General features: G+C 36.6%; 2 protein-coding genes and 1 long non-coding RNA gene across 15 annotated transcripts in view; 2 read left to right on the top strand and 1 right to left on the bottom strand.

Annotated features, from left to right (window-relative positions):
• Positions 1 to 18,222, top strand: part of FAM126B (family with sequence similarity 126 member B) — a 90,354-nt gene extending 72,132 nt beyond the window's left edge. For 9 of the 10 annotated variants that reach the window (XM_042995041.1, XM_007090006.3, XM_042995042.1 and 6 more), the window contains 4 exons: positions 2,275 to 2,362; positions 6,084 to 6,243; positions 6,996 to 7,163; positions 11,381 to 18,222. In XM_042995041.1, coding sequence (XP_042850975.1) covers positions 2,275 to 2,362; positions 6,084 to 6,243; positions 6,996 to 7,163; positions 11,381 to 11,982 — 1,018 coding nt within the window. In that variant the 3' untranslated portion in view covers positions 11,983 to 18,222. The remainder of the gene's footprint in view (positions 1 to 2,274; positions 2,363 to 6,083; positions 6,244 to 6,995; positions 7,164 to 11,380) is intronic. The other variant, XM_007090007.3, reaches the window with a different exon arrangement.
• Positions 18,223 to 25,939: 7,717 nt separating this feature from the next.
• Positions 25,940 to 68,241, top strand: ORC2 (origin recognition complex subunit 2). 4 transcript variants are annotated; one of them, XM_015540980.2, is made up of 18 exons: positions 25,940 to 26,148; positions 29,517 to 29,565; positions 30,730 to 30,833; positions 31,301 to 31,444; positions 39,741 to 39,830; positions 43,431 to 43,523; positions 43,955 to 43,986; positions 46,813 to 46,873; positions 49,011 to 49,204; positions 50,226 to 50,324; positions 53,290 to 53,399; positions 55,666 to 55,798; positions 56,576 to 56,672; positions 59,575 to 59,721; positions 60,340 to 60,511; positions 64,029 to 64,090; positions 65,219 to 65,337; positions 67,338 to 68,241. In XM_015540980.2, exons 3-18 carry the CDS (start codon positions 30,737 to 30,739, stop codon positions 67,422 to 67,424), a joined length of 1,737 nt encoding a protein of 578 aa, XP_015396466.1. In that variant the 5' UTR covers positions 25,940 to 26,148; positions 29,517 to 29,565; positions 30,730 to 30,736; the 3' UTR covers positions 67,425 to 68,241. The 4 variants fall into 4 exon arrangements, with proteins under 4 accessions (XP_015396466.1, XP_015396465.2, XP_042850972.1 ...); XM_015540979.2 differs by lacking the exon at positions 25,940 to 26,148 and adding an exon at positions 26,155 to 26,347; XM_042995038.1 differs by lacking the exon at positions 25,940 to 26,148 and adding an exon at positions 26,746 to 26,883.
• LOC122240997 lies at positions 54,128 to 57,974 on the bottom strand. Its single transcript, XR_006220884.1, has 4 exons — positions 57,579 to 57,974; positions 56,776 to 56,939; positions 56,554 to 56,646; positions 54,128 to 54,895 (listed from the first exon to the last, which is right to left on the bottom strand). It is a non-coding gene; the product is annotated as an uncharacterized LOC122240997 (long non-coding RNA).
• Positions 68,242 to 72,089: the final 3,848 nt, after the last annotated feature.

Genomic DNA, 72,089 nt, shown 5'->3' with positions numbered 1-72,089 from the left:
AATGTTTATAGCAGCACTCTCAACAATAGCCAAATGATGGAAAGAGCCTAAATGTCCATCAACTGATGAATGGGTAAAGAAATTGTGGTTTATATACACAATGGAATACTACGTGGCAATGAGAAAGAATGAAATATGGCCTTTTGTAGCAACGTGGATGGAACTGGAGAGTGTGATGCTAAGTGAAATAAGCCATACAGAGAAAGACAGATACCATATGGTTTCACTTTTATGTGGATCCTGAGAAACTTAACAGAAACCCATGGGGGAGGGGAAGGAAAAAAAAAAAAAAAAAAAGAGGTTAGAGTGGGAGAGAGCCAAAGCATAAGAGACTGTTAAAAACTGAGGGTTGATGGGGGGTGGGAGGGAGGGGAGGGTGGGGGATGGGTATTGAGGGCACCTTTTGGGATGAGCACTGGGTATTATATGAAAACCAATTTGACAATAAATTTCATATATTGGGAAAAAAATAAATAAAAATAAAAAAGATAAACAGAAAAAAAAAAGAAATCAGGAAGTGTGATGCCTCCAGCTGTGTTCTTTTTTTTTTTCAAGATTGTTTTGGCTATTCGGGGTCTTTTGTGTTTCCATACAAATTTTAGGATTATTTCTATTTCTGTGAAAAATATCATTGAAGTTTTGATGGGGATTACCCTGAATCTGTAGATTGCTTTGGATTGTATGGACATTTTAACAATATTCTTCTAATCCATGAGCATACAATATCTTTCCATTTGTGTGTTTCTATTTCATCTGTGTCTTATATAAAAATTTAAGTGTACAGTATATAGGTCTTTAATTTTCTTGTTAAATTTATTCCTAGGTACTATTTTAATGCAATTATAAATGGAATTTTTTCTCAATTTCACGTTCTGATAGTCCATTATTAGTGAATATAAGTGCAACAGATTTTAAATACTGATTTTTGTATCCTACAACTTTATTGAATTTACTTATTCTAATAATGTTTTTAGTGACATTGTTAGAGTTTTCTATAAATACCATGTTATCTGCAAATAGAGACAGTTTTACTCTTTTCTGATTTTGGATCCTTTAATTTCTTTTTCTTGCCCAATTGCTATGGCTAGAATTTCTAGTACTATGTTGAATAAAAGTGGCAAGAGTAGGATCCTTGTCTTGTTCCTGATCTTAGAGAAAAAGCTTTGAGTTTTTCACCATTGAGTATGATGTTAGCTGTAGGCTTGTCATATATGCCTTTTGTTATTGTCAAGGTGTGTCCCCTGTACACTCACGTTGTTGAGTTCTTATCATGAATGGATGTTGAATTTTGTCAAATGGGTTTTTTTTGCACCTATTGAAATGATCATATGATTTTTATCCTTCATTTTGTTAATATGGTATATCATATTGATTGAATTGCAGATTTTGAGCCATATTTGCACCAAGGGATGAATCCCACTTGATCATGATATATGATCCTTTTAATATATTGTTGAATTTGGTTTGCTAATATTTTGTTGAGAATTTTTTTGTTCATCTATGTTCATCAGGGATATTGGCCTGTAATTTTCTTTTCTGGTAGTGTTCTTGTCTGGTTTTGGTATCAGAGTAATGCTGGCCTTCTAAAATGAATATGGAAGTATTCTCTCCTGTTGTTCAGAAGAGTTTGAGAAGAATTGGTATTAATGTTTCTTTAAATGTTTGGTAGAATTCACCTGTGAAGCCACCTGGTCCTGGACTTCTGTTTGTTAGCAGGGTTTTGATTAGTGCTTCGATTTCCTTACCAGTAATTGGTCTGTTCAAATTTTCTGTTTCTTCATGATTCAGTCCTTGTAGTCTGTGTGTTTTTAGGAATTTATCCTTCTTCTAGGTTGTCCAGTTTGTTGGTGTATAATTGTTCATAGTAGTCCTTTTATTACTTTTTAAATAGCCAAAATATAACTAGTCATTAAATTAGAGTCTGGAAGTAGGTCAGGCTTTCTTTCTGGAAAACTATGTCTATCTACATAGTTCATAACCTAAGTTTTCATAAATGCATTTCAGTAGATTACCCTAAATATCAACACATGATAAAAGCCAATTATGTGAAAAGACATCTGTAAACTATTTTAAACATTAGTAGATAAACATTGGATTTCAAAAATCTTCATTTTGTACTTGTAACCAAAAGTAAGACAGTTTGGAAATGAGATGATACAAATGTTAATGTGAAAACTTGTTTTAGAACCACAATAGTAGGACTTGGAACAATAAAAATGTTGTTGAAGATTAGAGATATTTGCTAAAGATAGTAAACAATCTGCTTCTCCACAGGTATAATGGGCAGTGGGACCTTGGCCAAGAAGTCCTTGATGACATCATTTATAGAGCTCAGCTAGAACTTTTTTCTCAACCACTATTGGTAAGTTATTATATTTACTTTTTATTAAACATACCTATGCCTGAAAGGGGCACTAGTGAATAAAGATATTCACTATATAAGATATGAGGCAATCTAAATCATAGAGGGGAAAAGGTTTATTCTGTAACATTTGGTTAACTTTTGGAGAGAAAACAATTTATTTGGATCCTCTTCTACCACATATCAAAATAAAGTTCAGATAAATTAAGAATCAAATGTTTTGAAATCCTTTAAGAAAAGAAAGAAGAAAAGGTTAGAAATACTAAAATTTCTAGAATTGGAAGGATTTTCTAAGCTTAAGAGATGGGACAAGTCACTCAAAATAGGTTGGGTTTTGTTTTAGTTTTTGACCACATAAGCATCTAAATTCTAAACCACCAGTTTTTTAAAAACAAAGTTAATATGTATTGTACAAACTGAGAAAAAGATTCTCAACAAGCATGACAAGAAAGCCAATTAGTATTTTGTTCTCTATAAAAAGATTTCATACTCTCCCACAAAATAAATATATTTCCAAAAGGTAAATGGTCGATCAAAAAGCAAATGCGAACATGTAGTAGTGGAGTAAGGAAGGCATTCTTTCCTTTACCAGTAGCAGTATAACGCAATTCCGAACCTCCCTTTATAGAAGTAGTTCAGTCATGTGTGTTTTCTTTAACCCACTACCTCATATCTAGCAAAACATCCCAGAACTACTTTGAATTTTTTTAATGTATTGTAAAATGTATAATATCCAAACATTAGTGTTATTTTTAATCTCAGAGGAATCAAAACAATAAATGTTTTGGGACACCTGGGTGGCTCAGTCGGTTAATAAGCGTCTGATTCTTGATTTCGGCTCAGGTCATGATCTCATGGTTGTGAGATCGAGCCCTGCTTTGGACTCTGTGCTGAAAATGCGGAGGCTGCTTGGGGTTCTCTGTCTCTCTGCCACTCCCTGCTTGTACATGTACATGTGTGTGCATGCTTGCTCTCTCTTTCAAATTAAATAAACTTAAAAAATTCTTAATTAAAAAAGATGTTTCACAGCAGAGTATGATTAAGTTTTTATATATGCAAGGGGCACCTGGGTGGCTCAGTCGGTTGAGCATCCGACTTTGGCTCAGGTCTTGATCTCACATTTCATAGGTTCGAGCCCAGCATCGGGCTTTGCACTGATAGCACAGAGCCTGCTTGGGATTTTCTGTCTCCCTCTCTCTCTGCCCCTCCCCTGCTCGTGCTGTTTCCCCTCTCTCAAAAATAAACACTGAAAAAAAAATTTTATATTCAAAGATTTATGCTAAAGAAAATGCTAGCTTGTGTAAGTGGTCAGTCAAGCAGTGTACAACTATTTTTTAAATCTAGACAGGACAGAGGCAACATACAGATCTAATGGTCATCAGGTGATTCAACTGTGGATGGTTTTTCTTTGCAAATTTCTGTGTTTTCTGGGCTTTTTGTAGTATTATGATGGTATTTTAAGAATATTACTTGTGGAGGCGCCTTGGTGGCTCAATCAGTTAAGCGTCCGACTTTGGCTCAGGTCATCGTCTTGTGGTTCATGAGTTTGAGCCCTGCGTCTGTGCTGACAGCTCAGGGCCTGAAGCCTGCTTGGGATTCTGTATCTTCCTCTCTCTCTGCTTCTCCCATGCTCATGCTCTCTCTCTGTCTCTCAAAAATAAAATAAATGTTAAAAAAATTTTTTTAAAAAGTATTATTTGTGGTTTTTTACTTGTAACACTTTAAGAGCACAATTAAAAATTTTTTTGTGTGTTTTATTTATTTTTGAGAGCAAGAGAGACAGAGCACGAGCGGGGTAGGGTCAGAGAGAGAGGGAGACACAGAATCTGAAACTGGCTCCAGGCTCTGAGCTGTCAGCACAGAGCCTGACGCGGGGATTGACTCACAGATCATGACCTAAACCAAAGTCGGACGCTTAACCGACTGAGCCACCCAGGTGCCCCAAGAGCACAATTTCTAAAGCTGTTTTCTTTGTACCATTTTTTAATATCTTAATACAAATATAAATTTATTGAGGTAGCATTTATAATAGTTATTTACTATTTGAATTTCTTTTTTTTCTCTCAGGTCAACATGCCTAATTTTACCCTAAGGGTCACATTAAAATAAATGGATAAGAAGATAAAATAATTACTTCATAATAATAATACCCTGCATTTGTGATACTCTTTAAATTCATACTTTTCTCCTTGTAGCAGTCTTATAAATTAAGTAGAGGTGGCATTTCCAAGGCAATATAAGTAAAGAGATTAGTAATCTCTAATCTTAGAGCAATCCTTTGTTGTGGGGGACCTTTGAGGGACCCAACAAACAGCACTCCTTTTCTCTATTAAAATTTAGAGCCAGATGATAGGTAAAATAGTTGGCAGAGAAACAAGCCTCATCTTTATTCCTGATAAAAGCTAAATTTAAAGACTTAACTCCCCACCCCTCAGTCTGGATGTTGGAATAGCCTCCTGGAGAAGTTTGAATTGGCAGAACTGGCACACTTGTCCAGGAGACTGCATTTTACTTGTCCTTTCCAAGTATAGAGGAAGGGAGAAAAACAATTCTCTAGCTCAAGATCTTTGCTAAATTAGTACTTCCCAGTTAAGAAACATGCACCAGTTGGGGCAGCCTGGGGGCTCATTTGGTTAATCACCTGACTCTTGATTTTGGCTCAGGGCATGATGTTACAGTGGTTCGTGGGTTCAAGCCACGTGTGTCAGGCTCCGCGCTGTCATTCTCTGTCTCCTCTCTCTCTGCCCCTCCTCTTGCTTGCACTTGCTTTCGCTCCTTTGTCCCTCTCTCTCTCTCTCTCTCTCTCTCTCTCTCTCTCTCTCTCTCTCTCTCACACACACACACACACACACACACACACTCACACACACACACACAGTGGTGAAACAAAATGCCAGCCATGTTTAGGCAAAATTTCTCCTTATGGAAACAGAGTGGAGAAAAGGCTAATTTTTTTTATCAGAGATTAAATTTTTCATGTTATTTATCATCTGAATAATCAAAAACCTACTCTAAATTTTCTTTATCAGGGTTCAAATGTTAAACAATTTTCTTTCTTTGGAATGCCTTTTCTCTTTGCAAGTGAACAACTTTAAGGAATCTGTGGAGTGTATGACTCACATTTTTAAAAATAAATTCTCATTTTAAAAGCTTCCCTAAAACAATACAGAACAATGGAGGTACAAACTCTTTTGACATATTGTACTTTTATATTTTATAGTACCAGTTTAAAATACATACTCAAAAAATTATAGAGGGGTGCCTGTGTGGCTCAGTTGGTTAAGTTTCCAACTCTAGATCTCAGCTAATGTCTTAATCTCAGGGTTATTGAGTTCAAGCCCTGCCTTGAGCTCCACGCTGGGCATGGAGCCTACTTAAAAACATTTTTTAAATAAAATAAATTTTATTAATTTTTGAAAGACAGAGACAGAGCACAAGCAGGGGTGGGGCGGAGAGAGAAGAGGACACAGAATCTGAAGCAGGCTCCAGGCTCTGAGCTGTCAGCACAGAGTCCGATGTGGGGCTCGAACTCACGAACTGCGAGATCATGACCTGAGTCAAAGTTGGACACTCAACCGACTGAGCCACCCAGGAACCCCTAAATAAAATAAATTTTAAAAAATTATGGAAACATAATAAAATTATGGAAACATGAAGTAAAAAATAATCATAAATTATATATTGAGTGTAAATATACATAGGCTTTATATTATCATTTTAGGTTGCCAATGCCATGAAAAACTCATTACCATTTGATGCTCCTGATTCTTCACAAGAAGGCCAGAAAGTACTTAAAGTGGAAGTCACTCCAACAGTGCCGAGGATTTCTCGGACTGCGATTACAACAGCTTCAATCCGTCGTCATAGATGGAGAAGAGAAGGTGAGTACAAAATTCCTGTAGCCCATTCATGGATTCTAGCAAATTTATCACTGTTTTTATAGACTAGGTTAACACATGATATTATAGTACTGTATATAATTAAAGTAAAATTGTTTTATTTTTTAGTATAGCGCTGGAAACGCAGTTTAAGTGCCTGAATTTATTTTGATATAGATATATATTTTTTATAATGTAGAAAGATGTTATTAGACTGCTCTATGAACATTAAAACAGAAAATAAGATCAAGTTAATTTTTGTCTTATTTTTGAACTAGTAATAACAATTGGAAAGAAGTTTCTTTAAACCTGTTATAATGGGAAAAAAGGTGCATGTATGAGCATTGTGGGAGAAAATTGTGTAACTGACCAAACCAATGGTGAAATACAAGCTATCTATAGAGAGTTGGTTATTGTATTTTAGATTTTTATCTTTGCTTTTCCTTGTTTTGTAAGTGCTGAATCCAGCAGTATTTCATAGGCATATGGTACTTAAATGGTCCAGCTGTCTTGCCTAAGAGATATTAATTGCCATTTTAATGATCCCTATTTTCCTGTCCTATTCATTTGCAAACCTCATATTGTTCATCTGCCTCCTTATGTGTGTGCATGCTGTGCACACACATGTAACTATATAAATAGCGTTTGTGTTTTTATCATATCCATATATACATTCTCTTATCTGCCTGGGGCAAAATGCTCAGAAAAGAATAGAACAGCACAAAAGCACTAAAATTTTATATGTTGAATCCCAGATGGCTTTGACTTCTCAAACGAGGCTGACTCGAGTATTCCTGGCTCCCCGGTCCAACACGGCTCCACTGACCTAGGGATCAAACGTGTGCAAGAGGGGGAGGTGCTGGTGCGCAGGACCCCTGAGCACGGCTCACCGGAGCCCAACTCAGCAGCAGCCACAACAGAGGGTAGGACAGAGATGAGGAGGCAGAAGTCAGTGAGGCAGTTGCTGGAGAAGGATCCTGGCTCTCTATCCCCAAGCAGAACATCTTTCCATTCTAGTGTGTGTTTCCACTATCCCAGGGTGTATTAGCTCCTCCTTGCAAAGCACACCTCCCCATATGCCTAGCACCAGGTCAGGTACAATCTTTAGTTACCATTTGTGCTGGCCTGGAATCTGCATTCTGTGTAATCAAAGAACAGCTTGGCATGGCTACTAACAAGGCAGAGGCCTATCTCCAAAATGCTTGGGATTTTTTTATTACTGAGCATGTTTATTCTAACATTGGGAAAGGAAAAATGCACCCAATGGACATGACAATATGAATTGATTTCTTATATATAATAATTTATTCCTTAATATATGAAGAGAGTTTTAAAACATTCATACATTATCTTTGGGAAATTGGACTAAAGTGGAGCTGGCCGATTTATCTCTAAGTCCAGGTTGGTCAGTTAACAAGAATTTCTTATCTCTTTGATAGAGTAAACCAGTATTGATCACTTTTTACAGTCTGTGGGTCAAGTCACCTGGGTCTAACTAGTAAACTACTGGCCTCTTTCCTCTATAAATGTGCTATCCTGGTGGACACTGCATTTTATCATTTATTGTAAATATTGACGGTTGTCTTACATAGCTTCCAAACAGAATTGAAATGTGTTATTTAGAGTTCAGGTATCCTGGTAGATCTTGTTTCCACAATGTCGGTATCTCAAAATGAGAATTTATTTTTACCCCCAAATCACCACCACCACCACCACCACCACCACCACCACCACCACCACCACCACCACCATCACCACCACCACCCACCACCACCCACCACCACCACCACCACCACCACCACCACCACCACCACCACCACCACCACCATCACCATCTGTAAAAGAACACTTTTCTCCAATAGGAAACTATTTATTTGCCGTCATGTGATGCTCATAGGAGTTGGCTTTGTGAAAGAGGGAACTGTAGCCTAAGTTTTTCATTATTTAATGTGTTGCTACTCTGGAACCTTAACACTAATTAATAAAATATAGCAAATAGTTTTAAAATAAGTTATATATTTTTACTTAAGACCAAACATATATGGAGCAGTTACCTTCCACCTTAGGGAAGTCTCTTGCTCTTTGGTGCATTAGCGTTTGAGCATGCTCAGTAAGAATTTAAATCTGTCCTCTGTTCCCTTGCCCATTTGCCCACATTGACCTGACTTCATTTAACAGTGTTGCATGTGCATGATCTAAGGACCCCAAAAAGTTGGTGCTGTTTCACAGAGATCCTGTGAAAGATGCAGCCTTCCCTTTTCAGTTTCTCTGTATCTCTTTGTTATCCCTGAGATAGTCAAAAAGGCATAAAAATAAGTATATGAATTGATGTTGAACCCATAGTAGGCCTAAATTGAACAACAGCCTGTTTCTCAACATTCCTGATGACTAAATGAGCCACTTGATATATATACTACCATTCTTAGAATGTTGATTATTTGTGCTAAATGTAGTACTATGTTAATTAATGCTTGATGAAATTCTAGAGAGTGTGGGATTAGGTTGGAACATTTCTTCCAGTTCATGAAAAGTCATATACTTTGAAAAAGGAACCGAAATAGTAGTTCTTTTAAAATGGCCTCTTTTAATATTTACTATCACTGGTAAAATTTCAGTTTGTGAGAGTGGGGTATTGCCACAAGGAAAGAGGAATAAGTTCCTTCAATGTGTTTGAAATTTCTCAAAAATTATTTTGCCTTTTAATCTAGATTAATTATATCTTTACATCAATTTCGGAAGGAGCTAAATTTATAAGAAAAGGCAGACATGAATGGAAAATTTCATTAAAGATCCTTTTTGGTTATCTTCCCTGCAGATCATGAGTAGAGTTATATCATCATCCAGGGAAAAAAATAGAAAGGAAAAAAAGTTGTGAGACATAACTGCCTTTTTAATTCCTTGAGGTTTTTTAAATAGAAGGAAGGAAATTACTAAAACCTATGTAAAGTGTTGGTAATTCTGAAGTCTGCTGGAGCTTTTGTATTAACATCAATATTTGGCCTTTTAAAAGAATTTTCTAGTATGATGGTTTTAAATCATTTTACAATTAAAATTATATTTGTTATGTATTGAAATTGAAGGGAGACTATAAACCCATCGCCTTCCCTTACCCTGATTGTCAAGTAACATTTTATTTGTAACTTTTAAAGTTGGATTTAGGGGCGCCTGGGTGGCTTAGTCGGTTCAGCATCCAACTTTGGCTTAGGTCATGATCTCACAGTTTGTGAGTTCCATTCCCACATTGAGCTCTCTGCTGTCAGCGCACAGCCCACTTTGGATCCTCTGTCCCCCTCTCTCTGCCCCTGCCCTGCTTGTGCTCTATCTCTCTCAAAAACAAGTAAACATTAATAAAAAATTAAAGTTGGATTTAAAATTCTTACTAAACTGAGGACAATGCCTATAATTAAAGTATGTTAGTATTCAATTGTATTGGAACAGCATTTCTTGGTATATGCAATATCTGTAGATTCTCTTGCATGCTGGCTTTTATGTTATCATCATCTCTTTTATGGCCATATTGCTTGGGCATCAGATCTGCATGAGGCAAAATTTAGATGCTACCACTAAGTCTCTCAGTCTCCTTTCCTCAGTATAAATAGATATATATCTGATGATACATTTTTGTTCACTACAGTTTTATGTTACTGATATCAATTGTGAACCAGTAAATACCTTTTCTTGGGTATTTTGGATTTCTTTATACTAACTGTAAGTAAATTGTTAAGATGATACCATGTGAATATAATATAAAGTTTCATTTTGAGGTACGTTATATACTCTTTTGAAGAAGGGGTTGAGAGAAGTGGTGTCAGCTGCATTTTCATATGGCTTTGCATGATGGTTAATTATTAAACTGCTGGATATAATAACAACATGCCTTCTGCTTTAAGGATAGTCTATTTTGTTCTTCTTTTGAAGGAAGGAAATAACTAATCCATATAAGAAAATATATTTAAGAAACTATTTTTTATTTTTCCAGGTACTATGTTAAATAAAGATTGTGTTTAAATATTTTATGTGTATTTTACTTAGATAACCTATATCTCAAAGTAATATTTGTTTAGAATTTTTTCCTAATACCTTAACTGTAATATTTATATCTATATGTGGATTCAGATTAAACCTTTCTTGCAGTCTGGCAAACATATGTAATGATGTAGCAAACTGCTACCCGTTAAGAGATTGTTGATCATACTTTCAGTAAGAGAATTGGGCTTTCTGGAAAACCCAAATTAAATACATTAGATACGCTTCTTCCCTTCTAACAAAATCCCAAGGTAAGGATTCTTTTGTTAACTGCAGTTTCTGCACGAAACATAATGGGACACACATTATCTTATGATTATAACAATAATACATCTCAAGACTAAAAATCTAAATTATTACAGATGTACATACTATAGAAAGTAAAAATCCTTATAGCTATCTCTGCTAGTTACTGATAATCAAATATTTCCTTCACATTAATTTGTCAAGAAAATATGGAAACCAGTGAGTAGATATGCCCATAAGACAAAATATAATTACGATGTTACTGGAAACAATATACAGTTTTTTAGAGTTAGAAAATCTAGTTCCATGTTAAAAGCTTTAAAGCCATGTAGAAGCACTTAGCTGTTGAGTAAATGTAAAATCTTACTGCCCTTTTTAAAAAGGGTTTGCCTGTAGGAATAATGAGTTTGACATTATTCTGGGTGACTGAAATTAGAAGGGTGACTCTTGAATGGTCTGTTTTATGGTGGGTTAAGGAAGATATGAGGAAAACCTTTTGATTTTTTTAAACCAGATAGATATCATCACCTCAAATTGACAAGGGTGTATTATAAAGATTAGTAACAAAATGTATTTCACCTGAAGTTGTTTTATATGCCTAAATACTGAGATACTAAGTTTGTTTGTGGATAGTCTTACAAAAGCTGGACTAATTCAAACTGAATAAACACAATGGATAGCATATTAGAATTCTGTGCAGATTAAGATTTCTTCCCCTAAATTATTTAGGGTAAGTGTTGATTTGATAACAGGGTCATTGCCAACCTATAGCAAACATTACCCAAGAGATAAGGTCAGTTGAGTTTTTATTCACAATTCCTTCTTTTTTAACTTAGCTATTGCTGAGTCTGTCTGATTTGTTTTTTAGGTGCTGAGGGTGTAAATGGAGGAGAAGAGTCGGTAAACCTAAATGATGCAGATGAAGGCTTTTCATCAGGGGCCTCCCTCAGCAGTCAGCCATTTGGGACCAAACCATCCTCCTCTTCTCAGAGGGGAAGCTTAAGGAAAGTAGCAGCTGGGCGTTCAGCTAAGGATAAAGAAACAGCTTCTGTCATCAAATCCAGTGAGAGCCCTCGAGATTCAGTCATTCGCAGGCAGTATGTACAGCAACCAACTGATCTTAGTGTAGATTCAATCGAGCTGACACCGATGAAGAAACACCTGAGCCTGCCTGCTGGCCAGGTGGTGCCAAAAGCCAATAGTTTAAGTCTAATCCGGACAGCCAGTGCTTCCTCAAGTAAATCATTTGACTATGTAAATGGCAGTCAAGCAAGTACCAGCATTGGGGTTGGCACTGAGGGAGTTACTAATCTAGCAGCTAACAATGTTAATCGATACTCAACTATCAGTCTACAGGAAGACCGGCTAGGTCAAGCTGGAGAAGGTAAAGAGCTCCTTAGCCCAGGAGCTCCCTTAACCAAGCAGTCTCGATCCCCAAGTTTCAATATGCAGCTAATATCCCAGGTGTAGTTCTGACATCCTCTCTCATCTTTTTGCTTACCTTTTAAACTGAACATTTCATTGTACATGAAGACACTTCATCCCACATTGTGAAAAAATTGGTCATCGTAATCAGATTTGATTTAGTTTAGGTATCTTCATACTGTATTTTGTATGGAAACAGCAATAAGGTTTTCTTTTTTCCTCCTTCCTATATCTTCTCTTCACCTTATTCCTTGTAAATGTGTTTGTGAAGCAGTATAAAATGTATGCATCTTCCATACCTTCCTTTCTCTGTGGGTGATGTGCAATCCATCGTAGGCTGATCGGTCCCATTTCAGCACTGTGAGACTGAGGATACGTTAGAGGAAATGGTGTATATGATCCCTATGAATTGATTCTTTGGCTTTTGTTTAAAAAAACAAAACGGGTTTGTTCTCATAATTTATAGAACTGTGGAGATTACTGGATCATATTTTTTTCTCTTTTAACCAGGAGTGCCTCAGAGATTCTGCTATGACTTTGGACTTCTCTGAGTCTGTGCAATCATTTTCTTGAGAAGCATGGGGAAAGGTGGTAGACTGCTGCACTTTTTCATTAAAATGTGGGTGGCTCTTTTTCCCCCCATCTCCTTTATCTCCAGGACACAATGTTCAGTTACTGAGGCATTTAAATCAAGTTAGGGCCCCCTCCTTTGGAGGGCAGGGCTCAAAATTGTTTGTTTAATTGATAATGCACTTTCTCAATGGCTCTATAGTCATTATTAACATGTCTTCCCTCCTCCCCACAAGGACATAGGTCATTTCTGTCCTTAAAGTTTGAACAACTAAGAAATCAGAGAATCCAAGGGGCATGTTCTATTTCCCAGGAATGATTGACACTTTGGTGCTGGGGTTTGTTGGGGGAGGGGGAGGGGGTGGTTTTTGTTTAGCTCGTGTGGGACTGTGTGTGCGAGGGGAAGTTTTGATAGGTTTTTTTCTTTTCCTTTGTGAGCTGATGATGACTGAAGTAGAACAAGTACGTCTTCAGGTAAAGAGAGGGATTTCTCAACTTGCTTTCTGTGATGTCAGACTGTTGGAGAAGCCCTTTCAGCTGCTTTCTAGATGTACCTAAATTCAGTCAGATATTTTGGATTAAGAAACCTGAAGTCCTGATAGATCATATACTTTAAGGAAATACATCAGGGACAGATAATTGGCTGAAAACACTGATGCTTCAACGTGACACATTTTTATAGAACATTTCTACCAGGGGGTACTGACTTGATTTCTCCGACAAGGACCACACTGCCTTTGTGTTTAGTGTAATGCAATTTGTGTACCTTCTGATCATATATCTGCAAAAGTTTCTCATTTTTATAAAACTTGGAAATCATGCCAGTAAGCTAGATGTTGAATGTATGTAAGTATCATTTTTGGTAATTGTGCTAAGAGGCTACAAAAAACATTATTAGTGAAAAAAATTTTTTTTTAGTTCTGATTTGGTTGGGTAAGATTTCAGTATAAGTTCTTTTCGGTCTCAGGCTCTAATGCTTGATTGAAAAAGAAGAGAATATATTGGCTTTTTAAAAATCAGTGTATTGTGACTTGAACTGATATACATTATCCTTCCACAAAATACATCAGAGCTATTAGTGCTTTATACATTTAGACATTTTTATTTTATTGTGAAAGAAAAATATACTGAATTTATAGAAAGCAAGTATTTAATTAACAAAGTTTAAATTTTTATCTCTACCAATTAAAATTACAGTAGATTTTGATAAAATAATCGGAAAAATGCCTCTTGTTTTTTTCCACATCTGAAAATCTCCCCTCTCCTCTTCTTATTTTAAGAGGGTTTGTTTTGTTTTATAGGGGACTTTGTTAGAATCTTTATAAGAACGATGAGATGCTTGTTTGAATTTGGTGGTCTGTAACATTTTTCAGCTCATATGAAAATGGAAACCTAGAACCTGAACTGAACTAACACAACCAATACTACTACTACAACATTGCCAAAGTCTGGGATAAAGTTAAAAGTTTATAAATAGAAATGTATTGATGTGTGTATGAGTGAGTGAGTGTGTGTGTGTGTGTGTGTGTGTGTGTGTGTATCACAAAGACATATTTTAGATGTCCCTCTTTTTTAATTTAAGGGATGTCAGATAAGTGAGTTTGAAAGCAGCCAAAAAAAATGAGGTGTAAAGATCTGTAACATACTGAGGAAAGCAAAGTTTCAGGTATGAAAGGAAAAGAGCATTGTTCTTACCAAGGGGTAAGATCTTGGCCATCAGCGGTTGATTTAGGAGGCTGATGGGTTGTTTTGATTTCAACAAGTTGTACGGATGTTGGCATCTAAATCTAGCATGGTTTGGTTAAAGCGCATGTGCGCGCGCGCGCGCGCGCACGCACACACACACACACACACACACACAAAACAATACCAAATTACAGCAAAAGCTGTAATACATATAAATCTCGCTTTTATTTTGTTAAAAATCTTATACTTGAAAAGTTGGTTTTGAAAAACTTTCAACTTCTAAGAATTCATTTATCTGTATGTATATACATGCGTATTTTGTATGTATATATACCCATTAATGTTTCATGACCCTGTAACATTTTTTCCATTCTTTTAAGTTATGTGATTTGGCTTTAATGAAGAAACATTTCATTTAGTTCAAACTGTGCATTCAGGGTCTTAGAACAGATTTCCTGTGCAAGATATAACTAAAATGGAATGAGTTTTAATAAACCATAAGTCAAATTTTCTAAGAGATTTTTTATATTCATTTGCATTATTTATTGGCATTTAATTCAAAATAGTTTTCAGATATACAACAGCTGTTACAAATATATACCAGCAATATGCATACTTTATTATTTAACAGCCTGTTGTTTTATACTTCTTACCTTTCATAAGAAAAAGTCCTTCTCTCTATGGAAAAGCTCATTACAGAGAAAATACTTGTTTTCTATAATAAAACAATCTGATTGATGCCATCTGTGTCAGGTTAGAGAAGCTGGAAGGGGGAAAATGGTTATAGTTTGAAGTACTGACCCCTACCACCACTCTTATGCTCCCAGTTACTCTTCTGTGCCTGTTTATTATAGTCAGAATTTTTGTGCTAGACGAGACCCTAGAAATATCTAGCTAGTAGCCCAGCTCCCCAAATATCATCCTCAGGAAACTGAGACTCAAAACGGTTGTGACATGATTAAGTTCACATAACTAAGAAGCAGAGCCAGAATATAACTCCTGTCTCCCATCAAATGCATATTAACACCCACTGCCTCCCTGTACTCCTACTATGGTAAACGTGGTATGTAACTGTCTCCATTTTTGCAGTTTCTTTATATTTCTGGTCTAGTAGTTAGTGAATATAGCACATTAAGAAAAGTATGAAATCCAGAAAATATGCAGAGTAATAAACCTAGATGGGAAGTGTTGGAAATGTAGGTATCTATACCACAGATGTAAGGATAGATACATTTTTTTAATTCTAATTTATGCCTTACTATTTTCTGCCCCATGCCAGTTGTATGCTGCCATTTTATAGTTGATTATATTTCTGGGGATTTATTTAAATGCAAAAATAAACCCAAAGAAATGGCTTTGATCAGTGTTTCTAGCTATTTTAAAATAACTTTTGAATCAGCCAGCCAGCTTTCACAGTCACCTAGGTGGCAAATTAATTGTATTGCACAATGGAGTATTGCAAAGAAAAGATTAAATAAATTTCATTCCATTAATTTCTAATGTTGAGAAAATAGAACCTTACATGTGCTTTAGAATAGATACAAGCAATATTTCCTTATGTAATTGAAAAAGGTTTATAGTGTGAAGTTTATGATTCCATAATGGAATGGTGACCATAATGTCATTTAAAATGTATATACCATATAAAATGTCTTAAATGCAGTAGTCTCAGCTATATAAGCTCAATATTTCCAATGTATATTCTCAAATTCCACTTAGTAGCTTTAAATTAAACTATTTATTAGACACTGGAATACTGAGAATAACTTTTCAGATTTTTTTGTTTGCACTATTTTTGTGAATATTTTAATGAAGTGGGGTGTTTCTGCTACCTCACTTTGTGAGGTTTGTATGGGTCCATTTTTGAATACTTTAGTTAATAACAATCAGTTGTCTCATTTAATTCTCTGCATGTTCATTTATAAATTTAAAAAACTAGTATCTGTCTTTAGGGGGTAGTATGCTATTTATATAAACACTGGCAAGGAAGAGCTCTCCATTTCCAATCTTGGATTACAAACTAAGTTTTTGGTTTTTTTTAAATCAGTATTTCAGTTATGTATTTGTTTTTCAGGTTAAAAATGTTTAATAGGTCATGCCAGTGGTCAAAAAATCTGTAAGAATTTTAGAGCAACTTTTCTATACTATGGCTATGTTAAACAGTCTGAATATAAGACTTTTTACCTTTCAAGTTGAATGATTATTGTCATGTTTCAAACCACTAAGTCGGTTGAGACACTTATTTGTAATACTTTAATTTTTTTAAAGTGCTTTCTAGAAACAAGTTATTTGAAAACCAACTAGAAATGATTGAAAACTTAAATTCTCAAAAATTAGAATATTTGCCAGATTATAAGATAGAATGCAGTGTGAAATTGTAAACAGTGCTAATAAAATCATGAGTCACCAGATTGGTACAATTTTCCATTTCCAGGGTGGTCATGTTGATAATATAAGGCATAAATTTTAGTATTACCTGCATTGTGTACCTAATGGGTATATCATATTGGCACTGAATATACATAGGAAATAATATTCATAAAGTCAACCAATGTGCACTTAAATTATATTAGGTTTTTGGCATTGCCAGAAATTTGTATGGTGATCCTGCCATTAGAATTAGAGGAGTCCTCATCACCCAGCCTTTCCCTATTCCATAGACACATTCCTTCTAAACCTGACCACACAATCATAAACTTTTGGTAACTTCAATTGCTTCAGTATTTTTGTACTCTTAACTATTAGTCACATGAGTAATATACACGAGAGCAAACAGTTCAGAATAGAAGTTAGCCGAAAGCTGGAATTGATGTGAAATAACTGGCAGCACAGTACAGAAATGTAGGTTCTATGTTTTACTTTGGATTTTGAGAAAATGTTTACAAATTAAGGCACATTCAGATGACTGATTTTATGATACTAGGCTCAATATAGATTTTACAAAAATCAGAATTAAGTATAGCTTACAGTATATATGAGTCTTTGTGTATCTGGAGGTAGGCTCAATAAGGAAATTCTTTTATTTTCAAAGAGAAAGGAACTTAATTGGACCATCCATCCCCAACTGCAGAATTGGTATCAAACTGGTTTGCTGTATTTATGTGTCAACAGCTCAGTGTTAATTGTATCAGAGGAAATTCTTCATTGATTACAAAATTTACCAAAGAAAATGTATCAACCAAATATAATTTTTTTAAAGTACCTAACTGTTAAGGAATGAGGCCCCTTTAACATAAAGGATTACTCTCTAGCCCTGGGGGAAATAAATACTAAATGATTCTTTGATCTGCAACATAGGTATACAGTACCTACAAGATTCCATTTCAGGCTTTCTTATGTCAACGTTTTACACTTCCAGCAAAAGTACCAGTTAAGAAGTCCAAATATTATTCATTATGGCACATCTTCATGTCTCCTTAAATTAAGGATTCTGCTCATCAGTATTGAAATTCCTAAAATTGGTATATTGTATGATATGATGGCTTTTTAAAAATAAAATTGAGGGGGGAGTTATGGAAATGCATCTTTTAAAATGGGTAATGGCAGTTATTTCCAGTAAGTATGATACTGGCCAAAATGGTATGTTTTTACATAATTTATGTACATGATCACTCTGGGTGTTTTTTTTTTTCTTTGCAGAAAACATCATTAATAAAAGCTAAAATACTCATTTTTTAAATGCATGGACCAATAAGAACTAATGGATTTAAACTATTAAGTAATGATTTTCGGGGGGGCGGGACACAAAATGTAATTATATATTAACTAATGTTGCAAACAGATCCTATATATGTGTTTTTTTTTCATATCAGGTGGTAGTTTAAAAGTAACGTATTGATAGGCTATCTTGGAAACAGAAGATTGGCTTTCCAATAATTCCTAATGTAGGTTTTGGATTTTTTTTTTAAGCTTTATCATCCACAATGAATTGAGAGATAAGTTCAATGCTCCATGTATTGTTTTAAAATATTTGTGGGGTGCCTGGTTGGCTCAGTCGAGCATGTGACTCTTGATCTCAAGGTTGTAAGTTCAAGCCCCACGTTGGGTATACAGGTTATTAAAGTCTATGAAAAAAATGGATAAATAAATATTTGTAATAAGCTTAACTGCTTTCCAGTGAATCTTTTTGATTCTCATTCTAAAAATTATGCTGACTTTACATTCATTTTAACTGGTTAAGATAAACCGTTTTTATGGTGCAAAAATTATTTTCGCACTATTTTGTCTCCTGAGCTCTCCTGAGCTACAATTTCTCAAGAGTTTTATTCTAGTAATATATAGTCTGGTCTCTGTCACAATGGACAAGTAAACAGGAGATATCCCACATGTTTGCTTCATAAAATGATATGGAATGTATAGATCAGCTCTTCTTGTTTTTTTTTTAAACCAGCATCAACCTACAGCTTGGTATAAATTTCCCAAGTATTCAGAGACTCGTGCCAGTGAAAATTTAAATAGGATAGGCATGAAGAAAATATGATTTCTATTGACTGATGTCCTTTCAACCTAGGACTAGTGAAAACTTTCATTTTTTAGAGCTGAAGAAAAAAAACGCACATTTAAAATCATTTATTGGTGCATGTAAGCCATTATCTTAACTGTCTTACTGAATTGGTTAATGCTGTTGATTGTTGAAATGTGAAACATAGTCACTGTTGACCTTGTAAATATCTGCCAGAGATGAAAAAATATTTTAAGTTATTGTAAATAAAGATGTATAAAATTCATTATCAGTCTGCAATGCAGAAACATATCTAAGATGTTAAATATTGTGTTTCTTGAGAGATGTGTAATTTTCCCCTAGATGTATCTAGTTACATTAAGACTGTAAATTTTCTTTTGTACAGTATAAAAATACAGCTTTATTTGGCTTTTGACTGGATTCCCCTGAGTTAATTTTATATCTTACCTAAATTTTATACCCTAAAATGGTCCTTCATTGTATTTTTTTCAAAGCATGCCATTTTATTCATGTATGTCTGAACTTTTTATTTATATGACACACTATTAAGGCAGTTTATAAAACTAAAGCAATAAATAAAGTTACATACAGCACCATAAAATAAATAACATGAAGGCAGGAATGAACTTAATACATAAAATACATGCCGTATATTTATGTTATTGTTGAGATACAAATTTATCTATCTGAACTTTAAAACAGCCAAATGTAAAGAGAGATTAATTATATGAATTTTAGAGATCCTTAAGATAAGACAAATCAGTTTCTTAGATAAAGCACAATTGTTTCTAGAACTGAGATGAAAAAACTGAAAATTTTCTCCTAAGGTCCTTATAAAGAAGATCCAACATTACTACAGTCATTTACATTCTCTTCAGAAAGGTATGAAAGTGCCTGTTTCCCTGTACACTTACCAGTAATTAGTTTTCTAGTCACTCAACTTTTTGGTCTTTCCCACATTGTGTTTTCTAAAGATACACTTTAGCCTTCTCTTGGAACATGGGTTGAATGAAGAGCTGAGCTCCAGGCCCTCTTTTCCTTTTTTTATATATGCATTTTCTAGAAAAGTCTCGGGCCTTTTTTTCCAGCCCCCTCTTTCCTCATAGCTACTGTTCCTTGCTTATGGACCAAGGCTTTATTCTTTTACTTCAGATCCAAGCAATATAAAATACTTTTTAAAAATACTTTATTATGCCTTAATTCAAATTTGCTGATATAGATGATCAGTTTCAGAAGAGAATGGTTTAAGGCAACTCACAAAGTCTGGTTTGTTGTTTTTGCCTTGATTCTGCATCTGCAGTAGTTAGGGTGGGTGAGATTCACCAGTTTGACAGTTTCAATTTTTTCCTTTTATTAAAAATGTCATATTTGCTCATGTTGAAAACTTTAGAAAATACAGAGAAAATACAAAGGGAAAAACTAAGTTACTGTAATAAAATAGTGAATATTAACAAGATAGCAGCAACACTGCCCTAATACATATACAACTGTGGTCCACATCACAATAATTTACATTCCAGAGATCCTTCCCACGTGAATTAAACAATAACAACATTCATTGGGCTCTAGGACATCCCAAGCACCATTCTAATGACTTTAACAACTTTAAAAATTCAATAATACAACAGTGTCTGATAAGTACTGTTATTCTCCTTTTGTAAGAAAAGGAACGTTCATCTGTCCAAGGTCACAGAGCTAGTAAGTGGTACAGCTGGAATTGAACTAGACACTCCGGCTCATGGACTTGTGCACTTAACATAAGATGCTGCTTCATACAGTATTGATTATTCTCAGTTATTAGTATACTTGTCCTATCCCCCACAAAGTCAAGACCCCTAAGCGGGGCGGGGGGGGGGGGCGAGGGGGAGATTGGATCTTAGTAGAGCTAGATTACTAATGGGCAAACTAAGTCCAGGAAAGAATCAAGCCCTAAAACCCTAGGCATACATAATTATAAATTCTCTCCTATGTGTGGTTCCAATTATGTACCATCCATAATTGTGTACCATTCTAGAGAGGAGAAAATAGTCTTTGTGTGGTTTGTGTGAGGGGCCTAAGTTGAGAAAAGCTGACTTAGAGTATAAGGAAGCAGAGGAAGCTCTCAAAAAACTTAGAAATATTTTATCTGTTTTTATCCTCATCCCTCCCCTGCAAAAAAAACCAAAACAAAACAACAACAACAAAAAAACCTGCCAGGTAGCTTAGGAAGAAATTAGAACTTTTTTGGGCTGACTTACAATTATTTTAGGATTTAATGTTTTAAACACCATCAGAAAGGGTACAAATAAAGTTTTATGTTTAGAGTTTCTAAAGCTCTAAATCTGGCCCCTGGGTCCTCATCCAAATAGGATCAATATAATCCGTAATAACAACTCTGGTTTTCCTCAAGATGTTATATCAGAAACGGGTGGGACTGACTGCTTCTAAAACTCATTTGAAGGACCAGTCACTTTTGGCACTTAGGGAACAATGTTTAATGCATAGGAATGAAAACATTTTTTTTCTGGCCAGGTCATGCTGACCAATACAAACTTAAACTCTGAATCATTGTATAATTTAAACACAATTCAAAAATATTTTTTTTTCAAAAATATTTTTTATTCTCTCCAATCAACACTCAGTGGGAAATATCCCCATTTCCTCAAAGAAAATAATCAGAATTTTAAATGCTATAGATACTTATAAAAAATGTATAAATAATGGCTTTATGCACATTATAAAACTCTATGTTATGTACACTGTAAAACTTCTAAAACTCATTTCCCAGAGTCTGAATAATTATGTGCATATTTTTTAAGGATTAATCTGCCAAATCTTTCATTACTAATTTGTGCTTTATGAGGGTTTTATCATCCCTGGTGTAAAAAAATCTTGGAGATAGGGGTGCTTGGGTGGCTCAGTTGGTTGAGCATCCCACTTGGGCCCAGGTCATGATTTCATGGTTTGTGGGTTCAAGCCCCAGGTTGGGCTTTGTGTTGCCAACTCAGAGCCTGGAGCCTGCTTCAGATTCTGGGTCTCCCTCTCTCTCTGCCCCGCCCCTTCCCTCCTCATGCTCTCTCTCTCTCAAAAATAAACATTAAAAAAATTTTTTTTTTAATTTTTAAAAATTAAAAAAAAAATCCTGGAGACAAAATAGGATCTCACTACTGTATTCCTAGTGAGAATTTTTTTATTCCTAGATGTTCAGATAGAAGTAATGACTTTCTCCTGAGCAGGACTGAAATCAAACTGATATCTTAAAAAAAAAAAAAAAAAAGTCTTGAGAGGCGCCTGGGTGGCTCAGTCAGTTGAGCATCCGACTTGGCTCATGTCATGATCTCTCAGTTTGTGAGTTTGAGCCCCGCATCGGGCTCTGTGCTGACCGCTCGGAGCCTGGAGCCTGCTTCAGATTCTGTGTCTCCTCCTCTCTGTCCGTCCCATGCTCACGCTCTGCCTCTCTCTGTCTCTCAATAATAAATAAACGTTTAAAAAAATTTTTTTTAAAGTTGAGTAAGTGGTTCAGTCAGTTAAGCGTCCAACTTCAGCTGAGGTCATGATCTCATGGTTTGTGGGTTTGAGCCCTGCATCAGGCTCTGTGCTGACAGCTCAGAGCCTGGAGCCTGCTTCAGATTCTGTGTCTACCTCTCTCTCTGTCCCACCCCACTCACGCTCTGTCTCTGTCTCTCAAAAATAAACGTTAAAAATAATTTAAAAACTGGGTAGAAATTATGTGCTGAGGCATCTGTCACTGATACTCTAGTCCTATTATACCCTTAGAAAGTGTGTGTTTAATGCATAGCATCTAGATCATTTCATATGATAAAAATTTTCATACTCCCTAACTCAGTGGTTCTCAACACCAGCTGCATGTTAAAATCATCTGGGGAAAATTTTTCTTAAATTTTGATTACCAGGCCACATTCAGACTCTCTGGGATTGGGATCTAGCATTAGTAATTTTAACAGCTTCCCAGGTAATTCTCATGTGCAATCAACATTGAAAACTCTCTTTAATCCTATAACAATCTTTGGCATTCATAGCTAAGCTTTCCTTCTTTCACCCAGAACCACTGACTCAAGATTTTTTTTTCCTAGAGAAATATATAAAACAGTAAATGCCAATTTAAGAGATTAATCCACTGTGTGTGTGTGTGTTTGTGTGTGTGTGTAGACTCATCAATGCGACACTCTGCCTTTCCTCTTCCTTTACTCAGACCACTGGACGCTATAGGCATGAATACAATTTCATTGGCCCCAACCTTAAGCCCCTGACACTTTGAGGTTCTTGTACTTCTTGGGCCTGCCCACTTTTTCATGCCCTTCAATTTATGTTCCAAAGCTTCATCACTTTGAAGTACCACTTTCTCAGGAGCCTCAACTCTTCTTCAAATGGAGGCCACCACTTCAAAGAACAATTCTATCTACAGCTATCCTCATCTCCATGCTGCCTGTCTCAGATGAGGTATCTCACTTCATTTATTTTACTCAGCATCCTAAGGCAATTCTTTTTTTCTCCCTTTGGCTCTAATCTATACACTGATGACCCCTAGATCTCTCTCTTGATCTCTTGACCGATTTTCAAACTCTTATATCCACTGTTTGCAGGATAATTGGATATCCGTCTTTCAAAGTAGTTTCACAGTCAAGATGCCTCAAGCATCTTGCACAGCACACTGGGAACTAATACCCAGGCAACAATGCCAGAAACCTGGGAATTATGTCTTCCTTCTCCCTCACTTCTATATCCAGTTTCCAAATCCTGCTGACTTTGCCTTTTTTTTTTTTTTCAAATTCATTCTTTCCTTTCCAGTTTTACTACTACAGTTCAAACTTCTGTGTTCATCTTCATATCTAGACTGCTTTGATAACCTCTTAACTAGTCCCCTGCCCCTCTCAAATTTAACTTCATTAGTGATTAATAAAAAACACCTATCAGTCCCCTGGTTACAGTTATTCAATGGTTCCATCATAGAGGATAAATTCTGTTCTTTAGCCTGAGATTTCTCCCACTCCATCTCCTATCATTCATACTTTTACTTAAGGTTTAACACCAAACTGCTTTGTACTACCACACCCATTTTTTTAAGTTTATTTATTTTTGAGAGAGAGACAGTGCGAGTGGGGGAAGGGCAGAGAGAGAGGGAGAGAGAATCCCAAGCAGGCTTTGTGCTGTCAGTGCAGACCCCAGTGTGGGGCTCGAACTCACAAACTGTGAGATCATGACCTGAGTTGAAACCAAGGGTCAGACGCTTAACCGACTGCACTACCTAAACGCCCCTACCACACCCATTTTTTAATAGCATACGCTCCTCCTGAAATCCCTTTTCCATCCTGATTCTCTATCATCTGTAGTTGGATAGGCCTTTCCTCTGCTACTTTTCCTCTGTTTACCTAAGCTAAGTGGTAGTTGTCCCGGTAGTTCTCAGCAAATTCTATCCTTGCACTTACACATTATTGCATTGAAATTACCTGATTCTTTCTACCCAATAAGAATCTTAAGTTCCTTAATGGTAAGGGACATATCTGGGCACTGTGTCCCTGGTATAGGTAGGTGCTCAAAGTTAACTGAACAAACTGAACTATTCAAAGAAAAAGACTGAGAGAAATGAAGGACACTCAGCTCCTTCCCTCTTTTCCACAAATACACCACAAAAACAATCAAAACCCACCACTCAAACCAAGGCCTCTGAGTCTAGACTTTAGTGTAGATTTGAAGAAGAGATGGAAGAGAGTTTACATCATAGAAACATAAAGAACATATTAGAACATTGAATGTCTACTTAGTATTCCTCATATTTTTATGAATTTTTCAATCACTTCATTGTCAGCTATGTTCTTTTCTCTTCTCCCTACTCACCCTTCCCCAGACTCCTTTTTAATTTCCAATATAGAGAAAATTGCCTTTATCCTTTGTTTTCTTAAACTTTGCCAACCAAAATGGACTATTAAGGTATCCAGGCTACCATCATTTCTTTCTCACATGGATTTCTTAAACAGCTTCCAAAAGGTATGACTCCATCCCTTCTTTCTGCTCCCACTCTTACTCCTTACCCAGTGATCTTTCAGTACAACTCTGACTAGTGTACCAAGAGCCAAACTAGCGCGCAAAACAACAAACCCAACTTTGGTGCTTGCCTCTTACCCTCTTAGGTACCTGCTATATTGACTTGGGCTTTCTAGCTGGAAAATTTTGCCCCTCCTCTTTCCCTGGCCTAAAACTACTTAACCCTCAGTCTAAACATCTCTTCCTCCAAGGAAATTGTTCCGGACTTCTGTCCTTTAGATACTTCCGCCACGTGGTTCAATAAACATTTAACTTCTCATATGGTAGCATTTTTCTCATTGTCCCTTCATTATTTTCTCCTATAGTATTTACTGTGACAGCAGAGATCGTGTTTGTCTCAATAGTATATCGTTATCTAGTATGCAGGGTATTCTGTAGTGTTTTTGTTTTGAATAAATGCATCTAAACGAAATATATTCTGTTAGTGGGTAATACCGTATCTTACTTAGTAGGTCCAATCCTTTTCTTCTTCAGTATCTCTTTGTATATACTCATTCTATTTTACCAGTATCTCTATCCCATTAGGAGTCCGATCCGGATCATCTCCATATTCAGTGCCCCGGCCCTAATTCTCTTGTTTACAGAGAAGGCTGTCTCCCTCTTCCCTACCCCAAAACCTTAAGATGTACGCAATCCTACCTTTCACCCCAAACGAAATAAATGTTTAAAAACGACATAGGGGCGCCTGGGTGGCTCAGTCCGTTGAGCTCCGACTTCGGCTCAGGTCATCATCTCACGGTCCCTGAGTTCGAGCCCCGCTTCGGGCTCTGTGCTGACAGCTTAGAGCCTGGAGCCTGTTTCGGATTCTGTGTCTCCCTCTTTCTCTGACCCTCCCCAGTTCATGCTGTCTCTCTCTATCTCAAAAATAAATAAACGTTAAGAAAAAATATTTTTAAAAAAAACCGCAAACTCATTCCCATTATCTTTTTGCTCAAAAGAAGGTGTCTAGAGAAACCAATGAAGACTTTTAAGATTGCCTCAGGGCAGACCGCTCAACCTGCTACACCTCTACAAATTCCTCCAGGTGTAAGCGACACTTCCTTCTCCTTTCCCCGGAAACGGAAAGAGACTAGGAAAGGCCCAGAACCCGAGTTTAGGGATTCGTTTTCCTCAGGTTTCTTGCTGGGCGGGGCCGGCAGGCCGAAACCGACTGGCGGGCAGAGACGTCGCTCTCGGCTGACTACGCTTTCTATTGGCTTTCCTGGACTCCGCCCAATGGACAGGGCGGGAGATTCGGTGTGCACAGGCAGGACCCCCATCCCCCAGCCGGCCTCCCGGCTTCCCTCCTCGTCTCTGCGATTCTGAGACCCTGAGACCCTGCTCCGGCTGTGCTTAACAGGCATCTGGCTTTTCCTGCTGGGCCCGTAGCCACCTCCCCTAGAGTGCCCAGTCAGCGGGGTACCGCCGGCAGGTGCTGGGCGGCCCGAGCGGCGCCTGGCGGAGACCTAGCGGTGAGTGGTGGGACGACTGGGCAGCCCGCTTCCCTCTCCCGCTTAACTCGGGGTTTGTGAGGTGAGTCCGGTGGCGTCCAGCTCCGCAGTCGAGCTGCAGTACTCGTCTCGAAGAGGGCTCCCCCTCGGCTCTCCGGGCTGGGTCGTTGCCCTCCCCACGCAGCCCGAAACCCCCGAGGACCCCCGGCGCGGCCAACTGGTAAGTGGCTCGAGGCCCGGGCCAAAGTCCATAAATACTTGCTGGGGTGACAGCCTCTTTCTGGAAGTACCGTTGGTCGGTCTCTCCAGCAGTGATAGGCCTTCTGTGCAAGGGGCGCATTGTCAACGTATCAGTTTCTCGGCTTAAAGAGCCTTGTACTCGTAAAGAGAGAACTGTGAAAATCAGTAACAAAAGTGTAAAGTGACCAGAGAGGAGCAGGCACAACGAGGAACAGATTTCGTCCCAGAACTGCCACAGGAGTGAGAACCTTTGATGGCATCCCAGCCCGGATGCCCCCAAATGAATCCTGCTGCCTGGTCGGTCACCCTGGCACCATGCTTGGTTGTAAAATGTTGATGAACCAGGCTCTTCTGGTAGAGCTTTTTACATTAAAAGGATGTTGATGCATTGGTTTTCGTCTTACAACTGAAATCCTAACAAAACCATCATACCTACACCCTAGTTAAATGGCAGTCTGAAGGAAAAATAGCATGGCTCTACTACACCGTTGGGTATTGGCACTGCACGTTAAATAGGTATCATTTATTTGTCATTTACTGAGCACCTTTTCTATTAGACGAGATGTAGGGATGTCAAGAAATCTACATGGTTAAGTTGAGGTTAAAAAAAAAACAGTGATAAGGAACATTCAATTAGTATTTTCATATGCCACGCACATGAGCTCATTTAATCGTTTTGTCCACAGTTGTGAGTGTGGAGTTAAGATCAGAACCTAGGCTTATCTGAGATCAAAATTAGTGCTAATCTATGCCAGCTTTTTTTTAAGGATTATGTTTTTAAAAATTGTAGCAAATCCTTTATTTGCTCTTAGAGGGGAGTGTTTTGCCATTAATACGCCATTGGTGCTGCTGTATTACCTGACTGGTTAACTCCTTATAAGGAGTCCACTTAAAATTCAGCACCCAAAGACAATGCCTTGAAGAGTAAATGGTCACTAAAAATTTGCATTTTATTGTGTGGTTGTCAAGTAGTGGATTTTGTTTGTTTGTTGTTTTGTTGTTTTCAGAAATCTTTGGAGAAAGAAGGAAAGATTTCTTTCAAAGTCTTTATAGAAGTTTCTTCAGTTTGGTGATTCAGTACTGTGTAATAAGATGGCTTAAAATCTAGAAAAGGAAATGCTTTCAGCCACAAACAATATTAAGTTAGGACGCCTCTGTCCAGGCAATTCTTATGTAAAATACCATAGGGAAATTGCAAAAGACGATATTCAGTTGTCTAAAATTTTTGTTTTTAAATTTTCCTTGAAAATCTTTCCCCAAAGGAACTACTAAACTTTTGTGAATGAGAATTATGCAACTGACCTTTATTCCTTTTTCACTTTGGCTGCCAGTTAGCTCCGAGCCACTGTTCTTTGTATGATGTATTTTCTGCTTTCTTTGTTTTTTCCTGGATCCAGACTCCTATTACTATTACAGTTTGTCGTTTGTTTTATTGCATTTGCTTATTGTCAGTACTTCAAATCCTTTGTAGAACATAGCTGTTTATATTTTAAACAGCTGTTTATATTATGTTTAAACATAGCTGTTTATATTTTATTTTATTTTTATTTTTATTTTTTTTAATTTTTTTTTTCAACGTTTTTTATTTATTTTTGGGACAGAGAGAGACAGAGCATGAACGGGGGAGGGGCAGAGAGAGAGGGAGACACAGAATCGGAAACAGGCTCCAGGCTCCGAGCCATCAGCCCAGAGCCTGACGCGGGGCTCGAACTCACGGACCGCGAGATGGTGACCTGGCTGAAGTCGGACGCTCAACCGACTGCGCCACCCAGGCGCCCCGCTGTTTATATTTTAAAACAATATACATTAGACTGAATCTGGCCATGCTCCTAAAAATATGCTTGATAGGGGCGTCCGGGTGGCTCATTCGGTTAAGCATCTGACTTCGGCTCAGGTCATGGTCTCATGGTTCTCACGGTTCATGAGTTCAAGCTCCATGTCAGGTTCTGTGCTGACAGCACAGAGCCTGCTATGGATCCTCTGTCTCTCTGCCCCTTCTCTACGCTTGTGCACCCACTCCCGTTCTCTCTTAAAATTAAACAAACATTTTAAAAAAGTGATTAAAAACATGTATGCTCGATAGAACTAGGGGTGTTTAACTTAATGAACTGGAAACCTGGAGGAACGTAGAAATCTTTGGATGTTTGAACTGCCAGATGGGAAAATGATTAGATATATGATGAATAGTTTCCAGAGGTCAGAACAAGCATTCAGGACAACAGATTTGTATTTAATGGCAGGAAGAGTGTGTAGTAGCATGATCAAGGACTTTGGAATCAAACTTGGGTTTTAGCCCTTATGACACTTTCTAGTTGCATGAATTTGGATGAGTAAGAGGATTTAATGGTCTACTATACATGAAAGTACCTAATAGAGTGCCTGACAAACAGCCCCTCAGAAAAACTTTATTTTATACATATATAAAGAAATCATAAGTTTATTATATACAAATGTCATGTAGATGGGGGTACCTGGGTGGCTCAGTCGGTTAAGCATCCAGCTTCGGCTCAGGTCATGATCTTGTGGTCTGTGAGTTCAAGCCCTGAGTCGGGCTCTGTGCTGACAGCTCAGAGCCTGGAGCCTGCTTCAGATTCTATGTCTCTCTCTCTCCCCGTCCCCCACTCACGCTTTGTCTCTGTCTCTGAAAAATGAATAAACCTTAAAAAAAATTTTTTTTTTAATATGTCATGTAGATGCATTAAACTTTTTCTGTAATATGTCCAAATTCCCCATGGTAGAAAGCAGTATCATGACTAGAAAAATGGCCCAAAACTATATGGTCTGCTGGCAATGGTCATATAAATTATAGATGAAGTATTATCTTTATACACAAAAACCTAATAGAGTTGGTGAGGGTTAAATGAGAATATGTATAGAATATTCAAAACTGTGTCCAGCATATAGTAAGTGCTCAAATTTTGGCCTCCTCTCTCCAGCCACCTGCCCCCATGGTCCAGATCTTCTCATCTAGTACTTCCTGGCCAAAATGCTGATGGCTGTTTTGCCCTTTCCTATGCCTTCATAATAACGTTTGACTTTGTAAGAACTGTATTTATGTATTCATCTTGTTTGTTAAAACTCATGAACTTGTTTGTTTCTTTTATTTCCTATTAGCTGACTTGACCAAGTTCTTTTTTTTCCAATTGCAGGGGACTCTACCTGAATTTTCCAGCTGCAGAATGTGTAATACCTTTAAAGGTAAGTGAAAATAGAGACAAGTCATTTAAGTGTGCAGAAGAAAATTTCGCAGCATTTAGTAAGTTATCTGCACACAAGTAACTGACTCATGAGTGATGTAGTCAGCCTCTTATTAGGAGAAAAGACAAAAATAGGATTTATAGAAGAAGGAGGAGAGAAAAAAAATTCACTTTTTGGGTAAACCAATGAGTTAGCAGCTAGTTAGAATCACAGTTGGTTTCAGGCCATTAGTATTATAAGTTCTGAAATTAAGTTTTTTCAAAGTAGGCAGAGTTGATCAAGGTTTTGCTTGCCAAACTCTGAAGTTTGATCAGTGAAGAAGTGACTATAAAGTATTAGAAAGATTCATGTTTAGGGGCACCTGGGTGGCTCAGTTGGTTAAGCAGCCGACTTCGGCTCAGGTCATGATCTCGCGGTCTGTGAGTTCGAGCCCCGCGTCGGGCTCTGTGCTGACAGCTCAGAGCCTGGAGCCTGTTTCAGATTCTGTGTCTCCCTCTCTCTGACCCTCCCCCGTTCGTGCTCTGTCTCTCTCTGTCTCAAAAAAAAGTAAACGTTAAAAAAAAAAAAAAAATTAAAAAAAAAAAGAGAAAGATTCATGTTTACTGTTTAGTTGCCATGATACCCAGAAAGCCACGTTCATAATTGTAAAGTTTGGTAAGCATGCAATAATAGTACAGGGAGGTGCTTGAGGATTGTTTGATCCAGGTTTGGTATACCAGTGAAGTACATAGACTTTCGCCAGTGGACTATTTATCTCCAATGAATAGATACTAAAATCTACCAAACCATTATTCTTTGCCTGGCTGTCCCTTTTCTAAACTGTCATGTATTAACCACCCCCTTTCTGATAATGTTATCATTCTGTAGATTGGTTAGAGCTTTCTTTACAGGAAGAATTGGTTCCCTGTTATTATACTTTAGTTGCCTTGTTTGGATTGAATTTGTTTTTTTTCCAACTGTCAGTTGCCTCTTCCTGTCTTTTCCATTTTCAGATAAAGAACTGAGTTACCTATTATCAAAAAAACAGTATTAATACAATAATGTATAATATATTTTTCATACTTAAGACTTTAAGTGTTTTGTACAAATACGTCTGCGAATGTTTATTTGGCTGTTGATAATGAATTTTTCATCACTTTTTAGTGCTTTATTGCTTTTGTTTAGGTTGGCAATGATGAGTAAACTGGAATTAAAAGAAGACAAGATGCTGGAGGTTCAATTTGTGGGAGATGATGATGTTCTTAATCACATTCTTGATAGAGAAGGAGGTACAGAGTGATTATACAATTGAAGAGATGCTTATGTGATGGTTATGGATTATTTCACTTTTTAAAATATTTTAACCTTCTATTTTGAATATATAGCACAAAGTATTTGATCTAGTAAGACTAAATAAAAACCACTTTTTTAGTTTACTCCAAAATTTTGACAATTAAAAATAATAAAGCTTTATCTGATATGAAATGCTTAATAATAGGGATAAATGATAACTACCCATTGTAATTAAAATGTGTAGTTATTTTGACCCCCCCAAAATAATACACTTTCAGGGTTTTTTTAAAAATTATATAAACTGTAGTGAAGAGTGGTATATACTTTCATCAAAGAGAAAACAGTGAATTTTCTTCCAGATTTTAAATAATGACAATATAAGTAGTACATTTTACTTATTTAAATGTAATATTTAGAAAGAATTTATACCTGTAATGTTCTAATTCTTTGGATGTTCTTATAGGAGCTAAATTAAAAAAGGAGCGAGCTCAGCTTTTGGTCAACACAAAAAAAATAATAAAGAAGCCAGAATATGATTTGGAAGAAGATGACCAAGAAGTCTTAAAAGATCAGAACTATGTGGAAGTTTTAGGACAAGATATTCAAGGTATTTTGGGGACTGGGGAAAGGGAATGTACACTCAAATTTCTGCTAGTAGCTAAAATTGCTTTGCAGGATACATAAAAATAGTCTGGTAAGTTAGGCAGTGGTGTACCATATTATTATTTTCTAATTGTAAACTACATATAATATAAACTTTACCATCTGTAACATTTTTAAGTGTATAGCTCAGTTGTATTAAATGCATTCATAACGTTGTGCTACTATCACCACCATCCATCTCCAGAACTTTTTCGTCATGCATGCTATATTTATTTCTCATCAGAAAAGCGCTTGCTTCAGTTTTTTATGTACAGTTGGAAAAGTTGGAAGCACTGAGTTTCCATTACATTTTTCTTTAGTTTTTTTCCCCCACAAGCAACCAGTCCTGCATTTAATTATTTTTAGAAAAATTCTACAGACCAATCTAAAGTTATTTTTTAAGATACCTATATATTTTTAATTAATTTGAAATAATTTCATAAAGCAAGTCACTTCATTATTACTTTGGTCTTTTTTTTTTTTTTTTTAAATGTTTGTTTATTTTTGAGAGAGAGAGAGACAGAGCACAAGTGGGGGAGGGCAGAGAGAGAGGGAGACACAGAATCCAAAACAGGCTCCAGGCTCCAAGCTCTCAGCACAGAGCCTGATGTGGGGCTCAAACTCACAGACCATGAGATCATGACCTGAGCTGAAGTGGGACACTTAACTGACTGAACCACCCAAGTGCCCAATTTGGTCTTCTTTATAGAAATAGAGGGGACATTCCAAGAAGTAATGTTTGAATGTAGGCATGCTGATGTTCTGGGGTTTTTTTGCTTTTTGTTTTTTGTTTTTTACATCTAAACCAGATTCCTGCCAGATTATATTTAAAAAATTCTAGGCTTATTATCTTATAGTTAGGGCTCAAGGAACACAGATCTACTTAAGTTGGCTTAGTAAATAAAGACTAAGGAACAAAATCAGTATTGTTGGGCACTAGGGGCATTGGAACTGAGACAACATTAAAAACCTAGGGACTTTGCTTTCATGGATCTCCCAGTCTCCCTCATGTCATCTCTGTGCATCTGTTCTCTTTGTATGCCACCTGTCTCTCTCATGTATGTGTTTTTTACTCTCTCATACTTGGCTTATAAATGGTCATCATCACTACTCCTGACCTTTTTGTCACTTCTTGAGTAATAACGCCTCTGGTTTAGTTCCCACTGTTAAATGGCATGATACAAAAAATGACCGTTGTTCCTCAATAGACTAAGTGGACAGAGTGGATTCTTTTAAAAGTTTCCCCAATGGGATAGTTGACATTTTTAGGGCATGTTCTGAATAGAACTTTGAATTCTTGACTCCTATTACGCTAGACCTAAGAAGAGATTGAAAGTGTTTTTGTTTTATTTCTTGTTGTAAAAGTAATACATATTTGTGGGGCACCTGGCTGTGACTCTTGATCTTGGGGTTGTAAGTTTGAGCCCTACGTTGAGTGCAGAAATTACATTAAAAAAATAAATAAAATCTTAAAAAAAAATACATATTTGTAGTAGAAACTCAGTGCTTCCAAGCTTTTTCACTTAAAAGCGCTCACAGCAAATGATATTTGGAAGCACACTGGAATAAATGGAGGAGAATGCCCCAGACCAGGACAAATGCCCTCGGGCTTCTAACCCTTATTCCTGCTCTTTCTGCAAGCCCTGACTGGCATCCACAGAGGCCTGAGAGGATCATTACTCAGCCTACCTATAACCTATGCCTTTAATTTTGCACACTTAATGGGAATCTTTGCCTTAGAGCAGTGTTTCTCAGCCTATTTTTTACTATCATCCCCAAAAGAGCCTTCTTTTAGACATTTTCTCCTAATTGCCCCCACCCATGAATTTTTGATACTATATATATGATATATATCTGTTTATATATCTGTTTGCATATCTGTGGCTCTTTGGAGGACCACAGACCATTGTAATATCTAAGATGTTTTTCACATTTTCACATTCTTCCTCCCACCAAGAGCCAATTTTTAATCCATCTGGAGCAATATATTCCTGTTGAGAATGCATGCTTTAGAGAACCTAGAACTGTTAACAGTTGGCTGTGTATTTTCTGTCTGTATGTGCATGCACACACATAAGCTTGTATTGACGGTCTCTGTGTCCAGGAAATGGAGCTTTTCATTAGGCTGTGGGTATGTACAATAGACAAGTCTATAACTTAACAATTAAGTCTCACAGACGTGACTCTTTCTGTTTTGATTTTTTTCTTGTTTGCCAAAATGTGTTTTGGGGAGAATAGTGTTCCAGTTATGGTATAGGAAGGAGAGTTTTTTGGTTTTGTTTTTTTTTTTTTTTTTTTAATTTTTTTTTTAACAGTTATTTATTTTTGAGACAGAGAGACACAGAACATGAACGGGGGAGGGTCAGAGAGGGTGGGAGACACAGAATCTGAAACAGGCTCCAGGCTCTGAGCTGTCAGCACAGAGCCCGATGCGGGGCTCAAACTCACAGGCCACGAGATCATGACCTGAGCCAAAGTCAGACGCTTAACCAACTGAGCCACCCAGGCGCCCCTAGGAAGGAGAGTTTTTTAATGTTTTCTTCAGAGTGGAAATGGTGACATCTCTTACAGTCTTCTTTAGCCTCCTTTGAGATAATGAACAATAAGCTTCTTTCTAATCTTTTATTATAATAGAAAACAAATGTGCATTTTTTTTTAAGTTAGTTTATTTATTTTGAGAGAGAGAGAGAGAGCACAAGCAGTGGAGGGGCAGAGAGGAGAGACAATCCCAAGTAGGCTCCACACCATCAGTGCAAGCCCGATGAGGGACTTGAACCCACCAACCATGAGATCATGACCTGAGCCTAGATCAAGAGTCGAATGCTTGGGGTGCCTGGGTGGCTCAGTTGGTTAAGCATCCGACTTCAGCTCAGATCATGATCTCCTGGTTCATGAGTTCAAGCCCCTCATCAGGCTCTGTGCTGACAGCTCAGAGCCTGGAGCCTGCTTCAGATTCTGTCTTTGTCTCTCTCTCTCTCTCTCAAAAATAAACATTAAAAACAAAAAAAGTCCAATGCTTGACTGACTGTGTCACCCAGGTGCCCCCATATGCATTATTTTTAAAACATAGAAGGACATTTGGCAAAGAATCCTTAGGAATAGTTAAAAGAAAACAACCTTTCAACAATGACCTCTAAATATTTTATTAATCCCTTTACTTACTATCAAAGTGTAAACTGCTTCTTATAAAAAGCACACATCTTGACATACCTGGCATCATTCTTAGTCTGTTAATCACATCTAGTCTGTAGAATAGTCACTGCATAGAGGTGCTGGGTGATCTCAGCCTTAAATAGAAGATTTTTCCCAAAGATCTCTCAAAGCAATTAGGTGTCCTCAAGAGCAATTTGTCTTATTGATGCTTCTCCTGAACAATTGGTTTGTTTTTTAGTCTTAGGAACAGTGTAACTCTATAATTGATTCTTTGTTAGTTGACTACTAGAAAATTCTTGGAAAACCTCTTTTTAGAAATGTGAGAAAAAAATAAAAATTGTGGTAAAATACATGTAATATAAAATTTATGATCTTAAAGTGTATAGTTTAGTATTAAGTACATTCACATTGTTTTGCAGTCAATCTCCAGAACTCTTTGCATTTTACAAAACTGAAATTCTACCCATTAAACAATTCCCCAGTCCCTTCTCCTTATAGCCCCTGACAAACACCATTATACTTTCTATGAATTTGACTACTCCAGGTACCTCATGTTAAGTGGAATCATACAGTATTTTTGCGTGTGTAACTGGCTTATTTCACTTAGCATAATGTTCTCAAGGTTCATCCATGTTGTAGTGTCAGAATTTTCATCCTTTTTGAGGCTGAATAATTTTGCATTGTATGCATATACCATATTTTATTTTTCCATTCGTCTGTCAATGGACTTTTGGGTGGCTTCGACCTTTTGGCTACTGTGAATAATGCTGCTATGAACATGGGTGTACAAATATCTTTTTGAGGCCCTGATTTGAATTCTTTTGGATATATTCCCAGAAGTGGAATTGCTGGATCATATGGTAATTCTATTTTTAATTTTTTGAAGAATCTCCATACTATTTTCCACAGCAGCTACACCAATTTACTTTTCTACTAACAGGACACAACACAAGTGTTCTAGTTTCTCTGTATGCATACCAACACTTGTTTTTCTTTTTAAATTGTTTTTTAATGTTTATTTATTTTTGAGAGAGAGAAAGAGAGCGTGAGCAGGGGAGAAGCAGAGAGAGAGGGAGACACAGAATCCAAAGCAGGCTCCAGGCTCCGAGCTATCAGCACAGAGCCCAATGCAGGGCTCAAATCCACGAACTACAAGATCATGACCTGAGCCAAAGTCGGACACTTAATTGACTAAGCCACCCAGGCGCCCCTGTTTTTCTTTTTTAATAGCCATCCTAATGGGTGTGAAATGGTGTATTACAGAAATAACATTGCATTCTGATATATAAACAACATAGTTGGCCTTTATTAGACTTTTGGATTGTCTGACTTTTTATTTTAACTAATACAGTAGTGATTACCCTGGGACATAAATCTTTGTTTAGATCTCTTATTTCTTCATAAGAGAGTCCTAGAAGTAGATTACTGGTGAAAGTGTATGAACTTTATAAAGCATACATGTTGCCAAATTGCTTTCTAGAAGGATTGTATCAACTAGTATTAGGATCCCTCATCAGAATTAAATATTTTTTGTTACATTTATTACCCACTTTAATTTCTTTTGTGATTTGTATATTCATAGTTTTTTCAGTTTTGTGCATTTTGAGTCATTTAAAACTTATTAAAAAGTTTTATATGTGGGAGACTTGGGTGATTCAGTCAGTTGAGTGTCCGGCTTGAGCTCAGGTCGCACTCTTGTGGTTCATGGTTTCAAGCCCTGTGTCAGGCTTGCTGTTGTCAGCGCCGAGCCTGCTCAGATCTTCTGTCCCCCTCTCTCTGCACCTCCCCCACTCACATTCTCTTCACATAAGCATGATCTCTCTCTCTCTCTCTCTCTCTCTGTCTCTCAAAAATAAATAAACATTAAGAAAATAGTGTCCTTTAAAAAAAGAAAAATTCTATATGTAGTAAAAACCTTTTTGGACAATATGATTAGAATCATTGTTAGTCAATCAAAATATCAGAACCAGAAAATCATAAAAATACTTTAAACATTTTGTTTTATATATAAGCATATATATACACACATATACACACACATACACAAACACATACCCACCAGAGTCTTTTCTTTCAACAGAAGTTTGCTAGAAGTCAGCTGGTTGAAGAACATCATCACCTTTTGATTTTGGTGTTGGGTTTTTTTAGACAGCATATCCATAATGCACCATTTGGGATTTCAGGTTTCATTTCCCTCCATTAGATTGTACATTTAAAGATACTTTTGATGCAGTATCAGTGTAGTGTGCTTTTGTGTTTTTTCAAATTTTTTCTTAAATCTTTTATGATTTCTCACCTATATCTGATTTGAAACTAACTGCGCTTACTAATAACTTTAATCAAATATTTCTAAAGCATTTAATTTAGTTTACATAGAAACTACTCAGTATCTTTAAATTCATATTTTGTCTCTGCGCCAGACACTTAAGGTACATAAGTACAGGTTTGCCATAAACAGACTTAAATGTATGTGAAAATTAGATATAAGAGAGAGGCAGCATTGCAGATCACTCTGCTAAGGATGAACTGGTCAGTAAACAGTGTTGGGACAATGGGGTATCATAATGAAAAAAAGAATTTGATCTCTACCTCCCATCTTAAACAAGTTAATTACCTTAATTTAAGATTTACGTATGAAAAGCAAATTGTAAATGCTTTTACAAGAAAATATAAGAATATGGTTTTGACTTGATTATAGATGAATTTCTTTTAATGTAATTAAAAAAGGTTGACACATTCACCTTATTAAAATTCAGCACTTCTCAGGAAGACAAACCACAGATTAGGAGAAAATATTTGCAAAAGACATCTGTTGAAGAAGTGTTACCCAGAATACACAAAGAGCTCTTAAAACTCAACAGTGAGAAAATGGATAGCCTGATTTAAAAATGAGCAGAGGCTCTGAACAGGACGTCTCACCTAAGAAGATACACAGATGGCAACTAGTGATTTGTATTTACTCAACTCAAAATATACTCAACATTATATGTCATTTAAAAATTGCAGCTTTAAACAACGATGAGATTGCCACTTACACACCTATTAGAATGGCCAAAATTCAAAACACTGACAGCACCAAATGCTAGCAAAGCTGTGGAACAAGAGGAGTTCTCATTTATTACACAATGGTACTGCTCTTTGAATGACAGTTTGGCAGTTTCTTACAAATTAAACATATTCTTACAATATGATCTAGCAATTTTCCTTCTTTGTATTTACTCATATGAGTTGAAAACTTATATCCATTCAGAAACCTACGCGCATGCATGCACACACACACACTCTCTGCACACAGATGTTTACAGAAGCTTTGTTCATAACTGCCGTGGCTTGGAAACAACCAAAAAGTTAACCAAGAATAAATTGATATATCCATACAGTGGAATATTATTCAGCATTTAAAAAAAAAACATATCAAGGCATGAAAAGATGTGGAGGAACCTTAAATGCATATTACTGAGTGAAAGAAGCCAATCTGAAAAGAAGCCAATAGCTATGATTCCAACTGTGTGACATTATGGGAAAGGCAAAACTGTGGAGACAGTGAAGAGATCACTGCTTGCCAGTGGTTAGAGGATGGGAGATCTGAATTGGTTGAGTACAGAGGATTTTTAGGGCATTGAAACTATTCTGTATATTATATTACAGTGGTGGATACATGTCATCATACTTTTATCAAAGTCTATAGAATGTACCACATCAAGAATGAACCTTAATATAAGCTGTGGACTTGAGGTGATAATGAAGTGTCAGTGTAGGTTCAAGATTGTAACAAATCTACCACTCTGGGTGAGATGTTGATAGTGGGGGAGGCTGTGCGTTTGTGAGGACAGGAGGTATATAGGAAATCTCTGTACCTTGTATTCAGGTTGGCTCTAGACCTAAAACTGCTCTAAAACATAAAGTCTATTTGAAAAAGTATTCAGTACTTCTCTTCATCAAATGACACCCTAAAGAAGTGAAAAGACAAGTCATAGGATAGAGAAAAAGATATTTCCTCTTTAGAAATAAGAAACATGTGAAAAGACGTTCAACCTCATTAGCAATTAGGGAAAGGGAAATTAAAACAACTGTCCCCATATGATTCATTTTATACCCACTCAATTGGCAAAGATTAAGGAGTTAAGATAATGCCAAGTATTAGGGCATAGACAGTGGGGACTCTTAAATAGTAAGGATAGTAAACATCAACTTCGGAACAGTCTGGCACTGTTTTATAATAACAATAATAAAATCCATTAGATGTTAACCTGAATTACATAGATTTGAAAAACAACTATTTCCAAAAAGAAAACTAGTGAAGAAGTCCTTGTTTTACATTTTTGCAAATCTCTTTAATGTCTGGCTTAATAGAAGACAGCTGAATTTTCATATCTGCTTCACACATTCCATTAGCCCACAGGATGGTGTTGTCATCACACATCACGTAGTCTCTGGAATACCTATGATCTACTCTTGATTGCGAAAAAATCGAATAATATCTTAGTGTTGTTATGAAATAGTTTTGGCTCCCAGTCCCCCATCACACTTTGAGAATTACTATGCCAGAGAGTAGGCTACTAGCGATGAGTATCCGGTATGTTGTAGGTAGCTGTTGTTATTAAAAGGGATGATTGAAGAATGAAAATTAGGTCATAGTCTTGATAGTAAGAGAGCTTCCACCATGTAGCAGCTGTTACCTGTCTCAGTGTCAATTAACTGAATTGTACTTGGCAGTGTTTACTTCAAGAAGAAAACAACTAATAGAGCCCCTTCTGTTTTCCCTCAGGTGCAGCAGTATCATGAATTGAATGCATATACCTCTAGTCTGGAGGGTTTGGGGAGGAGGGGGGGTCGTGCGTGTGTGTGTTTGTGTGTGTGTGTGTGTGTGTGTGTGTGTGTGTTTATATGTTTATTTTTGTGTACTTGTGAAGAATAATGTGTTTTCTGTGTTTCAGATTTATATAAACATAGTCTGTCATCTGTTTTTAAATATTTTATGTATAAATATGTATTGTTAAACCTTTATGCAAGACGGGGGTACAGATCTTAAATTTTTAGTTAAAATTTTATTTTTTCTGTTAATTTTGCCTATTTTCCCAAAATGCATATTGCTTTTTCTCTTTCAGAATCTTTGAAAAATGGCTCTGCTGCAGATGGTGGGAATAAAGTTTATTCTTTTCAGAATAGAAAACACTCTGAAAAGATGGCTAAATTAGGTATGTTGTTTTTCTAAGAAGGTGTATTTAATTACATTCCCCAGTTATCATCCTAATGCATTCCCTAAAACAATGAGGGATATCGTTTTGTATCATATTTTCAAGCATATGTAAAACCAATTATTTTTCATACTCAGATGTTTTTTCTTTGTAATGTTTGTTTACTTTTGAGAGAGAGAGACAGAGTGCAAGTGGGGAAGGGGCAGAGAAAGAGAGACAGAGACAGAATCTGAAGCAGGCTCCAGGCTTGAAGCTGTCAGCACAGAGCCTGACGTGGAGCTCGAACTCACATACTGGAGATCATGACCTGAGCCGAAGTTGGATGCTTAACCCACTGAGCCACCCAGATGCTCCTGCTCAGATGTCTTCTGTTCTCAGCTAGATTTTAAGCTTCTCACAGGAGGAATCCTGTGTTTCTTTTCTTCCCACATCTAGCCATAGGTCCTGAACAAAGTTTTAAGTAAATGAGCGTCTTAAGTCACAGATAATCTGAATTTAATGACTAAGAATTTTATACTATATATAGAAAAATGTATTGTAGAAAACTGTATAAAATTGTTACAAATGGGCTGTTGTGATATTTTTTCTTACTCAAGTTACCACTTATACTAATTTTACATGGATTACTAATTTTCAGAAAACTAGACTAAAATAAATTACATACAACATTAAAATTAAACTATCAATTCAATTCTTTTAAAAAATTCAGATTGCACTTTATTTGGGTCCTGTGGTATGAGGGGTCATTTTTGAAAGCTTTGAGGAAAGGAAATAACATATGAAAGTAGTTTGAAAATTAGATCCATAAGTATATGAAGGTCTGGGAACGGCAAGAAGTCAAGAGCAAGGGAACAATAATTAACTATCCAGTAAAATGTCAAGTTGTATAATAGGGCTTATAATCTATAATTACAGAATACCGATATATGCAGTCATCCTGGCCAGTAACCAGGTAAACATTCAAGATCAAGTGAAAAACTTAAGTGTTCACATTGATGAGGGATATATAAGAATTATAACATCTGTGTTACTGAATATTAAACATTATAATATTTAATCATTTGCAGTATTCAGCTTTTCTGAAAAGTATAATATGAAATTCATTATTAATTCTGAACCTGACATACAATAATTTACATGAATTGATCTGTTTCTTAATGTTCATAATGCACATTAAGAAATTAACAGTTTTTCAGTCTGTAAAAATGACTGCATTCTTTATAGGATCTTTGAGAAACCAGAGAAGAAATGCTAAAGTAATTATTAGAGAAAGGATCAGATAGACACCAAGACTAACCTGAAACCCCAAAACAATGAAACAGGACAAAGAACATTGGAGAAAGAGAACTAATAGTGAAGAGAGGAGCCCCAGAGGAGTAATCAAGTAGAAGTTCTTCAAGTAGATAATCCACATGCACTTAATAACCATAATATATGTCTTATATTGTATGGGCTGCAAGAAACTTCAGTACTGTTATATTCGGCATTTCTGTCATCACAAATGAAAGAAATTCACAGTCAAAAAGATGGCTTTCTGGATAATTTGAGACTGATGGTACTTTCCAAAATCTGTATTTAGTTTGGACTTGTGTTTAGTTGTGATTTTCTTTAAAGTGTATCTTTGGGCACCTGGGTGATTCGGTTGAGCATCCAACTCTTGATTTCGGCTCAGGTCATGATCCCAGGGTCATGGGATCAAGCCCTACACTGGGCTCTGTACTGAACGTGGAGCCTGCTTAAGATTCTCTCTCTCTCTGTCTCTCTCTCTCTCTCTCTCTCTTCCCCCCCACCTCCTGCCTCTCCCCTGCTTGTACGTTCCTAAAATTTAAAAAAAAAAAAAGTTTCTTTGACTTATTTATTGTTGTTAATTGTGTTTACATCTAATTGTATCAATGAAGTAGAAGGCCTTAGTATTTTTAAAATAATTATAACCTGCCAGAAAATCACATGTTGTTATGTATAAATGATTCAAAAAATTGGTCTAACCAAGATACAGGACTAGAAATACACTAGGAGTTAGATTGGGAATCTTTGTAAAATGCATATCTGTGATGAGTTAATAAATGCAAACAAAAGAGCAAAGGTAGAAATACCAAGTAGAGAGGACAGTAAGGAGTTCAGCAGCTTGGAGAAAGATGACTTTAGGGAAATTGAAAATAGATTGGTTGATAGGATCAAATAATAGCCTAATGAGAAGCTATCATTAGGCAAAGAGGATTTTAAAATTTTGTTTTAAAATTTCCACTATGGGGGCACCTGGGTGGCTCAGTTGGTTAAGCCTCTGACTCTTGATTTTGGCTCAGGTCATGATGTCACAGTTCATGGGATCAAGCCCCACATCAGGCTCTGCGCTGATAGCACGGAGCCTGTTTGGATTCTCTGTCTCCCTCTCTCTCTGCCCCTCCCTCACTCATTCTCTCTCAAAATGAATTTTAAAAACCTTTTTAAAAAAATAAAAAAAATATATTGTACTGTAGTTACTTTCTCAGTAGTGTGAGAGGCACGTGGAATGGAGCCTAACTAAGGAATAGATTTACATTTCCCAGCTTAACACACACTGGAACATTGTTCACTGAGAAAAAAGGTATATTTTTGAATATATATGCTATTCAAATTATATCCCTCTTTTTTAATAAAAAGTATAGTTGAATTCATGTAAATTAAAGCCACTTTACTGACTCAAGCTCTTTCTAACCTGTTTCACACAATTTATCCTCCAGACTTGATATTGATCCAAAATATGACAGTCCCCACAAATGTACTACCTTTTTTAATATGTTTATTTATTTTGAGAGAGAGAGAGAGAGAGAGAGCAGGGGAGGGGCAGAGACAGAGGAAGAGAATCCCAAGCAGGCTCTGTGCTGTCAGCATAGAGCCCAACATGGGGCTCGAACTCACAAATCATGAGATCATGACCTGAGCCGAAATCAAGAATCAGATGCTTACCCGACTGAGCCACCCAGATGCCTCGAGAAAGTATTTTTAAAGGTAAAGATTATATTTTTCATATAAAATGGCCTTTTGTGTTTAGAAGCCAACTTTTTAATCTGATGCTCCATTACAGAAACAGCTATCCGCTCAATGCTATATTTTATACATTATTCACATGTATTATAGTTTTAGACACAAAATATACCACATGTTATGGGAGATTTAAGAGTTTTTAAAGTACAGTTTTAAATATACACAGCTTCCACTTGATTTAAATCCCATTTTCTGGCCATTCTTTCTTACCCTCTGACAAAGATATGCCTCAAGTATATATGATAAAGAAATTGAAGGAGTGTAAAATTATTGATGGAAAGGACAGGGAGAGAGAATGACAGTTTAGAAAGCAGTAAGGTCAAAGCCTTATTTATTTATTTATTTATTTAGACAATTTGTAGATATTTGAAAGAAGATTTAAGGTAAAAGAGGCAGTACTCTTAATATAGATAGGTTTATTTATATTCCTGGTAATAGTAGCAGGCAGGGTTTCCCCCCCCTAAGAATTTATATAAGTGAAATAAAGCGATTTCCCCCCTTCATCTGCTTAATCTTAATCCACCCCTTAATCATCTGTTAAAGATTGCTTTCTACATTTCTTTTGTCTGCTTACAGCTTCAGAACTAGCAAAAACACCAAGAAAAAATGTTTCAGTTAATTTGAAGAATGATCCTGAAATTATGATAAACATTCCTCAATGTAGCAAGGGTAAGATTTTACCTTGGTTCTTTGATAGTTTTCATAGTTGCTTCAAGTTATATATTTTTTACTTGTCTAAGTGTGTTTGTATATATTTTCTTCTTTTCTGTTCTGAAAATTTATTCAACCAAATGCAGTTAATACCCCCAATTTGTGCCTTCACATACCCATATTTAGCTATCAGTAAAAGGGGGAAATATCTGCTGATTGAAGTTGATTGATAGGGCCAATTAGAAACACCCTTAAAATCCTATTATCATTTGCTTGAGTTACCCAAATGTTCATGGAAGATTTGCTTTGCCACATTCTATTTGAAATAAGGCTTTAGGGATTTGGAAGTCTTACAGTTTGTGGACAGTTGTGGGGCAGTTGAATGAAACTAGACTATGATGAAAAGTGAAGTATCATGGTAAGTAATGTCTTTTTGTTTTATTTTTTAGGACATTCTGCTTCAGACAAAGTTCAGGTGAAGGTAAGCATTTGACTGAAACAAGCAAAAACCTTAGTGTTTCAAAGACATGAAGAATATCCACTTCATCTCTTAAATTATATAGCACTTTATAATACACAGTATTTGCCAATTACACACCTTACATTAGATGAAGAATCTGAGGTTCAGAGAGGTGAAGTGACTGGTCTAAGTTCGTCTAACTGGGAAGGAGGAAAGCTGGAAAATGAAGCCAGGTCTTCTAGACACAACTGTTGTGCTATTTCTATGTCAGAACTATCCCTATGTCAAGTTAGTGGAGCTGGCCTGGAAATTTTATGGGTTTTGTTTTGTTCTGCTTATATACATAATGTTCTCTTGTTTCTTGAGGGACTAATAGCAAGATCCATTAAATCCACCTTTCATAAGGTGGATTATTTATCCTTTCATAATTTACTTTTTTTTTTTTTTTTTTTTTTTTTTTTGAGACAGAGACAGAGCATGAGCAGGGGAGGGGCAGAGAGAGAGGGAGACACAGAGCCTGACATGGGGCTCGAACTCATGGACTGTGATATCATGACCTGAGCTGAAATCGGACACTTAACCAACTGAGCCACCCAGAAGCCCCCATAATTTACATTTGAAAACAAAGTTGGTTTTGGTAAACTCTCTCCAGGGTTTGAAATGAAATGACAATTTTTATCCTCTCTCTTTTGTGTTTGTGTGATTTTGTTTTTTCATTATGCCTTGTCAAGTGGCCTGCCTGGATATGAGCAAACCCAGATGGGCATGAATGAATCCAGGGCAGTGAGTATGTGAGTGTGGAGTGTGTCCAGGCCTGGGTGCCTATAAATTTAGACATGCCTGGACTTATGTATAGGCTAAGTTTGGGGAACCCCTTGTAAGAATGTGAGTGTAGACATTCAGGGCCATGGTTATGGCCTGTGACATGTGAATGTCTTGTTTAGGCAAGTCTAGATGTGAGATTAGACATGTCAGAGCCTCCTTTGTCTTTAACAATGCTTTTTTCCTGTATTATATCTTGTATACTGTATCACTATAAAAGAATAAAACCTATTCCCCTAATCCAGTCAAGAATTCAGATATATTAGGGCATCTGGGTGGCTCAGTCGGTTAAGCGTCCGACTTCGGCTCAGGCCATGGTCTCACAGTTTGAGTTCGAGCCCTGCATCAGGCTTTGTGCTGACAGCTTGGAGCCTGGAGCCTGCTTTGGATTCTGCATCTCCCCCTCTCTCTGCCCCTCCCACGCTCATGCTCTGTCTCTCTCTCTCTTGATAATAAATAAACGTTAAAAAAAATTAAGAAAAAAAAAGAATTTAGATATATTAATGCATTCTTTTTCAAGGTATGGATCACATCACATTAGTGGATCTTGTCACTTCCCTAAGAAACCATCACAAAACCTACCACAATGAGAGACAACCTCTGTAACAGATTTAATGCACTGTCTTAGAAGGGAGAGTTCAGGAGAGAGTATGTATAGGGCTTGAGGATCTGGGCTTAAAAGGTTTAAGGCATGACTATCAAGATGGGGAATTGATCTGTATTAGACAAAATTCATTACATGTATTTGAGGATTGGTGGACACAGTAAGAAGAGGGTCTTGAACTGCATCTTGATGAATGAACTATTTTGTGATAAGCTGTTTGCCCTGCTGAGTAATCTATTATCTTGATTGGAGAACAGGTTACCCAAATTGTCTAGGTAAATCAGTTTGCAGAAATTTCTGTAGCAAACACTGAAGTAAGTTATAGCCTTACCTTTTTGAGCAAGAATTTTCTGAAACGGTTATTTTGACATTGGTGTTCTCAGACCTGATAATTAAGCTATATGGAGGCAGGCTGTCTCAACTCACGGTCTTGAGATGAGCTTAGTAGGACATGACCTACAGTTTAAAAAGTAAGAGACTGTAAAATTGAAAATTTCTATTTTGTAAGTATTACTTCATTATAATTTATTTCAGTTATATGACTGTGCACATGTGTACTGGATCAAGATGGCAAAATGTAAAAATATTTTTTAAGGATCTGGATCAAAAAAGTTTATGTTATATACTCATTGGGCTCAGTTCATTTATTATAATACTGTTCTTCGTATTCCCAAATCAGAATTCATTAACATTTGAAACTAGCACCAAGAACCTATCACAAGACAACAGACTTAAGTTTTTTGTCCCAATTTCATATTGCCAAAATAACACAGGGTACTTTATCTTTTTATCAGTATTGTTAAAAATTAACTTATATACAACAGTGGGCATTTTAATGTGCTAGCAGTTTACTGGTTTTTAAGTATTATATTCTGTGAGGAAAAGAAAAATAGACTTTATACTTCTGTAAAGAATTTAAAACTTTTAAAATAATGGCATAAAATGTATAGATCTCTGTTTCTCTCCTCCTCAAAGAAGGTAATACTTTACCACCAGTAAATTGCTAACACATTAAAAGGTCCATATGCATAGGTGTGCCTATTTCCTTGCTTACTCATTATCACTGGATATTATCCACTTTAAAAAAAAATATTCTGCTCATCTGATGGGTGAAAATGGTTCAAAAGGCTCATATACATTTTTTCTTTACATACTTTATAGATGTCTGGAATTCAACTTGTAGAATCACTTTAAAGAATCCTTTGGAATTTGTTGTATTGTTTTGTTGCCGTACCGTTTTTTCCTGACAGATTAATTTGTCATTGTTTTCTACTTCTAGGAACTAGGCTCATCTAATTCAAAGGGAGTCTAATGAAAAGAAAATATTTTTCTTCTTTTCTAGCCTCTTCCACTCATCCGTCATTAATTTCTATGTCATTATTATTTGATAATTGAAACCATGTTGCTTTATTTTTAAACAGAACAACGATAAAAGTGAATTTCTATCAACAGCACCTAGTGGTATAAGGAAAAGATTAATAGGTATGTATTTCTTTTTAAACAAGAGTTTTTTGGGGCACCTGGCTAGCTCAGTCAGCTAAACATCCAGCTCTTGATTTTGGCTCAGGTCATGATCTCACGGTTTGTGAGTTCAAGCCCCGTATTGGTCTCTGCACTAAAGTTAAATATTTCAAAATCTCAAATCTGAGCTATTAGTGCAGAGCCTGCTTGGGATTCTCATTTTCTCTCTCCCTCTCTCTCTGTCTCTCTCTCTCCCCCTCTTTCGCTCTCCTCCCCTCCCCCTCTTTCTCTCTCCCTCCCCCACTTGCTTGTGTGGACACAGTCTCTCAAATAAACTTAAAAAAAACAAAACAAAACTGAGTTTTTATAAAAAGAAGCACCTAAACAAGGAGCAGTAATAGTTAAGTATATAGGTTCTAGTCTTAGACTGCTTGCTTTTTATCTTCAGTCTGCCACTTAGAGACCTCTCTATGCTTGTTTTTTTCATTTGCAAAACAAGGACAATAATGGTACCAGCCCCATAGTTCTGAGAGTAATGGGAATAAAAGATGTCAAAAGTACTTAGTATAGTGCTTGACTTTAATATGTGCTTAACAGGTGTTAGCTATTACTGTCTTTTTTTTTTTTTTAAGTAAGCTCTGCACCCAGCATGGGACTTGAACACCCCAAGATCAAGAGTCGCATGCTCTACTAACTGAGCCAGCCAGGCACCCTCCTATTAGTATCTGTTATTGTCACTACTTAACTTCTTTTCATGAAAAGATATGTTCATTTTTTCAATTAAACTGTAGATTCCTTCAGGCCAAGAACTCTCTCTTATATTTTTAACTCCAACACTTAACACTTATGTCTTTTACATTATAGTCAGTAGATATTAAGGTTAGTTAAAATGTCTCTCCAGTAAAATTACACGCCTTTTAGGGTTTTTTTGAGACAGTTTTGTAAGTGGTTTTATTGATGTGCTTAGAAATTTTATAATGAAACCAGTTTAAATATTCATAGTTGTACTGAATGCTGTACAAAGCCAAGTAAATAGACATGGTCCTGCCTTCTAGGAAATTAAAAGTTATTTTAAGGGTGCTTAGGTGGCTCAGTCAGGTAAGCGTCCAACTCTTGATTTCGGTTCAGGTCATGATCTCACAGTTCATGGGATTGAGCCCTTCATTGGGCTCTGCGCAGACAGTGGAGAGCTTGCTGGGAATTCTCTCTCCCTCCCTCCCTTTCTCCCTCCCTCCCTCCCTCCCTTTCTCTCTCTCTCTCTCTCTCTCTCTCAGAATAAATAAACTTAAGAAAAAGCAAAATTATTTTATCAACTCTGGGATGGAATGTGCCTATGTATTGATAGTTTTTATAGTAGCTACCATTTATTGAGTCAGGATGGCGTTTCCAGTATAGGCAGCAACAGAAAATTCTACAATAATGGCTTAAGCCATAGACATTTAATTATCTCACATCATGAGAAGCCTAGGGATACACAGTTCCATGGTTGAGTTAACTCAACAGTATCGTAAAAGACCCAGGTTCTGCCTGTCTTCTTGCTTTGCTACCAGCATTTTTCACCTTTTGGTTTGAATGCTTCATATTGCACAATGGCTTCTATAGCTTTAAGCTATTGGTATAAATAAATGGCTTCCATAAGTGAGGGAAATCTTTCCCAGAAGCTTCTAGCAAATTTTCCCTCAAGTTTCATTGGTCAGAGGGTTACATAGCCAATCCTAGATGCAAAAGAGGTGGGAAAACAAGTATCTGGCAAAGGAAAAGATAATTACCATGATTATTTATCCCTTAGGGTGAGACACATTGCCACATATTACAAAACTGTTCTGTTAGCAAGGAAGAAGGAAAGAGAATGATACTAGGTATGATTGGCATTTTCTGCCACAGTTCCTGGGTGTCAGGCATTGTTAGTTGCTTTATATACATTTCAATGTAGTCTTCACAGTGGTTCATTAAATTAGGCACTTTGAGCCTCATTTGATAAATGAGGGAACTAGTGCTCAGAAAACTTTATATAACTAGCTCTGGTGAAATCGTCAGCAAATAAGGACAAAACCAGAAGTAAAATTCTCTTATTTCAAAGTCCATGCTCTTTCCATTACCCTTCAATGCCTCTCTTGTCAGACTGTCAAATTTTCCTGATTGCTTTTTTGCCCCACAGTTCCAAGGTCTCATTCTGACAGTGAAAGTGAATATTCTGCTTCCAACTCAGAAGATGATGAAGGAGTTGCACAAGAATATGAAGAGGACACTAACGAAGTCATATTGAGCCAAAAGATTCCATCTCAGAATAGAGTAGTTTCAGCTCCTGTTTGTAAAGGAACACCTTCTAAGAAAATGAAAAGAGATAAAACAGTAAGTGGAGACTTTAATCTTAAAGAAAAATTGTGCAGTATCTTAAAGATAAGCTACCCTAAGAAAAGAGATCCAAATGGGGGATTAATATATTTTTTTCCTTTACTTTTCTATATTTTCTCAGTCTTTCACATAAGTGCCCGTATATATTTGTGTCTATTTCTGAACTTTCTGTTCTGGCCTGTCTGCATCCACATTCATGTATCAATGCCATGTGCTAAAGCTGACATCTCAATTTAGTTGTATAAAAAATGAGCTTTTAAATACATTTTGATTGGATAACTGGAAGCAAGACTTCTCAGTGTATACCTTTTTATATAGTTTTGTTTTTGTAACATTGTTGATACGGTCAAGTCAGTTTAAGTAGTAAGTGAAGTGGTTGTGGGTCCATGTTGAGTTATTTGGAGGAACACTGTAAGCACCATGACCTGAGAAAAGGCTAATTATCTGGTGTTTGGTGTAAAGAATCAGAGCAATGTAGGAAGCCTACTGCCTGAAAGGTTTTCCATCCCTTCTTACCACCATGGAGGTTAGTCTAGCCCCAAGTTCATGAAGAAGTAGTAAGCCATTTTACTGGAATGGTAGGCAGCTCTTTTTTTTTTTTTTTTTTTTTTTTTTTTTACTCTGCTGTTGATTTCTTCCTCATTTTCAGTTCCTTAGCTGTACTAATATTAACATTTGCTAGGACTGTGTGAGGCAAAATGAAGGTCCTGATCGTTAGCCACCTCCCCCCCCCCCTTTTTAAGTCTAAGTAGAAATTTTATGTTGGAACTTAGGAATCATTTTTTTGAAGACTACTTCAATGTAGTCATTTCTTTTAACTTTTATGATCCTAAGAGTTACTCAGTTTTACTCCTAGAATTAAATAGAATTAAATTTGCTTGGTCCTTAATCTGTATTATCGCTGCAAAAAGAAAATGCTGCCAAATATTTCACATATCTTATTCTGATATTACTGTCTAGTTTTGATATAAAATAAATATCTGAAACTAAGAATTGATTTTGCTCTATCCACTTTCAGAGTGATTTAGTAGAAGAATATTTTGAAGCTCATAGCAGTTCAAAAGTTTTAACCTCTGACAGAACACTACAGAAACTAAAGCGAGCTAAACTGGATCAGGTATGTTGCAAGAAACGTTACTTCTATATATTTTTTTTTTTTAATTGTGAGCTAAAAAATATACTGCATAAGCAGCAAATGTGAAGAGTGAGTTTACACAAGCAGAATTATTATCCTGATAAAATGAAACACAAATTAATGTAACATAACTATTATATGTTTCATTATATGTAAATGGTTCAATAGATTTGAATTCTGTTTGATATACTATAATTACATTTTTTTCTCTACTTTATCATTTCTTCAGGATTTATGATAATCATCAGGGCCATAGTTTTTTGTTATCCATTAGCATTAATCTCTGTTATTCTTTAACTCATATTCATTGAACTTCACACTGGTCACAAAATAAAGACCTTGACCGGACTCTTTTAGTTACAGACCTTTAGTTACAAAGAACAGAGGGAAGCTGCTTCTTGATATTACAGAAAACCTGTTCGGTACAGTAAGATAAAGTTACTATATACTATGGTTCTGGTATCTCATTTAATAAAAAATACCAGTTTTTGAGGTATTTTGACTGAGGGTTTTGACTGGTATGTCCCTAACAGAGAAGACAGAACCCATCTGAGAAAGTCTTTGAGTAGAAAGTGGGGTTGATAATCTGAATCAAGAAGAGATGATTGTCATTGGCTCAAAGAATATTGAGACTTCTGGGGCGCCTGCGTGGCTCAGTCGGTTGGGCATCCGACTTAAGCTCAGATCATGATCTCACGGTCTGTGAGTTTGAGCCCCGTGTGGGGCTCTGTGCTGACAGCTCAGAGCCTGGAGCCTGCTTCAGATTCTGTGTCTCCCTCTCTCTCTGCCCCTCCCCTGCTCATGCTGTGTCTCTCTCTGTCTCAAAAATAAATAAAAACATTTTAAAAAATAATAAAAAATGCTATCTTAAAAAAAAAAAGAATATTGAGACTTTTTGCAGTTTTCGAAGGTATACAGGGCTTTTCACAAGAGTTTGCAAGATACGGAAAAGAGGAGAATATAGAGTAAGCTGCCATGACCTGGAAGACATGATGCTATGTGGTTGTTTTTGTCTTTGTCACCTGGTGTATTGGTATTGGGACTCAGACCAGAGACTGATGAAAACATGTCAAGAAGCCAAGTTGTTCTAGGGAGGAGATGGCACTGACATCTACTTAGTGCATAGATTTCTGTATAAGCAACATGGGAGAAGGATAAATGGGTCTAGAGTCAGAACAGGACTTCATAGGACTGAGAGGCAGAAAGACCTCTATTAAACACCTGTTACCAATAATGAGGGAGGGGAAGGTCTTTCAGTGATTGTGGACATAGCTAACCAATATAGTCTCAGCATGTATCATTCAGCATTTAGGTTTTCTTTCTCATGTCTGTGGGTCAGGTGGGGGTTGGCCGATCAAGGATTTGCTCCATATGTCTCTCTTCCTCATTGGACCAGCAGGCCACCTGAGCCATGTTCTTCTCATGACGATGCCAGAGATGTAAGAAGTGGAAAAACACAAGACCTCTTATAGCCTGGGCTCAAAACTGACCCAGTGTCACTTCTGCCTTGTCCTAGTGGTCACAGCAAATCATGTGGCTGCAAAAAAAGTCAAAGAGCAGGGAACTAGGCTCCACCTCTTTAGTGGGAGGCAAAGTCACATGGCAGAGGGTGTGGATATATAGGGAAATGGGAAGTATTGGGGCCAATAGCGTGATTCTCCGCAGACACTAAAGTTTGAAATTAAAGTTTATAGATAACTTTCCGGAGTTCACATTCAAGTGTGAGTATGCTCTGATAATTTGCTATAATTGACCTCTGGAAATGATACGAGTGCTTCATCTGCTTTTTCAGAGCTCTAAACTTCAGAAGGAATGAGAGAAAATTTTTAAAACTACCCACTTACCAGTTACTTAGAACTTATCCTGTTTCTCTTTAAGTGTGTGGATAAGTTAAGACCTAAATAGACCTGAGTGCCTGGGATGTTAACTGCAATTCTAGCCTTTAGTATTAAAAGGATATTTTAGGGACACCTGGATGACTCAGTCAGTTAAGCATCTGACTTTGGCTCAGGTTGTGATCTCACAGCTTGAGAGTTCGAGCCCTGCGTGGGGCTCTGTGCTGACAGCTCAGAGCCTGGACCCTGCTTCGGATTCTGTGTCTCCCTCTCTCTCTGCCCCTCCCCCGTTCATGCTCTCTCTCTGTCTCAAAAATAAACAAACATTAAAAAAAATTTTTTTTTGTAAATAAATAAAATCTTTTTTTTTTTTTAAGTTTTTATTTATTTTTGAGACAGAGAGAGACAGAGCATGAATGGGGGAGGGGCAGAGAGAGAGGGAGACACAGAATCCGAAGCAGGCTCCAGGCTCTGAGCCGTCAGCACAGAGCCTGACATGGGGCTCGAACTCACGGACCGCGAGATCATGACCTGAGCCGAAGTCGGACGCTTAACCGACTGAGCCACCCAGGCGCCCCAAAAATAAAATCTTAAAAAAAAAAAACAAAAAAAAACTTTGCCATACTTATCAAAGATGGATTTGTTAGAAGTAGCTTTGATTCTTAGAGGAGCAGTGATACAAGTTTATTTTATTAGTGATAATGGTAAATTATAAAGAAACTTTAATGTTTTCTGAGAATTCATATTGTTACCTTAAGCTTTCACATTTCTTCAAATTCATAGGTTTTAAAAAGTCTGTCTGGATTTGTTGTCAAAGCTGGGAGGCAGGTTTAATCATCTCCTTATGGTAATGATCTTTTTAGAAATTAAAGCCTTATATTTGGAATTTATAATCATAGATACAGTTCTAGACAAAAAGTTTTAAGAAAACAAATACTTAAACCATAAATAGTATGTGTATTCATTTGATGCACTCATTACCAAGCCTGGTTAAAGTAATATTTCCACTAATGGCCTCTTCTAATGTCTACCTCTAAGGAAATATTTTTAGTTTCTGTTGATTTTGATGTATGTGGTTTGAAAGTGATTTTCTTCCCTCTTTTTTTTTAAAGCAAACTTTGCGTAACTTACTGAGCAAGGTTTCTCCTTCCTTTTCTGCTGAACTTAAACAACTAAATCAACAGTATGAACAATTATTTCATAAATGGATGTTGCAGTTACGGTAAGTACTATTATTTACATGTCTGTGTGTTAAAATCAAAGCAATCTAACATTTAATTTTCTTTTTGCAATCAACTTGATACATTTTTACATATAAAATTGTGAAAAAAATAGGTGTTTTCCTAATTTGATGACTCAGATGTAGAAATGTCATATTGTATGACTCATCTCAGAAAATCTAGTTTTCAAGAAATGTGTCTAAGTTTATCATATATGAAAGCCATTGGTAAAATAGCCTTTATTAGAATTGTTATTACTTGTAAAAATATTGAAAAATCTAATCTGTCAAGACTGATAAGATATATCAATTAGATTTTTTTCTTTGTTTTTAAGAGAGAGCGCAGGGGAGGGTTAGAGAGAGAAAGAGAGAATCTTAAGCAGGCTCCACGTTCCATGTGGAGCCCCCATGTGGGGCTCAGTCCCATATCCCTGGGATCATGACCTGAACTGAAATCAAGATTCAGACACTTAACCGCCTGAGCCACGCAGGTGCCCCTCAGTTAGATTTTAATCCAGTTTTCCACAGCAAAGTTTCTAAAAAGAATATATATATATTTTAATCTTATTCTGTATTCATGTGCTATAGATCTTCAGGTTTTTATCTGTCCTATAAATACCATTTTACCATTTAAAAATTATTTCTTTGAATATTTTTTGAATTTTACCATTTTTCAGATACCTCAGGTTAAATTTCAAATTCCCATTAAAACAATTAGAACAATGGTTAAAATGAAAACTTTTTTTTTTTACTATAATTACTTTTACACTTTTATTAAAAAGGATCTTAGTATAAGGAAGTGCTTAAAATGTATGGTATTGTACATGTATACTCACAGTTACATAGTCACAGGGATAAATAAGAAGTCAGGTCCACCAAGCAGTAAAACTAGAAATTGGCACAATTTTCCTCAATTGATCCTGGCTTTCTTTTGCCAGTAACACATCAAAGGGTTATGCCTATCTTCATTGCTAGGACCTCAGTTTCTCCTAATAACTTTTTGTAGATCTGTTCATTATAAATTTGTAAAGTAGCTCTTCACTCTGATCCCATCCCACAGCATCCACCAGTTCCTCCTTCCAGTATGTCAACTCTGATAACTTGTTTGACTTTGCTTCCCAGCCTATACCTCATTCAGCTACTTAACAGAATTGTCGACTCTCTGAATTCCCTTACTTTTTTTTCTGGTGCTGCTACCTTGCACCATCTATCTCTACTTTGGGGGTTATTGCCTTTCTTCTATTCCTAGGCTCCCCTGCATTGCTACAAAGCATCACATAAATACTGTTTCTGATAGACTTCTATAAACAATCATGGAGTTGAGTTTTAGCTTGACCCCTAGGTGCTTGGTGTTCTAATCTTCTCATTCACTCTCTGGGCTTTGGTTGCTTTTTGCATGTGAATAACTCCCATGATTTCTCCAGGCCAGCCCAGATCTCACTCCTCAGCAGCATATACAGGTACATCAGTGTATACTGGAGGGTTTCCATGTTGATGTCCTGTAAATAATTCAATATATATAAAATTTAACTCCTCTTAGACCCCTCATTGCCACCTGCCCCTGCAGCCTGGCACAGTGAAAGTCACTTCATCCACATAGTTGCCTAGGCCAAAAAAAAAACAAGTTATTTTGAAATATTCCCTTTCTCTCACCTTCCACATCTAATCACTCTTCAAATCCTATTGATTTGACATGTAAAGCTCTTGATAACTTCTATTTTTCTCCATAACACCTAATTCAAGCTCATCATCTTTGGCAGTTTTCCCCTTCTTCTGTCCATCCGCCCTATTCAGCCAGGGTGAAAATATCATGCTACTTTCCTACTTAAAACCTTTCAGTTAACACCTGACTAGTTACTGTTAAATGGTCATTGTCCTTTAAATAAAATCTAATGTCTTAGTTGACTTAACAAGACCTTTGTGATTTGGCCTCTGCTTACTTTTCCTATTTAATCTATTAAAACTCAGCTTCAGCTTGTACAACTGTTTAGTGCCTTGTGCCTCCTGTTGTTCTCCCTTGCCTCCAGCCATCCATCACCTGAAAGGTATTAAGAGCTGGAGAGAAAGTTACTGATGCTGGACCTGTAAGTTTGGTGTACAGATAATAATAAAATTGCGCTTTTATTACCTTGTATAAGTTGAGAATCAGTGTAGTTCTTTAGTCATCCTAGTTCTTTCTGTATTTTTTATAAACTTAAACTAGTTAATTCTAAAAAATTAAGTAAGAGGTACTGAACTTTAATTTCATGAATGCTATCTTTCCTAACAGCCTGGGGTTCAACATTGTGCTTTTTGGTTTGGGTTCTAAAAGAGATTTACTAGAAAGGTTTCGAACCACTGTGCTGCAAGATTCCATTCATGTTGTCATCAATGGCTTCTTTCCTGGAATAAGTGTGAAATCAGTAAGTTTCAAAAATGTTAAAAGGAGCAACATTATATTCCCTGCCATTTGATACCCATACCATTTACATTCTGGAACATTCAAATTTTTTTAGCCTTGACACTAGTAGGATTGCATAATGCTTAAGATCATGTGTTGGGACTCAGGGTTCTAGCTTTGAAACCTCATCTCTGAATTTCCTACTTTGTAACTGATAAATATAGTAAATCTTAGAGAAATGTTAGTTTTGTTTACCAAATACCAACAACAGTACTTTTGTGAAGGACAGGATTATGGAAGACTTTGATTTTATTATTGCTTTTATGTCACTTTGGTACTCTAATAAGTAATAGTTTGTAGTTTTATAATGTATCATAGGTCAGTTTTAGTGCAAATGCTTGTGTCCTCTCATCGTTTGAAAACAAAAACCTTTTGGTGCTAGATATTAATAATGCAGTATTCCTTCTGAAAAGTGTCTTTAATGTGTGTATCCCATTTCCTTTGATAAATATATAGTTTTCTAATGTTTCCCGTTTTGTTGGAGGGGGGTTATTTTTGCTACCCTCTTATCTTTATGTCTTTGGTATTTTTCCATGTTTCATTTTTGCCATAACTTAATGCCAAAAATGAATTTGATATACTTAAGAACCAGAAGGATTTTTTAAGTGGTTTTTTTAGACTTGATAGGAAATCTAAATTCATTTTTAACTTATAAGAAAAGATTGATTTGCTAGTTGTATTTATCCTATATGATAGAATAAGTAGTAATTGATGTACCTCTTGCACTTTTATGATATAGATCCTGAATTCTATAACAGAAGAAGTCCTCGATCATATGGGTACTTTCCGCAGTGTACTGGATCAGCTAGACTGGATAGTAAACAAATTTAAAGAAGGTAACATGAAGTAGATGCTCTAGTTTTAGGGTAAAGCTAAGCATACACTTATACTTATTCACGTACAGATAGGAGGTCCCCAATTTAAAATGGATTGACTTACCACTTTTGATGTTATGATGGTGCAAAACCAATACACATTCAGTAGAAAACCATACTTGAAAGTTTGCATTTTTAATCTTTTCCTGGGCTAGGGGTATGTGGTGCTACACTCCGTTGTGATGCTGGGCAGTGGCAGCAAGCCACAGCTCCCCGTCAGCCACATGGCTATGAAAGTAAATAACTGATATAACCATTCTGTACCCGTACAACCATTGTTTTTCACTTTCGGTACAGTATTCAATAAATTACATAGGATATTCAACACTTTATTATAAAATAGACTTTGTGTTAGATGATTTTACCCAACTATAGGCTGTTCTGAGCACATTTAAGGTGGGCTAGGCTAATCAACAAGAATGAAATCTTACCATTTTCATTGACATGGATGGAGCCAGCTAAGCAAAATATTTTGCTAAGCAAAATAAGTCAATCAGAGAAAGACAAATACCATACGATTTCCTTCCTATGTGGAATTTAAGAAACAAAACAGATGAACATATGGGAAGGTGGTGGGGGGAAGAGAAGAGAGGAAAACAAACCACAAGAGACTCTTAACAACAGAGAACAAACTGAGGGTTGATGGAGGGAGGTGGGTGGGGAACGGTCTAGATGGGTGATGGGTATTAAGGAGGGCACTTGTGATGAGCACTAGGTGTTGTATGTAAGTGATGATGAATCACTGAATTCTCCTGAAACCAACACTGTACTGTATGTTAACTAAAATTTAAATTAAAAAAACTAAAAAGGTGGGCTAGGCTAAGCTATGATGTTCAGTTGAGTGTATTAAAAGTATTTTTGACTTACTTCAATTTAGGATGGGTTTATCGGGATGTATGCCCATCTGAGACTGAGGAAGCTCTGTATTATTCTGTACAGGGGATTATTTCAATAACACTTCTCTCAATGATGATTTAGATTTCTCAGCAGTAATTTGCCCTTTCTTTTTCCATCAACTTTTTTGTGAACTTCATTTACCTAACAGGAAAGAATTACCCCAAACACCTTGAATTTGTATAACCAAAAGCCTATTATTTCAGAATAGTTTTCAGGTTTTACTTGGCCTGTGTGAAGTGCCCCCAGTTGATACGTGCATCTTTGGTATTTTTATATTGTTTACTATTTTTATAAAACACTTCTCTTCTTTATTCTCAGTAAATATTACTGCATTTGAATAATTTCATATACTAAAATCTGCAGAATGGAAAAAAAGCATTTTTTTTTTTTTAAATAGGCTACATGGCCAACACAGAGCTCAGTGTGGGGCTTGTACTCACAACAGTGAAACCAAGACCTGAGCTGAGATCAAGAGCCGGACACTTAACTGACTGAGCTACCAATGCACCCCTAAAAGCATTTTTTTGTTATTCTTTTGGTGTGAGTGTTTTGGCTATGTGAGCATTTCAGAAAACTAAAAACAAAATTATTTAGGGTCCAACAATTGTCACTTAGTTACTACTTAATAAAAAGGAGTAACTTAATCTGATAGAGAATTTTGGTATGGTTATAAATTGTTTAAAATAAGTGCCTGAGTCATTTTACATGTATATATTCATTTATGTAATGCATATTTGGTTATTTATATAAAATATATTTGTAATTATATAAACTATAATAAAAGTTTTCACATATGGGTATATAATTTGAATATATGTAACTAATTACATAGTTCATAAATAAATAATTACATAGTTCATATAGTGTAATGCATATGATGTAAACATATAATTTTATATAGTTACAAAATAGAATTCTATGTCTATATAGAATTTAAACACTATTGATTATGGTGGCTTCTAGAATTTAAGGAACCTTGGACTTTCAAAATGTTCTCAGAATCTTTGTTGCTATAGTCTCTCTTGTCCCTCTAGCCCCAGCGGGAGAGAAATTTACTTACTCTAGTAGGCTTATTGTCCATTATAAATGCTAAATGTCTCATTTCTTACCAACTCCTGAGAGACTTACCAGTGGCTTTTAAACATATATAGGACTTCTTCCATCATAAGAAAAGGTTTACCTGATTCTGCTGCCCTTCCACACTGTTTTATTTTCTTGTTTCAGTGATTTCAGAGTTTTTGAAGACATGTCATGCCTTTTTACCTATTTCCTCAATTTCTTGCTTCTGTGCTACATGAACTATATGCTTGATTACTTGTGTAATTTTCTTACTAAACACAGTTGACCTTGGCTCATTCTTTATCTTGATCTCTGCAGTAATTAATGGTGTTGACAGCTCCATCCTCCAAATTCTTCCTTCATTAACCTTTATGATACTATTTACTTCTCTGACTTTCCTGATGCCTTGAGCAATATCCTAAATTTCACTCCCTCCCCTTTTTTTGTCTTCTTTGCCTTTTACGATAATCAGGGTTTTCTATCTTGCCTCTTAATGCCTGGTAAGAACTGTGTGTGTGTGTGTGTGTGTGTGTGTGTGTGTGCCAGCTCTACTTCTACCTTGCAATGCAACATGCACAGATTTACCTCCAACCCAATATGCATCTTGCACTATTTCCTGTACCTTATTAAAATTCCTTTCTTTATGATGTGATTTGAGCACTAACCCTTCCAGTTAAGTGTCTAACCACCCAGTCCCCACTGATTTTCAACCAATTTCCTTAAAACTTTAATAATATGTTGCCTATTTTTGAGAGACTGCTGTCTTCTCAAATATATTACATACTGCTATGCAGTAGTTACCCTTGTCCTATACTACTTTGATACTTTTTAATTCACAGGCATTTTGTGTTGTAAGGACTTTACAAATACTCCTTGTAAATAATAATTGAGTTGTCTTTCCTTTTAGATTCTTCTTTAGAACTCTTCCTTCTCATCCACAATTTGGATAGCCAAATGTTGAGAGGAGACAAAAGCCAGCAAATTATTGGACAGTTGTCATCTTTACATAATATATACCTTATAGCATCTATTGATCACCTCAATGCTCCTCTCAGTAAGTCTTCCCTTCTCTTTCTTGAGATACCAGTCTTAAAAAATTTTTTACTATTGTAAGTCAACATTTTTATTGTTTTTTTAGTACACTTTTTTTGTTGCATGCTTAAAGACATGGGTTGCTAAAAATAAAAGTGTCCTCAATCTGATTTAGAGCATAATTCTTGGAGATAAAATTCAGATTCTAAAGGGGGTATTCATTTCATGAAGGGGGAGAGGCCCAACTATTATATTGGTCTTTTTCTACTCTTTGTAAGTATTGCAACATTGATTTTATGCATTTAATTCAGAGACTTTGTGATGATCCTATAGAAAAAAAAATGTTTAAAACACAAAAAGAACAGTGTTATTAAATTTTTTCAAAAGAATGCCTTGGTGTAGCACTAATATATTTTACTTGTATTCAGCATACAAATAAAGATTCAGATATAGATGTTGACTGACAATGAAATTAGATTGTGAGGTACTGATTTGGATGGAAAAATGGCAAAAATGAAAATTTTTAGGATTCATTTATTTCAATGCTTTCTCATTCTTTCCACTTCCTAGAGTGGAATCTAGTAACATGACAGTATGACAATAATTAATAACTCTTGTTTTCTTTAATTATATGCCGTAGTGTGGGATCATGCAAAGCAGAGTCTTTATAACTGGCTCTGGTATGAAACTACTACATATAGTCCTTATACTGAAGAAACTTCCTATGAGAATTCTCTTCTGGTTAAACAATCTGGATCATTACCACTGAGTTCTCTAACTCATGTCTTACGAAGCCTTACCCCTAATGCAAGGTAAGAATGAAAACTACAGTTTCTTTCTTTCTTTTTTTTTTTATTTATTTATTATTGAAAGACAGAGCGTGAGCAGGGGAGGGGCAGAGAGAGAGAGACATAGAGTCTGAAGTAGGCTCCAGGCTCTGAGCTGTCAGCACAGAGCCTGATGTGGGGCTTGAACTCACAAACCACGAGATCATGACCTGAGCCAAAGTCAGATGCCTAACCAACTGAGCCACTCAGGCGCCCCTGCAGTTTCTTTTTAAAAACTCCATACGTTTTAAGACATGCAGTAGTAGGTTTTAATGGTAATAATAAAGTCTCTACTTAGTTTGAAGGATTAAGAGAAATAGTAAAAACTAGTTGGCAGTACTGGGTTATGCAATAGGCAGACTCCTCAAACAGTAGTGTCAATATTTCTTTTTCTGAATTTTTATATTTCTAAATTTTTTTTTGAGAGACAGGGCACAAGTCAGCGAGGGGCAGAGAGAAAGTGAGAGAGAGGGGGATAGAGAAGCAGGGCTCACCCAAAGTGTGGCTAGAACTCATGAACCGTGAGATCATGACCTGAGCCACCCAGGCACCCCATTAATTATTATATTTCTAAATAAGACATCTCAAGATAGTGGTCACTGGAGGAAAAAGAATTTTGATTTTACTTAAATCTGAGGGTTATTTTTAATTATATACTGAACATTCTGATTCAAACATGGGGCCCTTCACATGAAATAACTCATTTGATCCTCACAGCTACTCTAAGGTAGATAGCAATGGGCAGAGATTTTGATCCACATCTGCTGGGCTCCAAAGCTCTTGCCCTTAAAGATCTTTGTATAATGTCTCTAGTGGAGCCCTTTCAGCAGCCCCACCAAGAGGTGTATCTGAATTAAGAAATGCTAAGAAAAGCTGGATATGGCATAAACTGGCAAAACATAAAGGGCATGATAACTTACTGAAAAAGGCTTTTAGTACCAGTTCCCCCCCCCAAAAGAATAGAATTCTAGAGCAATTTTTAACAAGATGAAGTGTTTGAAAACAATAAACCCTGTTAAAAATAATTAAGATTTGAAAAGATGAAAAATAGTGTGTTCTTGGATGAGTGGACTGAACATTATAGAGGTAGCAAGTGAGAATGTATTGGACCTATAAATTAATCCAAACATCGATTTTTCTTGTGTTTTAAATTTGACACAAAAATGCAAAGTTTCTTAAAGCAGATGAGACTAGCAAGGTCTTTTTTTTCTCCCAAGAGCAATGGACACATCTAGTCAGGATGGTACAATAGTTTTCACACTTTTAATTCATCCCCTTTTGTTCCAAACACATAGCATTAATAGATAAAATATAAAAGGACCAAAGGAAAAACAAAAAGATTATAGCCTGACTGAAAATATGAACATCTCAATGAAGCAATCATAGAGCAGTGAGAGAATGGAAGCCACAGCCCAGCTGTGTTCTGGATGTAAGAGCAGCAAAGGCAGTTGGGAGTCTGACTTATGTGGGGTAACAGTAGTAGGACAATACCACATACTGTCCAAACCCAGACATTTCTGTTGAGGACAAATGCTAAACCAGACAGGATGGTAGATATGAAAAAAAGCATGTAAAACAATACTTTATAGCACTGTAATACTTTATGTATTATGTAGTATTTTAATACTCTATGCATATGTCATTATGGTTAAATTTCAAAATGTGCACAGAAATGAAAAATACCTAATTCAGGATAGTACACACTGTATAAAAGGGAGGGGAATAACTAGGGGATGGGATAGGCAAAAACTTTCAAATCTTTTCATTCTAGAAAAATTTTTCCCATTTATTTTTCTTTTATGTGTTTGCTTTTTTAAAAACTTTTGGAGTATTCACAGAAGGCTATAAAGAAATGTCCAGGAAAGTCCTGAGTACCCCTTTCCCAAATACCTCCCATCACAGTGCAGTATTAAACCAAAACCAGACATTGGTACAATCCATAGAGCTTATTCAGATTTCACCGTGGACATGTGCACTCATTTGTGTATGTGCAAGTGTATGCTCATAGCCCTTGCAGTTTAGTCACATGCGGAGCCTTACATCCCTATAACCACCACAGTCAAGATACTCAGCTGTATCGGTACCACAAGACTCCCTCATGTTGGCCCTCAATTACTGATTTTAATTAATTTTGTTACTCTGTAAAGCTGCTTTGTAGACCTGAAGATTAGTATTGTATTAGTATTGAAATATGCATTAAATCGGTATCTAATCAAAATTTCTATTAAATTGCAATAGAAAAAGGTTTCAATCTTCTTATGTTTACTGTTAATGGACTATTGCAAGTTGCTATGTATGAAGGTGGGAATCCATACAATATAAGTACAACGTTAAATAGGACTCTGCTCTAATGCAAGCAGTTTTTAGTTTGGCATACTTAAATGTCTATGTATTAGCCTCCAACGCTTTTTTTTTTTTTTTTTTTTTTTTTGAGAGAGAGAGAGTGCGAGTGGGGGAGGAACAGAGAGAGAGGGAGGGAGACACAGAATCCGAAGCAGGCTCCAGGCTCCGAGCTGTCAGCACAGAGTCCAATATGGGGCTCAAACCCATGAGCTGTGAGATCATGACCTGAGCCAAAGTCGGACGCTTAACCGACTGAGCCACCCAGGTGTCCCCGATGCTTTTTTTTTGTAACTATGAAATTTTGTTTCATTCTGCAAACTCCTATATCATTTAGTGTTTACTTGGTATGAATGTGATAAAAAAATCTTAATCAACATTTAGCTGTGTAGTGAGTGGCAGTATCTAGTTCTAACATGGTCAGATGATCCAGAAACACTTATGTGATTATTTTCTAGATCATCTTAAAAATTAAAATGTAAAGATTTAAAATTTTTGCCACACCCAAGGACTCCTGAAAATCTCAGGGTGTGTAACATGCTTCCAGCCCCATAATTCGACTTTGTGCAGTCTCCTGTAGAAATTGAGATGAAAGAATATGTACAACTTAATGTGGAGTTATTTTTAATAAAATTGGAAGTAAACATCCAAAACAGGTAGGGCAATGGTAACTGTGTGGTACACGATATGACAGATGAGCAGCCATTAAAAATTTAGGAAGACTTTTTAATGATATGGGAAAATCAGTTAAGTGAAAAGGTGAGATATAAAATGGTATATACTATATATAAATGCATGAATTTGTGTTTCCACCCTGCTTTATTCCACAAAGATTTGAGAAGGCAGCATACATAAATATGATTTCCACATCAAATGTTTGTGGTTGTTATTTTAGGGTTATGGGATTAATATTCTCTTTACATTTTATTATATATTCAAAATTTTCTAACCTGAACCAACCTGTAGCCTTAAAGAAAACTCCTAGATTTTCTTTAAAAGTCTATAAAAAAGCTTCTCTTTTTTAAGTAGGCCAGCTTCCTTGGAGAAAAGAACAGAAGAGAGTATGTATAAGCCAAGTATTTCAAATTATCTTTGTGTATTTTACTGTTACCTTTTGATGTTAACGTTCTGGATTTGATTTTTTTTTTTTTTTTTTCCTTAGGGGGATCTTCAGGCTACTAATAAAGTATCAACTGGATAACCAGGATAACCCTTCTTACATTGGTATCCAATAATTATAATATTAAATTGTTTGAGTTTGTTTCACCCCATAAATTCCTTTTTCTGGAATCTAATAATAGCACTGCAGTGTTTCAAAGGAGCAAATAAATGGTTTGGTCTGTGATCAGTTTGTCTGCCACATAGCACATTTTCAAGAAGCCCCACAGATAACACTGCTTAACGCACTGTTTGCCAATGCACATTGAAAGACCCCATCTGGCCGCCTTTTTTTTTTTTTCTTTTTAATGTTTTATTTATTTTTGAAAGAGAGAGAGAGCAGGGGAGGGGCAGAGAGAGGAAGACAGAGAATCCCAAGCGAGCTTCATACTCCTCGTCAGTGCAGAGCCCACGAGCCTCAAACTCACAAACTCTGAGATCGTGACCTGAGCCAAATTTGGGCACTTAACCAACTGAGCCACCCAGGTGCCCCATTTCCGGCCTATTTTTAAATTTCCTATGGTAGTAACTGTGGACATGTGTCTACAGATAACATATTTCATATGCTGGGCATCTTAGCAGATTTTCTTCCCCTTGAGTAAAACCATTAACTTAGATAAATATTTTAATAACCGTTCAGCTCTCCTGACTTACTAGTTCCTTCTTTAAAAGTCAGCGTTATTCATGCTGTTTAAAGCTGCCCACAGAGTTAGGTTTTACTTGGTCAGTTGACTACTTTCAACCAATCAGTTCTCTTTAAAAATAGATATATCTAGGGGCGCCTCGGTGGCTCAGTCAGTTAAGCGTCTGACTTCGGCTCAGGTCATGATCTCACAGCTTGTGGGTTCGAGCCCCGCGTCAGGCTCTGTGCTGACAGCTCAGAGCCTGGAGCCTGCTTTGGATTCTGTGTCTCCTTCTCTCTCTCTCTCTGCCCCTCCCCCACTCACACTCTGTCTCTCTCAAAAAATAAAACATTAAAAAAAAAATTTTTTTTTTTAAATAGATATATCTAAGTCACAGTGTATAATAATTAAGTTTTCTCTAGTTTGTTTCTTCCAGAGGTACTTAAAACTGACTACTTTGGTATACTGTGGCAATAGCACTTTTTTTCTGTGTTCTTTGGAATGGGTAACCATATATGGGGTGATGTCTTAAATGCTAACTTATGTTCACATCTCCTTTTGAACTCTCTAGGACTTTCTTTTCAAGATTTTTACCAACAGTGTCGAGAGGCATTCCTGGTCAATAGTGATCTGACACTTCGGGCCCAGCTAACTGAATTTAGGGACCACAAGCTTATAAGAACAAAGAAGGTGAGACTGCTGTTACAGATTATATGCCAGGAATACCTTATCTCTTGTTTAGTTAAGGACAAGTATGCCTTTGAGTCGACTTTAGGAAACAAGTAGAGGTTCCATGACGGGTCCCAAGGATCCATTTAGGCCATGTACAATTTAAGTTCTATAGATTAAGTTCTATAGAAAGAAGTACTCAGTTTCAGAGCAGAAAACTTAGCCAGGGTAACAGACCATTAGAAATATAAGTCAAATAATTGTATTCCCTTTTCCCTCTTTTTCTTCTACCACATCACCAATTGAGTCTACATGGAGCACTAACTACATATCAGATATTGCGCTAAGTATTAGGATACAATAGTAAGCAAAAACCGAATTTCTGATGGAGCTTAAAGTCTAATGGAGGAGATGGGCATTTGTCAAATAATCACACACATGTCAATTTTTAATTGTGGTTAAGTCCTATGATCAGAAGGGTACATGGTTCTGAAAGAGCGTAATATGTGAATCCGACCTAATTATGGTTATCAGACCACTGAGCTGAGATCTCAAGGAATATTGGGAGATAACTGGTCAGAGAAAAACAAGGCCAGCATGGCACAGAATGAGAGGCTGAAAAGACAATGGTATACTGCTTTTAGGCCACGGAAAAGATTCTAATCTTCATTTGAAGATTAAGGGAAGTCATTAAAAAAAATTGTTCTGACTCTGGTTATGCAAAGTGGAATGGGGCAGGGTGAGGTGGGAATTGCTAAAAGTCAATTCCCAGAGACCAGTTAGGAAACTGTTAGTAGTCTGGGTGAGATGATGGTAACTTGACTAGGATGAAGAGAGAAAAGGGGTTGGAATCCAGATATACTTAGGAGGTAGAACTGACAAGAATTGATAATAGGTTGGATGTGAGAGCCAAGGGAAAGTGTAAAGAATGATTTCTGGTACCTGGCTTGCATAACCAGAGAGATGGTAAGATCACCGGATGAGAAACATTTTTGGGTAGACAGATCATAAGTTTGTGATTGCAGTACATCTGAACTTACTCTTTGAGATTCTTTCGAGATTTGCAAATGGAGATGTCAGCTAGGCAACTGGATATCCTGGGACAAGAAACCAGAGCAAAGATTGGGCTAGAGATAGAAGACTGATCCTTGCATATTTAGGTTGTAATGGAAACCAGCCATTGGTAGGACTATCATGAGAGAGGACATACAGTGAGATTAGGAGGCCAGGAACTAAGCCCAGAAGTGCGACATTTAATGGCTAAGTAGAAGATAAGCTTGTAGAGGTGGGAATAATAGCCAGACAGCCAGGAAGAAAAACAGGATATGATGTCACAGAAGCCAAGAGAGGCATGTTTTAAGAAAGAACAGTCAGCAGTGCCAGGTTCTGCAGACAGGCCAAAAAGATGAAAACCGACAATCTGTATTGGACTTAGGAATAAGGAATTCCTTGGTGGTCCAAGCAAAAGTTCTTTTGATGACATATAATGGTGGTAGTAGCTAGGTTGGACTGGGTTGAGTGAAAGGTGAAGAAGTGGAGACCACCAAATATTGATGACTCTTCTGGAAAGGTACAGAGGTTGGGTGATAGAATTGAGAGTCTAGTGAGGGTTATTTTAAAAAGGTGAGATACCTGGGGGACACCTGGCTGGCACAGTCAGTAGAGCATGGAACTCTTGATCTCAGAGTCATGAGTTCAAGCTCCACGTTGGGTGTAGAGATTACTTTTTTAAAAAGGGGATTAGGGGAGATACCTGGATAAAAGAACCAAGAAATCAGTATGTAAAATTCTAGAAAGACCAGGAGGGTAAAGAAATCTACTTACTCTCCAGTCTTTTCCACGATGAAGTGGTTTAACTATGAATTCAGTGTATTTAAATATATATGCCTGCCCTTTTGCCTTAATCTTTACATTTCCATATTTATGTAAAATATTAAATCTATTTTTCTGTTTAACCTACAACAAGATTCACATATATCTTTACAAATGACTAACATCCAGGGTATTCTCACATCTTTTAGGGAACTGATGGAGTAGAATATTTGTTAATTCCTGTGGACAATGGAACATTGACTGATTTCCTGGAAAAGGAAGAAGAAGAGTCTTGAAGCTGCCCTTTACTCTTCTTCTGTAGAAGGGTTGTTGGACCCCAGCTGCCACTCCTCTAAAGTGTTGTGTTTACATCTAACATTAGACTCTTTTTTCCAGTGTATAAGACTTAAAATTAGGAGGGGGAATGTCATCGATTAGAACCTTGATTAGCCTGGCTGGTGTACCATCTCTAGTACTATGCAGTGGTCCTCAAGTAGGAGAAAACGTGCCTTTCATTCATTACCTCTCTGGAGACTTCATGCTGGAATGAACAGTGTGCTCAGGGACTATTTGGAGCTGGTTGTTTTTGAATTCTTTTATACTAGAGATGATACTATTCCTAATTTTTTGAGGGCCTTTTAAACACCCCCCAGAGCTGTTTGCAAATGTGTTTATTCTAGAGTATGGAAGTACAAAAACATTGGCATCACATAAATCTACTTTATTTGCTGTTCTGTCAGAGCTGATGAGTATAAAGGAGAAGGCAGATCATCTTCCTGCTCTTGAAAGGCTTAACAAAAGGTGTGTAAGACTGGGGAAGAGTAGGTGATGTAGCTTTCTCCTTTTGGATTTAGATTACATGCTGGTGGGGGTAGGGAGGAAGAGGGCATGACACTATTTCTTTGGGACAGTGGGAAAAGCATAATGAGTATATAAGATGTGTACCCACCTTAGAAAGCACATGAACAATAATTATGGTACTTGGAAAAATTAATATCTGTGCCATCATCCTCATGACACGAGTGAGAAGCCAGGCTACAGAAACACAATCCTGAATTACATTTTAGTCATTGTTTTCAACAAACAGAAAATAAAAATTCAGTTATTCTTCTATTGACATTTTTTCTTCAGTAACATGCAAGTGAGTAGCATATAAATGGCTGCTTTAATCTTGATTTCTCTATCAAGTAGACCTAAAACTCACTGTAAGACGTTTCAGTTTTTTTCTTAAAGTAATAATTTCAAGCCTTCGAAATATTTACACAAGTCTTTTTCCTTAGGAAAGAGAAAAAGGCTAACCTTGGCCACTGGTCGGCTTGTAGTCTTCACATACTCCCTTAAAATTATTTCATACTTGGAAAAAAATTCTTCATTGAAATACCACTGTAATAAGATAGGAGTGAAAAATGCTGATGCAGTACATACTTTAACTTGTAAACCCCTTTCATGAAAATATTTCCCTAAATGCTCAGAGTTGGAAGTCATTTATTTGTGCCATATAATTAATTTTGTTAAATCCACATATGAGTTTAGTCTTAAATATAATCAAAATATTTAAACAAATCTGTACATGAATTTGATTCTAAAAATTTTTGTCACCGAAGGATATTCAATGAAAAGTTAGTTTTCCTTCCAGTCCCTATGCCAACCAGTGATAGGAGTTTATTCCTCCAGAGGTATTCTATGCACATGGAAGAATATGTCTATATCTCCTTTTAAAAACACAAATGGTAGCATATGATTCGTACTGGTTTGCACCTTGCTTTTTTTGCTTAATGTCTAGTTTATAACTTATAGTATTATAAAGTATATAAAATCTTTAATGACCTAATATGCAAGTTTTGCATTGCCCTTAAATATCTACTGGTTTATTTTTATAGTTTTTGTGTCCATACTACTTGCAAGCAGTTATGTGTCAATAGTCTATTAATAAATAAAAAGCCAATTTGGATAGAATCATTTTTTTTAGTACTGATTTTTTACTAAAAATAATTAGAAGTCCTTCAAATATTTTATAAGTGCATCTTACAGATCTGATGAAGATCTTAGCAGAATTATTCTACACTCTTCATTTACTTGTTTCAGTATCGATGTTCCTTGTACTGTCAGTGAAGAGCTTGACTGCTAAGGCTCCAACTTCTGTTGTTACTTGCTTCTGACAAGAAATAACAGACCTGAAAAACTTGATTTTTTCTGGCTGCTCTTAATAAAATGGCCAAATAATACAGGCCCAAAAAAGGCACAAGGGATGTGGAACAGGCATTCTTACACTCCACAAAAGTTGATACAACACTGAATCCCTGATGCAGAGTGCACTAAATCAGCTCTTGTGATGCTCTAAAAACTGACCTTCTTAGCATGTTTGTCATTTTAATACATGAACATTTCATTCATATAAAATCAGTTTAGGAGACAGCTAATAGATTTTTTTATCTTTTAAAAAAGTTACTTACTTTAGAAGTCTTTGTTGTCCCCCTGATTCAAATGTGGAGCCAGTAACATTGTTCAGAATGTATTTTCCTACATTCTAGGTGAGAAGACTCTTCCAGCCTAGTCCTGAGTAGCCAACAGATGACAAAGTCATGAGGGTCTGCCTTATCACAGACTGTATGGCCTCTAAAACTAAGGGATAAAAAAAGTGTTACGCAAATGACTTTGTTCTAGGCTTTCTACAATTATTTCTCCCTTAGGAGAGTCTCCTACATTTTTTCAAATTGCTGCTAAAACATTTTTAATCCATGTTTGTTGAACGCTCATTACACAGAAGGCTCTATGCTAGACAGGAGTTTTAAGGACATGAAGGTCAAGTACAAAATATCTATTATGAGGTTTTAATAGCATTAATAGTATCCTTACTATGCTGAATAAACTTGAAATAACTGATGCTGTAGACAATGTGACATTAAATGTGAGTATAATAAAAGAAAACTACAAAATTTTCATAATTTTGGCATGTAGCACACTTTGGCCTCAAGCCCTCCCAAGTATTCATGTCACCATTGTTACTTTTGCTACCTCAAGTGTAGTCCTCAAGATGGCAGCAGCAGTATCTCTTGGGAACTCAAATGCCTGGGCCCTACTCAAGCATCTGCATCTTTTGTAATGCATCTTTTGCATTACAAATCAATCTGCATTTTTTGTAATGCATTTTTTTTTTTTTACATTTATTCATTTTTGAGAGACAGAGCACAAGTTGGGGAGGGGCAGAGAGAGGCAGACACTGAATCCAAAGCAGGCTCCAAACTGTCAGCACAGAGCCTGACGCAGGGCTCGAACTCATAAACCATGAGATCATGACCTGAGCCGAAGACAGACGCTTAACCGACTGAGCCACCCAGGCGCCCCTTTTGTAATGCATTTTTAAACTACATCTCCAGATGTTCTTGTGCACATTCAAGTTTGAAAAGCAATGATAACACCTTAAAGTTAACAGTTCAGAAAATTTGACAAGCGAAAATAAAGAATTCATCTTCAGTAGTACTTTATGTTTTAAAAACTACAGAGGATATATTTGGGAGTACTTTTAGTTACTTAAAAATGTTAGCATGCCAGTAAAGAAACTTAAAAAAAAAGTGACATTACTACTACAATTTTTAAAGCTTATTTTGAGACAAAGAGACATGACAAGTTGAGAGGGTGGGGGTGGGGAGCGGGGAGATTGCCAAGCAGGCTCCACACTATCAGCACAGACCTGATGCGGGGCTCAGACTCCTAAACGGCTAGATCATCTTGACCCCAGCAAAATCAAGAGTCGGACACTTAACCAACTGGGCCACCTGGGCACCCCAATAATGTCATTCTTTAAAAAAAAAAAAAAAAAAAAAAAACTAGCAATAAGTATGTCCAATCATGAATGAATTCTTCGATCCATTAAATCCCCTCTGGAACTCTATCCAAAGGAATTAATCCACAACCTTCAGCATGAGTAACTGTTAAGTGTGCCATAAAGAGAAAAAATCAGTTTGAAAAATTACTGGCCCCAAGCAATTTCTTAAGTACCATCTCTGACCATACCTTTCATGCCTCCTGCTTTCTGCCCTGACAAGTGAATTAATTACTTGGGCTTTTTCAATGCATTGTGTGGTTCCTCTTTACTTGGTGTTTGTTCACACTGTACCTCTTGACTGAAATCTATCCCCCATTCCTCAGATAACTTTCCCTGTAAGCCCTCTGCATATCCTTAGCATAGTTAATTACAATATACTCTAAAATATCATCCAAATTTCTGTCCTATTCTCCCCACTTCTCTATGGGCCCAGCACATAGAACACAATGACTGAGGCAAATGCCAGTAAGATGGTCTCTCAAAGCTGTCTGCTATCTCATTCTCTCTACTTTGGTGTCACCATCCCTCATCCAAGCTTTCTACTTGGGCTTCTGAATCTTTTCTGATTCTCCTCCCACCTCCTCTCTTGGCTCCTCCTCTGACTCTAACTGGGGACATTTCTTAAGGCTCAGTCCTATCGAGTTACTTCTGCAGTGAATCAATATTACAGCAAACCACCAAGAATAATTTGTGAGTCAGGATCCCAAATCCTCTGGGCGATGATTGGTAGGAAAAGGGTCCTACAAAAGAAATGTAAAATCCTTTCTCAGCATTTTACAAGATTTGCTTTTATTATTACCAAAGTAAAAAGCTCAGCAGAGAAACTGGAAATATAAGTATTCAAACGAAAAACCTCCCATACCAGCCAGAGAAAATCCCAGTGAAAATGGATTTCTTTTCCTTCAGAATTCCTTATATAACTCCTATATCAGTTTTACCATCAGTGTTAAGAAGTAAAGAACACAGACTGTGAAGCAAGGCTACCACATTTTGTGTCCTAACTCCTTCACTCCCTATCTACGTGGCTTTGGACAAACTCCTTAACCTCTGTTTCAGTTCACTCATCTATAAAATGGAAATAATAATAATACCTGTATTCTTATTTATAGGGATTGAAACTGTTTATAACATACTT

Source organism: Panthera tigris, chromosome C1 (assembly GCF_018350195.1).
Source record: "Panthera tigris isolate Pti1 chromosome C1, P.tigris_Pti1_mat1.1, whole genome shotgun sequence".
Classification (NCBI taxonomy): domain Eukaryota; kingdom Metazoa; phylum Chordata; class Mammalia; order Carnivora; family Felidae; genus Panthera; species Panthera tigris.
The sequence above is the reverse complement of the archived record's forward strand: the minus strand, read 5'-3'. Positions and strand labels throughout refer to the sequence as shown.

Bases quoted from the DNA above. Each gene is read 5' to 3' on its own strand.
- ORC2 (XM_015540980.2), top strand. From the start codon at position 30,737: ATGATGAGTAAACTGGAATTAAAAGAAGACAAGATGCTGGAGGTTCAA. The intron at 30,834-31,300 runs GTACAGAGTGAT...ATGTTCTTATAG, and splicing joins CATTCTTGATAGAGAAGGAG to GAGCTAAATTAAAAAAGGAG. The intron at 50,325-53,289 runs GTATGTTGCAAG...TTTTTTTTAAAG, and splicing joins AGCGAGCTAAACTGGATCAG to CAAACTTTGCGTAACTTACT.